This window comes from Arachis hypogaea, chromosome 20 (assembly GCF_003086295.3).
Source record: "Arachis hypogaea cultivar Tifrunner chromosome 20, arahy.Tifrunner.gnm2.J5K5, whole genome shotgun sequence".
Lineage (NCBI taxonomy): Eukaryota > Viridiplantae > Streptophyta > Magnoliopsida > Fabales > Fabaceae > Arachis > Arachis hypogaea.
Genome location: NC_092055.1, coordinates 8,747,914 through 8,820,002, shown reverse-complemented (window position 1 = coordinate 8,820,002; position 72,089 = coordinate 8,747,914). Strand labels below are relative to the sequence as shown.

Here is a 72,089-nt window from a genome sequence, read left to right as displayed (position 1 = left end):
TGGTTGACTGTGATTTTGGCCAACCATAAAATAAAACAAAGTACCGAAATTATTTGATCCAGCATTATTGATGTTAAGTTTTAATTAAATTTCAACATACTATTATAGTACTTTTTTTTTTTACCGAAATAAAATCTCTTAAGTGAATAGGAAGAGACTATGTCATTTGAGTTATAACTCGTTGGCATACTATTATAGTACTTATTAGTAGAAAAAATCATTATTCTGAATTAATTATATGATATTATATACTCATTGTTATTTAATCTGAAAGTTCTGAACTATTGCTTAAAGTTGCTTTCATCTATCATTGCTGGCGTTGTTAACGTTTCAAATTTAAAATTGTGAAATTATTACTTGTATAGTTGCTTAAAGCAAATTCATAACGAATTTAATTTTCTTTTTTTTTAAATATATATACATAAATTATTTAAAGGTAGATCATGATCGTTCTTTGGTACGGATTAGAATCTTAGGTGGGATAAGATTGGTTTTTTGAAGTTATTACTGACCTCAAATGTTTGAAGAGAATGAAATTGAAAATGTGTGGCAGGGAAATGAATTTGGCTGGTGAATGGTGGGGAGTGGGGACTGTATATATATGCACCCAAAGAAGTTTTTGTGGATTGAATGCAATAGTGAATAAAAAGATTCAAAAGAAAAAAAAAAGAAAAAGAAAACAATAATTAAGAACCTTTTGATAGAGAACGATCTATTGATTCTATTCCATGCTTTCAATATATAGCTGCAATTATTTTTGTGACGTATTTATGGAAATTTCTCTTTCAGAATTGAATCGTTTGTGTAGTGATACTGATTGCCTCATAAAAATGTAGAGACTCCTCTGAAAACTAGCTTGATGAATATTCAAATATATATTGTTTTCAATGTCGATCTAAATTAATTTTTTTCTTGTCAGATTGACAATGATGTAATGCAATTAATAATAGTATAATACAATAATATGAATACACCCTTTATTTATACTTTTTAAACCAGAATATCTATTATCAAGTTTTTAAAATATTCGACTTTTGATAAAATGGCTTCTAAAAAAAATTGACATTTTAATATTCTAAAAATATTTTAATTTGGCAAGTATGTTATTTTATCATAAGTGATAATGAAAAACATATTTGATCTAATTTTTTGTTAAAATATTTGAAAAATTATTTAAAAAATATATCAAATAAATTGAGAAAAAATTTAATCTCTAGATTATTTTTAAATTTTTTTAATTTTTTTTCATTCACATAAAAAAAAATCATTTAATATAAAATTATTAAATTTAAAATATGAAAATATTTTATTTTTCTAAAAAAATTGTAAAAATTGTGTAAAAATATAGCCATTAAAATCTTTTTCGAATATACCTCTTTGTATTCAATGTATTTTATCAAAAATTAATATTTTTTGCAACCAAAATAATTTACCATTAGCTTCAGTTTTTTTTAAGATAAAACTTAACACACTAAGTAAAGCAAACGATTAAATAGGACAAACCAAAATATAAAAATAAAAGTTACAATCAAACTAATTCTTATGTCATTTCTGATATAGTCATCAACATAATGAACTGACTACTACACCACTTTCTAGAGCAATTAAATAATATAGTGAGACAATCTATTAAATTTGTTGTCTTATTCTAAAATATTATAATTTTTTTGTGTAACAAAATATTTCATACGACAGGAAAGAAGTCAACTAACCACTTCTTATACATTTCTTTTCTCAAAGACATAGTCCTCCAACTTTTGAAATGTTCTTTTATCGTTCCTGAGATAGTCCAAATACACCCAATATCAGTATATCATGCGCACCACACCTACCAAGAGAATGCACAAGTAACAAACAAGTGTGGAGCATTTTCAACATCTTGCCTACACAGAATGCACATATTATCACCCTGGTCAATAATACATAATCTAGTAAGTCGATCCTTAGAATTCATGCGGCCTATTAACACAAACCAAGTAAACAACTCAACTCGAGGCGGCACTAGTCCTTTCCATATGTCATTTGTAAACCTATAGTTGATTACATCGTCCGTCAACGTCTCCTCTTGTAATACATGCACAAATGAATTAGTAGAATAAATGTCTTCCTTGTCAAATTGCCACACCACTTTGTCCTGCACTTCTGCTATCAAACTAATAGATTGCAAAACATCAAGCATTTGATTTAAGATTCCAATCTCCCATTAGCGGAGTTCTCTTCTCCATTGAAAGTTTCAAACCTACTGTAACCCATCACAAAACCCACAATCCCAATTACATATCCTTGTTGGTTTGAAATCAAGAAAAGTTTCAAAAAGGAGTCTTTCAACTTTTCAGCTTGTAGCCATATATCCTCCCAAAATCAGGTTGATCTAGCATCCCCTACCTCCATAGCAAGTCTATCAATCATCTTCTGTCTAACATGTTGCTCCTTTATTTGTAGATGACATATATCTCTCTACGGGCCTCCTTTAACTGGTAATATTTGAGTTAGCAATATCTTATTTGGATTTAAGTTGTTGCATGAGCATACAATATTCTTCCACAGCAGACACTCCTCCTTGGAGAATCTTCATCACCATTTAAACAGTAAAGCAGTATTGCGTACCACCGCAACTCCCACTCCCAAACCTCCTAATTTCTTTGGTGCATGTACCATCTTCCACCTTACTAGGGCCAAACTAGGTCACTCGTCTTTCTTCCCCCAAAAGAATCTCCTCTCTAATGAGATTATTTTTTGTGCAACTGCATTTGACATCTTATACAAGTTCAAATAGTATATAGGTATAACTGACTTAATAAGAACTAACTTTCCAATTTTACTAAGGACCTTTGCTTTCCACAAGCTAAGTCTCTCCTCCACCTTATTTATTATTGACTTCCATGTTTTTACTAGTTTCGGGTTAGCCCCCAAGTTGATGCCAAGATACTTCACCGGTAGTGCTGCCGCCTGACACCCTAGTAATCGACATATTCGCCTAACCCATTCTTCACTATAATTTACTGGTATTAAACTGCACTTTTCAAAATTAGTGCTCAATCTTGAAATCATTTCAAAACATCTCAAAAGTCGCTTATAATTTCTAACTGTCTCCTCCTCTAGTAGACAGAATAATAGTATCATCTGCAAACTGTAAGTATGATAACTCTATATTATCCCTACCCACTAATAGTGGAGATATTTTCCCGTTCTTTATTGCCTCCCCAATCATCCTATTTAACACATCCACTACAAGAACAAATAAAAATGGTGATAGTGGATCCCCTTGCTGAAGTCCTCTCTCCATTTTAAATGGTTTCGATAGTGACCTGTTTACCAGAATAGAGATAGACGCTAGCCTGATGTACTCCTAAATCCATATCATTCATCTACTACCAAACCCCATCTTTTCTAACACAATATCAACAAAACTCCATTTTATCCTATCATAAGCTTTCTGAAAGTCTAGTCTGATGATCGTTGATGCCTTCTTTCTTAGTTTCAACTATTGTACAGTTTCACAAGCAATCAAAGCTTCATAGTGTATTTTCATCCTTTAACAAAGACACTTTATGATTCTCCAACTAATCTTGGCATGATGCTTCTCATCCTTCTCATCAATATTTTAGATATTACTAGGGGTGTAACCGGTTCGATTTGGTTCGATTTTGGACCAAAAATAACCGAACTGACCTGATCGGTTTTACAATGATACCAACCATTCGGTTGGCTGCTATTTGAACAACCAAACTGAACCGAACCGAACTAACAACGGTTTGGTTCGGTCAGTTTTTTCGGTTTTTTTACACCTAATGATCAGAATTTAAATTTTCATAAAATGAAGTTTAAAACCTTTAATAAACTAGAATAACAAGAGTATATCACATCCAAATTCAATACAAATTCAACTTAATTAAACATAAAACAAAGACAACTAAAAATGTCTAGCAAAACAACAAAAATAAACACATTTTAAACCGAAATAGTCACTTTAAAACAAATAAAAACCAAACAGCCACCATGCTTAACTCATCAACAGCACCAAAAGTATTATTTCCAGCAACAAATTTAGCATTCAAACTTATGAAACATATTAATTATATGCTGACATATAAAATCACGTGAAACATATATATGCAGCCAAATTAAATCACAACAACAAATTGTGAAACATATATATGCAGCCAATTTAAGCCACAACAACAAATCTTGCAGCCATGTTGATCTCATAATTGGACCCTCCTACAGTAATCTGCATTATTGCCTTTGTGCTACTTGCTTAAATTATTGCATGAAGAAATTATAGTGTACTATCAGATCAAATGTAAACCCATGTGCCATGTACCTATTTCTAAGCTTCATTGTGAAAGAACCATGGTCCTAAATTAAGTACTGTTTAGATTGATAACTCAAAACAAAGTGGAATAAATAAAACAATTGAGTAATATCACGTGTGAAGAAGGTTTTAACAAGGTTAAACTCTTTATTTACTCTCTAGTGATAGATTACAGAGATATAATGAAGATTCCCTCGTGTTCAAGTCACTAAGTACCTATTCCCCTTCTCTTAGAGCTGGAATATGAACATTCGTGATATAATCTTTCCAATCTATTGCCTTTACATCAAATCCAAAATCTAATAACTTGCAATAACTAAAGATCAGAGAAATTAATCCAGCAGCAAGAATATCTAATAACTTGCAATAAATTTTGAAAAAACCAAAGATTAGGGAGACAAATTTTCAATTCAACGAACAGCAACAACAACAAATTTTCAATCAGCCCAGCAACAAGAACATCTAATAAGTAATAACTTGCAACAAATTGTGAAAAAACCGAGTTACCAATCTCAGAAGACGACATTGTGAGTTGCAGGAGAAGGCTCCGACCAAGGGTTTTCTTTCCAACGAAGAGGAACTGCTCGGCGACGGAGACTGCTGGACGGCGACGAGGACTGCTGTTCGGCGACGGGGAAGAACGGCTCAGACAGAGATCGACGACGGCGAGACGATGGCGTGAAGACAGCTCTCTGCAACGCCTGTGATGGAGATCGATGACGTCCTTCATGGCGACTCCACGACGGCGTTCTCAGCTCTCTGGCTCTCTCAAGCTCTCATTCTCTCAGGGTCTCAGGCAATCAGGCATAGAGGAGAAAGATGGACCTCAGTTTACTGATGCATTGTGTTGTGGAGTTGTGACTTGTGGCTGCGCTGAGTAGGGATTGGGAGGTTAGAGGTTTGCCTATTAGGTTAAAGGGCAAATGTGTAAAAACAAGCATTTCTGAACCAATATTTTGGTTCGGTTTAGTTCGGTTTGGTTTTTACTGAGCCAACCGAAAACCAAATTGAACCGATCGGTTTAATTCGAAAAACAAAAAACCAATTTTTTCGGTTTTCCATTCGGTTGTTGTAAATTTTGGTTCGGTTTTGCAATAAATTTCGGTCCGGTTCGGTAACTTACACCCCTAGATATTACCTTATAAATACATTCAACCATACTAATAGGTCTTAGATCTTTTATCTCTTTTGGTCCAACAAATTTCGGAGCCAAAACTACCCACATAACATTAGAGTCCGTTGGTAACTTTGCTGTCTGAAAAAATTCCATCACAGTTGTAGTAAATTCTGCTCCAATTTCCTCCAGCACTTCTTTATAAAATTCATATTATATCCATCACTACTTGGAGCTTTGGAAGGTTCACAATCCCATACTGCTTCTTTTACTTTCTCCAATGTTGGCATCATGTCAAGTGCTTCAACATCCTCCACCTCTATCCAATTAACCAGTCCATCTCAAAAGCTAATATTAGGAGAAGCTTTTTGGTGGTACAAGTTTTTTTATAGAAATCCCTTATTGCAACCTTAATCCTCGCCTGATTTCTCACAAACCTCCCATTAACCACCAAATTCTCAATTCGATTATTCCTTCTTTTCGCTGATGTAATATTGTGAAAGTATCTTGTGTTCCTATCCATCTCTTTAGTATGTCGAGATTTAAACATTTTTTTTGTGAATATTCTGTCTAACATAAAATTTTTCACAGCACCTAACTACTAGCTTTAGTTTTCAAGTTTTCTTTCTTTGCAATATGATACTCTGAATAAAATATTTGTCAAAAAATATTTTAAACAAAATAATAATTAAAAAATTAAAAAAATTTTAATATAATAAGTTAAATGAGTATACAAATTTAAGAATTTTTTTCTAATTAAATTTTGACTATATATAATTAAGGATTTTTTTTTTCTAAAATTAAGAGTGAAACTTGAACCCACAACTTTTAAGTGAGTATAAAAAAATTATGCCATTTGAATTATAACTCATTGACATAATTAAGGATTTGTTAAGTTACTTTTATTTGGTTTGAAACATCACTATAAGTAAAAATAATACTTTTATTTGTGATATCCAGCAAAATAATGTGCAAGGTGACTTCACATGAAAATATTTTAAAATAAAAATAATAATTTAAAATTATTAGGTAATTTAATATATTTAACTAAATTATTAAATATAATATGTATCAATATTTTAATAAATATTTTTTATGTATCAATCTGTTACGGTCTGGCCCAAATCCTCCACGGGTTGGCCCGACCCGAGTGCCATCCGACCCGGACGGTCACGGGTGAGGCGCCCCGCAACCAACCCGGACACGCGTCCCAAACAGCTCATTCACGGCTGTGGGAGAACGTCCCAGAGAAAGTGGGCCTGTCGTTGTAGGGTCCACACTGACACAATATATAAGGGGAAGGATTTACCCTTCCCCCAAGGTACGTCACATATCACATCACCCCTTTTCGCCTGCACATTTACTAACAAGAGCATCGGAGTGTCTTTGCAGGTGACACCCCCTTCTTTACACGAAGTACTCGGGACCTCGCATACACCAGCCCGGCAATCCACGACCTGACGAGCCCCTACCACTTCCCAGAAGTCCAAACCCGAATCATCCGGTAACCGACTAACCGAACACAATCATAATTTATATATATATATATATATATATATATATATATATATATATATATATATAATTGTTAAATCAATTATTGGTATAAACTGTATGTTAAATATAAAATACAAATTAAAAATAAGTTAAATAATATATAAATTTATATATAAATATATAATAAATATTTAATAATTAAGTTTTAGTTTATACATAATATTTTTATTTATATAAAATTATTTTATATGAATAGTCACAAAAGTAAAAAACATTGATAATATAAACCTTCGATTGTCCTTCCATGACTCATTTTGCACAAGCAGTAGGTATGGAAATTTATAAAAAAAATTAAACCTTCCATGACTCATCTTCTAATTTCTTAGAATCTCAATGCGAGCTGATTCCAAGACACTGTGATAGGGTAGCTGAATAGCTGATTCTCTTGCTAGAACGGTAAAGAACTGTCGGATATATCTGCAAATAGTGACATTCTAAATAATTAAATATGGTTGTAATTCACAATTAAAAAAAAATTATATACACTTGACATATTTAAATACCATCACGTGTTAACATGTCTAATTTTATTCTTAACATATATTTTTAAAATAAATTTAAAAATAATATATATTATTATTTATTAAAATAAAAAATATTTTAAATATTTTTTATAATTAAAAAAATTTAAAATTAATTAAAAAATTATTTTATATTTTAATATTAATAAAATATTAAAATATTATTATAATTTATTTAAAAATATTTTATATTATATTATATTATAAATATATATATATATATATATATATTATATTTTTGTCTTATAAAATTTTTAAATTTGTATATTTGTATGTCCCATATTGTATATATTTTATATTCGTGTTAGTGTCTATGCATAGACAATGCAGGAGAAACCGAGAAAGTGGGCTAGCCCTATCTTAAGACTTGGAGGAGCTTAAAATAGGGGCGAGGTCATTTTCAAAAACGTACAAAATTGGGCCCCACTCAAAATTTATTGGGTCGGGTTTAGATTTATAATTATGATTTGCATAATGCTTTATCCGGTTCAGATCATGCATTGGATTGGCTTTATCTCATTCAAAACTCGTATGATTCTCCAAAATGTAAAACTTTCACGTGGCCCGCAAAATTTAGTCTAATGGTAATAATTTTTATCTTGTAAATAGGTGTATTCGAATTCCATTCGAGATTTAATTAAGATTAGGATTTATTTAGGTGAGTTTTTAAAAAAAAAATTTAATTTTTAAATAAAAATAATTTTATATTTAAATATTTTATGTAAACAAAATTTATTAATTATGTTTGGTATAATAATATAAAAATATTTTTTATTTATTTATTATGTAAAAATATTTTTTTTAAATAAAAAAAGTTTTTTTAAAAAAATATAAATTATAATTTTTATATTTTTAGTGTTTTTATTTTTATTATTAAAAATTTATCAAATATGTTAAAAATAAATATGATTTTTTATTGAAAAATATTCTTTTAATCACCCAAATAAGCTCTTAGCAGTGAATGGAAATTGTTTGATTTTTAAAATAACATAAGGCATTGAAAATAAGACCAAAAAAAATAAATTATAAAAATATAATTTTTTTTACATAAAAGTTTTAGAAAAAAAATAAAATTATAAAAATTAATAAAAATAAGATATATTTTTTATTAATTTTTATGTGTCATTTTTATAAGGAATAAGAAATACTAATTCAATATCTCAAGATACAATATATTTATTTATATTTTATTTGATAAAAATATTTTTGTATCTCTATATTTTTATCTTAATTGTTCTGGTAAACAAATACTATATAGGTGAGTGTTGTGACAATATTTAGAATTAATAATGGTTCAATTTATTTAAAAAATTTAAAAATAAACTTTCATGCAAGTTAGAGAAAATCGATATTTTACGTGAAATCGAAAAATAAATAAAAAACGTAAAACGTAAAATCTTAACAAGATTTAAATCGTAAAATCGTCAGACTTAGTACAAATTTCGTAAAATCGATAAACTCATTTAAAATCGTAATATCGGAAGATTTTAAGAGTTAAATCGAGATTCTAGCTACTATGCTTTCATGTAGAAAAAAAGTAAAACACTTTTATTGAAATTAAAATTAGTAACAAATTATTATATTTATAATTATAATACACCTTAAACGTTGATCTTTTTCTTTCTTCCTTTCTTTCCTGGTTGGAATTGACAAGTTGAAACTGCCTTCAAAGTTCAAACTGCTTACCAACAAACTTAATTATTGATCTCATATAAATTATTAGTGCACATTTTTTAATACCAGAGCTGCGCGTTGACAGTTTCTAAAGTCTGCGTTCTATAAGTCTGCTACTTTGATTATATATTTTCCTCTTTATGAAAATGTCAAGGAAATCATTCTATCATTTGATATCCTAAAAAGGACTCTCCTATTTTTCATGTCCAAGTCAAATTAAAATTGTTAATTAAAGAAAAGTTATCTGTTACTGATCGATGATTTGTTGTTGGTACAAAATAGGAACTACTTAACTGGACTATATATACGGATCTAAATTTAAAACCTTTTTACTTCTTAATGAAAAGAGTATTATGGAAATATATATCCACTTATCAGATGGGTACTCAGATTTTGCCATAAAACATAAACCCATTTAAGAAAGAGAGAGTGACAGACAGTTATCAATAATATATTTTTTATTTTATCTTATCTCTTTTTATTTTGTATAAATACGAAGACAATTATTAAATTTTATTGAAAATATAAATAATTAAAAGAAAAAAATAAATAAAAAATTCTTAGTACTATTTTCTTTTCTCATTAATTTTTTTGTCTCTTAAATTTATTTTTTTATTTAATAATAAAAATATAATAGATAAAAATTAATTAATAATTTCTTGAAATTAAAAATTACTTTTAATTTATAATAAAAAATACTTAATATCAAATGGAATAAATATTTTGTACGTGTAATTCATTAATAAAATATTGTTAAATGATTTTTCTGTAGATAATTAAGATCATATTAAAAGTGTGAATATTTTTGTAATAGGAGAATATTATTTTTGCTGTCAAACTGTTCAAACCAAACCTAATAAAAGTCAAAGATCAATCTGATCTGCTTCTGAATTTGACGAGTTCCCGACTCGTCCGAACCAACTCGCCTCTCGTAAAGACATTTTTCAGTGAAAAACATGACAGTTGATAATCTGGATAACTAGAAGATGCTTTTAGATCTAGGAGGTTCAAACGAAAGGATCCACCCAATAATTACAGACAAAGAAAAGAGACCTATTTTTTTTTTAAATATGTTATTTTTTTATTCTAATTAACTGTCTCGTTGTACGAACACTTATTTTAACATTAAAATATATCCTTGCAGGTGGCCCCACTTACCGACCTATCGCGACCGCACCTTTCCTCGCAAAACTAGCACCCAAGTTCATATACCTTATCCCTCCTGGTACTCCCGACTAGCCGCTCAATGGACATCTATCTCAGTGAGCAACCGAACACAAACTATACTCTATTTGTTTCTTTAAACAAAATATTAGTTACCTTAGTAGTTTGTAGCATGTATTTTCTTCCCAATTTTTTTTTCCATTACAAGAAAATTTTGTCACGTTTCAATTGTTAAGTCTAGCGAAGGGAGAGAAAAATGTATATCTTTTTTAGCCCATAGATGTTAGCTAATAAATTGAAATAGATGAAATTATTATAAATTTTACATCTTTAAAAGATATTATTGTCTTTAGAATATAGGTTTAGATATGCATTGGATTTTTATATAAAAAACCATAATATTTAATTTTTTAATATATTTTGATTATATTTAAAAAAATACTAGAGAAATTAGAATTTATTATTTTTTGTCAGCAAATAACTATCAATTATTTAAAAATATAGGATAGAAGTCTGTTATTGAATTACTAGACTGAAAAATTAGATTGATGACTAAAAATGATGATAAAAAATAATAAATTTTAGAGTTAAGTACGATTTTGGTTCTTAAAGTATATGTCAAAAATTTTTTTCGTTCCCAACCTTTTTTTTTTGTATACAAAATCGTCCTTTTTACTTGAATTTTAAAATTTTGGATCAAATTACCTATAACAAAAAATTATAAAATAAAAAAAAAAGAGAAAAAGAGTGTTTCTGTTCCTGCGAAAGGGGAAGGGAAGAAGAAGAAGAAGAAGCTATCCACGATCCACCTCTGCCTCCACATCTGCCGCCAAAAAATAAAATTTTTTACCTATGTCTTAGAGACCAAAATCGTACTTAACTAACCAACTAGCATTTCTCATATATTTATTAAAATAAAAAAATTTTAATATTTTACTAATAGTTTTAATATATATTGTTAAGACACTTGTTAACTCAACTCTTAAAATATTTATAAGTATCAAATATTTATCATATCTTGAACTAACTTTTAGACTAGGTTAGATTCACTTAATTTTAACATAATATTAAATCCTATCTAATAAAACTTAGGGTATTTTATTAAATAGATGTGTTTAAATCTAAACCGATCCAAATAAAAATATTTATCTAATTTAATCTAAATAAAAAATTGATAAAAAATACACTAATTTAGATTAAAAAATTTTCATTTTTGATAAACTACATGGATTAAATTAGATTTTAAATCTACTTCTTAAAACCAAATCAATCCAATTTAAATCGTAAAATGTGATATAATATTATTATTTTATTATTAAATTTAAATTTTACATATGATATATTTAATTTATTCCATATTTTATCATATTCATGTATTATAATTATTTACTAAGTATTTCGTGAATATAAAATAAAATTTATTTATTTGACCAATATAAAATTATTTTATTTTTTAACAATAACATTTTAAAATTTTATTATTTAAAAATTGAATAAATTGATATAATTCAAACTACAATAAATTATATATTTCGAATTATATTAATTGTTCTTTCAAAATCGATTAAAACAGCACCCTTAACACCCTTAGGATTGCTCAGCTGTTTTTTACACCTAATCGGCTAATCCTAACATTTCTCAACTAATATATATATATATATATATATATATATATATATATATATATATATACTAAAATCAATTATAAAAATTATTTTTTAATATAAAATATATATTAAAATATAAAATATATATTATATTAAAAATAAATTAAATAATATATATTGATAAATACATATATAATAATTAATTTTGATGTATATATAACATTTTAGATATTATTAATACTAACGGAAGAATAACCCAAAATAATCTTATTTAACTTAATATATAAAATTTTACATATATAATTGTTTCGAGGGTTACTTAAAATCGGATGATGTTAGGGTTTAGAAAGTGAGGTCCAAGCACTCAGTGGTAGGGGTGTTCAAATTCAAATAGATTCAAATTAAACCGTTAATTCAATCCAATTCAAACCGAAAACTGACTAAAACCGCACTAATTCGGATTTATTTGGATTCTATTTTTTGCAAACCGCTGGATCGGATCGGATTTCGGATCTACTTTTCATAACGGATCCAATCCAATCCAAACCGTACAATACGTTATAATATTATTATTTTATTGTTATATTTACAATTATACTTATAACATGTTCAATTTGTTATACATTTTTATATTATTCATGTATTATTATTATTTAATAAATATTTTATGTTCAAAATATTATTTATTTATTTATTTTAACTAACCTAGAATTTTATTTCCATTGATATGTTATCGTTGGTTTTTTAAGATATTGTTGAGATTTGTTATGTCATTGTTGATTATTTAAAATTTGATGTTGAGACTTGTTATATGTATTTAATTTTTTTTAATTTACAAAACCGCAAATCCAAACCGCTTGAAATTAGATCGGATCGGATCGGATTTAAAAAAAAATGCATCCAATCCAAACTTAGACCATAGTATTGGGTTAGGGTATTGTTCATACCCTGGGTCGAGCTGTCCGATCTGGGATGTTTAGCGACAAAGCAACCGACCTCTTCAGGTCGCACTATCCGACCTCTTCTCAAAGAGCTCGACCAAATCACCAGGAAAGCCTAAAAAAGGGTCCAAAGGAAGGAACACGACCCAAATCCAAAGGCATCCCAAGCCTATAGAGATAAGGGCGGTTCCCTTGAAGATAAGATTACCTCACTCAAAGATAAGATAAGATAAGATAACTAACTTATCTTATCTAAAGAAGGTCAATTTACACCATTATAAATACATTGGAGCACCCAGGTATAACTCATACTCTGATTCTACTAAAAACCTGCTTAATACCCTTGCTAACTTAAGCATCGGAGTCCTTTGCAGGTACCACCACCCTCCGGTGACAAAGGATCAGCAGCGCAGCCAGTCCAACAAGTCGGACACGACAGCTCCGGTCGCCACCCACCAGCCGGACACGTCATCTCCGACCAATACAGAAGATCTCGTCCGAGATCGACCTACAGTTTCAGGTAACCCACGGAACATTGACGCCATTGCCGGGAACCTGGAAGTCATCCCATCACCATGGCGGACGACCATGACAATGACCACGATTCGAATCTAGAAGATAGAACGCCGCACAAGAACGCTGACACTACACCAAAAGATACTTCTCAACCTAACAAAAACAACAATTCACCAAATATGGGAGCCGTGGAGGCACTTCAAGATCGCTTAAAGCAACTCAAAAAAGAGGTGGAGCATCAACGAGAAGCTGAGAGAGACCTACGAAGGAAAGTTAGGCGACGCCGCGAGTTAGAGGACAAGCTCCTAAAACTCGAAGCAGATCTCAAGACCGAGACTACTCGATCCGGTCACGAAGACGACTCCCGTAAGGACCAAGACCCATTCACCAAAGAGATCATGAGGACCAAAATCCCAAAGGACTTCAAACTTCCCGACATGACTTTATACGATGGCACAGCAGATCCCAGCCATCATCTCAGTAATTTCAGAAGTAGAATGTACCTCACCGACGCCTCAGATGCAGTTCGCTGCAAAGCCTTCCCAACTACTTTAACAAAGACAGCAATTAGATGGTTCGACAATCTACCTCCTAGGTCCTTCTCAAGCTTTGACGACTTAGCCAAGAAGTTTCTGGCCAGATTCTCCATCCAAAAAGATAAGGCTAAGCACGCCCCAAGTCTATTAGGAATCAAGCAAGGAGATCGGGAAAGTCTCCGTAGCTACATGAAAAGATTCAATAAAGCATGTCTGGATATACAAAGCCTACCAACAGAGGCCGCCATTATGGGTCTCATCAATGGCTTGCGAGAGGGACCTTTTTTAGCCAATCTATATCGAAAAAACACCCCACATCTCTGAACGAAGTGCAAGGACGAGCAGAGAAGTACATCAACATAGAGAAAAACTCTCGACTAGGAGAGACCTCAAAATCCGGATTCACCTACTCCTCTCGAGATAAGGATAAAGAGTCCAAAAAGAAAGAAGATCAACATGGGAAAAAAATAAAAAAATACCACAATTACACCCCCTCTTCGGGTGTCCCTTGTGGATGTCTACAGAGAAGTTTGCCATACTGAAAAAATACCCCCAGCTCGACCACTCAAAGGCAAAAAAGGAGGAGAAAATCAGACTGAATATTGTGAATACCATCGAATCCGTGGACATTCCACCAACGAATGCTTTGACTTAAAAAACGTCATAGAAAAACTAGTAAGAGAAGGGAAATTAGATCGGTACCTAGCCACCCGAGACAATGAGCAAAGAAAAAGAAGAAGGGACGAAGATGTCGGACGAACTGAACGATCACCTCGTACACCAGAGAGACACGTCCACGTGATATACGGAGGATTTGCGGGAGCTACTTACCAGAGGTTAATGAATAAGGTCTTTACAGGTCACATCGGAAAAATCATGGAAGTCTATGTGGACGACATGTTAATAAAGACACAAAGTGAAAAGACGTTACTGTCCGACCTCACCCAAGTGTTCGACACTATAAAAAGGCATGGCATGCGACTTAATCCTGCAAAATGCACCTTCGCAGTAGAAGTTGGCAAATTCTTAGGTTTTATGCTCAGACAAAGAGGAATCGAGGCAAATCCGGATAAATGCCAGGCCATACTCGATATGAAGAGCCCAACTTGTGTCAAAGAGGTACAACAGCTCAATGGAAGATTGGCAGCCTTGTCCAGATTTCTAGCGGGATCAGCGATAAAATCTCTCCCCTTCTATGCTACTCTAAGGAAGGGAAAGAGGTTCGAATGGACAACGGAATGTGAACAGGCCTTCCAAGATTTCAAAAAATTTCTGGGATAACCTCCTATCCTAACTCGGCCACGGGAAGGAGAACCCCTTGTATTATACCTCGCAGTAGGAAGTAAGGCAGTGGCCTCAGCATTGGTCCGAGAGAACGACAGTGGGCAACAACCCGTATACTTCATTAGCAAGGCACTACAAGGATCCGAGTTGAACTACCAAAAAATAGAAAAATTCGCCTATGCTCTCATATTAACATCTCGTCGACTTCGTCCATATTTCCAAGCTCACAGTATTAGGGTTCGGACCAATCAGCCAATAAAAGGTATTTTACAGAAAACAGATTTAGCAGGAAGAATCTTACAATGGGCAGTCGAGTTGTCTGAATTTGACCTTCAATACGAAGCTCGGACAGCCATCAAATCCCAATATTTGGCTGACTTCATTGCAGAATTTACAGACACACCAGAAATCCTACAGAATGGAATCTCTATGTAGACAATTCCTCAAATAAAACTGGAAGCGGCGCGGGTGTGATAATTGAAAGCGATCAGGGAACCCAAATCGAACTTTCCCTCAAATTCGGGTTCTCCGCCTCAAACAACCAAGCTGAGTATGAGGCACTACTAGCTGGTTTGAAGCTGGCTAAAGAGGTTGGAGCTCAAAAGCTCATCATCTTCAGCAACTCACAGGTGGTCACTTCACAAATAGCAGAGATCTACCAAGCCAAGGATCCCACCATGAAAAAGTACTTGGACAAAACTAGGAAACAGCTCGGACAATTCGGGGAATATGAGGTCCGCCATATACCCCGGAAACAGAATGCCCGAGCTGATGCACTCTCAAAACTAGCCAGCACCAAACCAGGGGAAACAATAGAAGCCTTATCCAAGAAATGCTGCAGAACCCGTCAATCTCGGGTGAAGAAAAAGTCATAGCCATAACAAATCCGGATCAAGGATGGATGAATCCCATAATTAACTACCTCAAAACAGAAACACTCCCCATAGATAAGAAGGAAGCAAAGAGGTTAAAAAGGGAGGCACAATACTACACTATCATAAACAATACTCTATACAAAAGAGGAATTTCAATACCATTGTTAAAATGTGTACCGACTTCCAACACAAAGGAAGTCTTAGAAGAAGTACACAGTGGCATCTGTGGCAATCATCTCGGAGCGCAAGCACTTACCAAAAAAGTACTCCGGATCGGATTTTTTTGGCCAACTATACAAAAAGAAGCCACATAGTTCGTAAAGACATGTCCACCATGTCAGAAACATGCCAACTTTCACATCGTCCCGCCAGAGGAGCTCATCAGCATAACCTCACCCTAGCCGTTCGCAAAATGGGGACTCGACCTTCTCGGACCTTTCCCTCAGGGATTAGGACAAGTCAAATTCCTCATAGTAGGGGTAGACTACTTCACAAAATGGATCGAGGCAGAACCTCTAGCTAACGCCACTGCTCAAAGAAGTCGAAAATTCCTATATAGAAATATTGTCACAAGGTTCGGGGTTCCATACTTCATCACCACGAACAATGGCACCCAATTCACAGATACAGACTTTAGAAAGTTAGTGGCTGACTTGAATATAAAACACCAATTCACTTCAGTAAAATATCCCCAAGCCAATGGACAAGCCGAAGCTGCCAACAAAGTCATATTGGCCGGGCTAAAATGGAGATTACAGGACGCAAAGGGAGCCTGGGATGAAGAGCTCCCACAAGTCCTATGGGTATACCGGACAACGCCACATTCCACCACAAAGGAATCACCCTTCCGATTAGCTTATGGAATGGAGGATATGATCCCAGTGGAGATTGAAGAAGGGTCGCCCAGAGTGATCCACTATAATGAAGAAGCCAACTCCCAACTTCAAAGGGAAGAACTCGACCTACTTCCAGAAATCCAAGAAAGAGCTCGGATCAGGGAAGAGGCATTGAAACGTCGAATGGCTTCGAGATACAATCAAAAGGTAGTGCTGTGAAGTTTTGCCGAGAATGACCTCATCCTAATCCGAAATGATATCGGAACAACTCGACCTGGAGAAGGAAAGCTGGCAGCAAACTGGAAAGGACCCTACCGAGTCATAGAAGTACTTGGAAAGGGCTACTACAGACTGTCCAAACTCGAAGGGCGAGAGCTCCCTAGGTCATGGCACGCCTGCAACCTAAGAAGGTACTATAGTTAGGGGTGATAAAGGATCTTAGGATAAGGCGCACTCTTTTTCCTGAAAAGGTTTTTTAATGAGGTGCCAAGCCAAAGACCTACAAATTGCCCGACTTAGCGGGATAAAATTCCCACATGTATATATCTGCATTTTCTTTTGAATAATATTTGTTTAGATCTTCTACAAATTCTCAAGACGCATTAATCTGAAACGCTCATCGTCCGATTATAAAGCCACAGATCGGCAGAAAGTGAAAATCAAATTCACTGCACAATCACGATAAAGACCAACAAAGATGAAAACCAAATTCGTCAAAAGGTCAACCAAACGGAGATTAAACCCAATTTCTACAAAATTGGCAAAGATGAAAATAGAATAATGCAAGAAGTTATCAAAAGTGATCCATAGAAATGACCTAACGAGGTCTTAATAAAATGGACTGCTAAAAAATAACTTAAAGACTGGCCGACGTAAAGAAGTCGGATCAGTCACAAAATCAAAGCTATAAAAAGTAAATCCCTGGAAAGAGGTCTGGCCAGCCCTATAAAAGAGGATTACTAAAATAACTTAGAAGGGCCCGACATGATGAGGTCGGCCCAAAACATAAAGGTATAAAAGTAATCCCTGAAAGAGACCTGAACAAGGTCCAAGAAAGAGGATTACTAAAATAACTTAGAAGAGCCCGACATGATGAGGTCGGCCCAAAACATAAAGTTATAAAAGTAATCCCTGAAAGAGACCTGAACAAGGTCCAAGAAAGAGAATTATTAAAATAACTTAGAAGGGTCCGACATGATGAGGTCGGCCCAAAACATAAAGTTATAAAAGTAATCCCTGAAAGAGACCTGAACAAGGTCCAAGAAAGAGGATTACTAAAATAACTTAGAAGGGTCCGACATGATGAGGTCGGCCCAAAACATAAAGTTATAAAAGTAATTCCTAAAAGAGACCTGAACAAGGTCCAAGAAAGAGGATTACTAAAATAACTTAGAAGGGCCCGGCATGATGAGGTCGGCCCAAAACATAAAGTTATAAAAGTAATCCCTGAAAGAGACCTGAACAAGGTCCAAGAAAGAGGATTACTAAAATAACTTAGAAGGGCCTGACATGATGAGGTCGGCCCAAAACATAAAGTTATAAAGTAATCCCTGAAAGAGACCTGAACAAGGTTCAAGAAAGAAGATTACTAAAATAACTTAGAAGGGCCCGACATGATGAGGTCGGCCCAAAACCTAAAGTTATAAAAGTAATCCCTGAAAGAGACCTGAACAAGGTCTAAGAAAGAGGATTACTAAAATAACTTATAAGGGCCCAACATGATGAGGTCGGCCCAAAATATAAAGTTATAAAAGTAATCCCTAAAAGAGACCTAACAAAGGTCCAAGAAAGAGGATTACTAAAATAACTTAAAAGGTCCCGACATGATGAAGTCGGCCCTGAACAACAAGTTATAAAAGTAATCCCTAAAAGAGACCTAACAAAGGTCCAAGAAAGAGGATTACTAGAAATAACTTAGAAGAAATCGACATGACGAAGTCGGCCTCCTAAAAACCTTCACGTTATAAAAGAAATTCCTAACAGAGACCTGAACAAGGTCCAAACAAAATGGATTACTAGAAATAACCTCAGGCCAAAGTGAGGAAGCCGACATACAAGGTGGATCCAAACATCCACAACCTCAAAGGAATCAAAGCACAAGTATGAAATACAAAGGCAATCCAAAGAGGTTGGACAACAAAATTCCAATACTCCCAAAAAACCTAAAAAGGTACCAAGACAGGTGCAGACATATATGTTACGAAAAACACAAGTTATAATAATAACAAACTCAAGAGGCTACCAAAATCAACCCCAAGAGCTTGTAAACTACTTTGTTTTTCAAAATAAAGTTGCTAAACAAGCAACTAAGAAAGTAGCAAAAAGTCAGAACCACCATTTACAAAACATAAAGTTCAAAAGCCTACAAGCCGAGCTATCCACACAAACATCCAAAAAAATCATTGAGGATCCGAAGGCTTCTCAACAGCATCAACACGGGGTGAAGGAGGACGAGTCTGAAGAGGCACCGCATCCACGGTCCCATCATCCCGGTTCAAGATTTGACAATCAGGTTCTGACTCGGGATGACCAGCCTCAGATGAAGGAGCTGAAGAAGTTGGCACAACAGAAGCTTTGGTGGCAGGCACTGAAGGAGGGTTGACATCATCATCATCAGGGTCATCAGGGACAATTTTACCGTCCTTTACGATGTTATCCAAGCTGAAGAGAGTAAGGTCGAGCTCGGGTGCAAGAACCCGGACCTGCTTCTTCAGGTTCTCATAAGCAGCAGTTACACTACCTACAAGGTGACTCTGGAGCTCAGCATAATCAGCTCAGACAGACTCTAAATCATCCCTGAGATGCATCATCTCCCTATAGGTCGTGACATAACTCTCATTGTGCTTCAACGCCGTGTCTTCAGCCAACTTTGCAGAAGTCGCCAAGGCAATAGAACTAGCCTTTTCACCCTCCAACTCTTTCTCCAACTTGGTCACCCTCACCTCAAGTTCTTCCTTCAAGCCCTTCATCCGGTCGAACTCCAACTTAGCCTCCTCCATAAAAGCCTTTGTAGCATGAATGGGAAGATCCTGAGCAGTCTGATATAAAGCCGCCCCATGTGTGCCATTTTGACGCTGCTCTGAGTAATAAAGTCCAAATGGCGAAGGAGAGAAACATCGTCAGTAGGGATGGTGCCATAAGGACCAATTTGCTGGTCCACAAACTCAACAGCATCAAAATCAGGGGCATCAAGGTTAAAGGGCTCAGCAGTTTTCTGCTTTTTCGGTGGAGGAGCGCCAGAGGTAACGACAGAAGCCTGTGGAGGATCAACCAAATAAACCCAAGGAGTAGGAATCATCCTCCTCGGTCCAGGAGAGCTCGGTACAGATGGCTTCGACTGAACCTGAGAAGACCCCTCCCCGGCCATCTTGGCCGAGATGTTCTGAACTGCAGTAGCTTTCCTCTCCTTTTTAAAGGCCTTCATAGATTCTTTATTTTTAATCATCTCTGCAAACAAACATCACAGCGAAAAACCAAGTTATGAATCAAGAAGAGAAAAAGAAATAAACTCGACAAAATAAGCAAAAGCACAAAAGAGAAATCGACCACTACCCAGCTCAGCTCGGAGAAGAAAGGGATTTCCTAAGAATTTCTTTGTATCAAGATGGGGAGGCTGCCCCCAGTTTTCTTCTAACACAGTCACAAAGGCTCGCTTAGCCTCATCTAACATCTTCCACGTATATTTAGACACCATTACATTCTTTTGCCATTCTAAAGGAAAGGCAGGCTCGTCATTCTCATCCAGAAAAAAGGGCCGAGCTCCCTCAACAGCTCGGACCCTGAAAAAGTAATTCTTAAAGTCATGAAAAGATTCATCAAACATGGAAAAAACCTTCTTCCCCTGGGAAGCTCGGAAAGAAACCCAGGCGGCCTTCTTCTTAACCACCCCAGGCTTTGTCAAAACAAAGAGATAAAAGAAGAGGGATTGCGAAGCAGGGATACCTAGTTCATGACACAGCAACTGAAAATTTTTTATAAAACTCCAGGAGTTGGGATGAAGCTGGGATGGAGCTACATTACAAGACCACAATAGGTTGGTTTCAAAGGGGGATAAACGGAAGAGTAATATTCATCTGACTAAAAAAGAAATCGTATGCATAGAAAAATGGGCGTTCTCCAACAATTCGGGTAGAAAAACAAACCCTTTCTTTAGAGTTGGAAGATACAAGCTCATAATTCTTTTCATCACTACCATTACTACAAATCCTATGAAATTGCCTAAGCTGCTGACAAAACTCAGAGTCAACCTACGAAACACACAGAAGAACCATAGAATTCACCCAATCAGCCATGCCCTCAGGGACTTGGGAATATGTCTCAACAATATTTTTGCGAGAAGACATGAGGTCAACTAGTCCTACAGCAAAAAAGAAGAAAATAGATTACCAACCAAAACATCTCGGGCAAAGTCAAAATCAACTCATAGCAGAGCATGACTCAAGCATACAAACAAGTAAAAGGAAAACCCCAAGGCAAGGTCCAGGGGGATCCTTTGGAGGCAGTGATAGAGTAAGGACTTAGAAAAAATCTACAAAGACTAACATCCCAACAAAACTCTCAGAAAAAAAAGCCCTTTTCCAAAAGGCAACATCCCGAGAAGAAAGAGATAAAGTCAAAACAAAGTCATCAAAAGAGCAACAAAAATAGTAGTTCAATCAGAAAGCAAACAACAAAACACGCCAAGCGGAGGACATCAAAGATGTAACCTTTTTTCAAAAGAATCAAATGAAGCCATTACCCCAGAAAGCTACAAAATCAAATAAAAAGGCAGCAAAACATGCGAAGCCCTAAAAAATCTCAATCATCAGGAGAAATGCCAGAAACATGCATCACAGCAACAATTGGGCATAACGACGCGAAAAGGTTCAAACTTTCCAGCATGCATTCAAACGAAAAATCAAAACTTTACCAAAGAACGAAGGCAAAGCGACAAAAGAAGTAAAGAAGCAGAAAGTAGAACCAACCTGGAAAAAGGGGAAAGCTTCAAAGAAGTCGAAGACGGAAGATAGAATCTGGAATCGCCTTTCAAAGCAAGGAAAGCACTAACAATCACCAAGCAACGTCGCAGGGAGAAACTCAAAAATGCAAATTTCAAGCGAAAACAGAAAGTGAGAAAGAAAAGGGAAGTTACAGTAAAGAAACAGAGAAGAGAAACCGTTTTCCTGAGTGAAAAATTCAAAATAAAGAGGCTAGAGAAACAGAGCATTAAAATTCAATTAATGAGGGTATTAAACCCTCACACATTCCCAAGACCAGAGTGTTAATACAAAGCGCGCGCTTTTAGAAGAAACGAAAAGAAAACGTTTCGTATTCAAAAGAAGACACTACAAAGAGGAAGTCGACAAAATGCTCGAATTCGGCTTCATCAGAGAATGATCGAAGTCTCAAAACTAAGACTCGACCTCAAAAGAAAGAAAGCTCGAGCAGGGGCACTGTTCATACCCTGGGTCGAGTTGTCCGACCCGGGATGTTTAGCGACAAAGCAACCGACCTCTTCAGGTCGCACTATCCGACCTCTTCTCAAAGAGCTCGGCCAAATCACCAAGAAAGCCCAAAAAAGGGTCCAAAGGGAGGAACACGACCCAAATCCAAAGGCAGCCCAAGCCTATAGAGATAAGGGCGGTTCCCTTGAAGATAAGATGACCTCACTCAAAGATAAGATAAGATAAGATAACTAACTTATCTTATCTAAAGAAGGTCACTCTACACCATTATAAATACACTGGAGCACCTAGGTATAACTCATACTCTGATTCTACTAAAAACCTGCTTAATACCCTTGCTAACTTAAGCATCGGAGTCCCTTGCAGGTACCACTACCCTCCGGTGACAAAGGATCAGCAGCGCAGCCTGTCCAACAAGTCGGACACGACAGCTCCGGCCGCCACCCACCAGCCGGACACGTCATCTCCGATCAGTACAGAAGATCTCGTCCGAAATCGACCTACAGTTTCAGATAACCCACAAAACAGGTATGAACAATAATATTTATAATTATATATTTATTACATTTAATACTGCTTAACTATTCTAGCAATAATTACAAAAAAAGCATAACTTTAGATTATTTTGAATTAATTTTCTATTGTCTCCAAATAATATATCTAAGTTTTTTTAATGGCTTAAATAAGTTGAACAAAAAACACATGAAAAACAAAAAAATTGCTTAAATAAATCTAAGTTTAATTAATACTATAATTTTATTCTCAATATTAAATTATATACTGTCTTCATTATATATAATTTAAATTTTAAACGATAAATAAATAAAATTAATAATACCTAAACATTATAATTAGAATAAATATTTTAAAATAAATAAAATAAAATAAAACAGTTGTAATGAAACAAAAGATAAGTTTTTAATTATCTGGGTATCGTTAAATTAGTAATCATTTATTTAGCTCTATTACAGGCTACTTTTAAACTCTCAGAAATAGAAAGCAAAAGATAATCTTCAAGTTTTTCAATAGAACTAGTTTTTATTATATAACTTAAATAGATTATAAAAAATAACGTTGTTACTCTTTAGAAAAAATAATTTGAATATTTGAGTAATTACTCAAGTCTGCTGACGGTTTTAATATTAGATACTTTAATTTTTTAAATTTAAAAATATACAAAATAGTTTTTAATATTAAATTTTAGAGTAAAATATTAAATTAGTCTCCTATATTTGGATTTAATTCTATTTTAGTCCCTAAATTTAAAGTGTCCTATTTAAATTTAAAAAAATTTCATTTAACTTTAATGTAATCCTGCCGTAAAATCAATGTTAAATAATTAAAGGAACTCAATTTTCAAATATAGAAAACTTATATAACCAAAGTCTTCGTTGCCGAGAGGAATTCTCTGTGATAGAAGTGACGATGGTGTTGTCTTTGTTGCCACCGGCAAATTTTCTCGCGAAAAGCAAATTTTTAAAAATGTTTTTCATATACTTGAACCAAGGCCAGTGACTCGCGGTGATACATTCGCTGCTGATCCTATGTCTCTCGAGTTTTTACCTCTTCTTCAGGGAAGGACATTAAAGTTTGGTGGAATGGTGACGTTAATTATTTAACATTGATTTCTTGACAGGACTACATTGAAGTTAAACGAAAATTTTTTAGATTCAAATAGGACACTTTAAATCTTAGGGATCAAAACAGGATTAGATCCAAATATAAGGGACCAATTTAATACTTTACCCTAATTTATATTAGATAACACATTTTTCCTTTAATTTGATATGCTTAATTAAAATTACTTTTGAAAATTTTAAAAAAGATTTTCGGAGACTATTTTAAAGCCTTCTAAATTGTTTAGAGATTGTTTTGTATTTTACTTTTTAGATTTAATTGAAAAAAGATTGTATTCTCTAACAAAGATAAATATTGATACTGTTTTGTGTATTTTAAAATTTAAAAGTGATAAAGTATTCGATTTTAAAAATAGTTTAATTATTTTATTTTATAATTTTATTAAATTTTTAATTAAAATTCTATATTTTTTTATCAATTGGATTTTTATACTGTTTTTAATTTTATAATAAGGTCATTTTTATGTCAAAAACGTTAAAATTAATAGAATATTTCTTTTAAAATATATATAGTCAAAGATCTATTTAGATTTTTAATTAGGAGAATGCTAAATTGCATCAAAATTTATTATTTTTTGACATCAATTAATCATCAATATTTAAAAGTATGGGATAAAGTATGTTGTTAGATTATTAGATTAAAAAAATTAGACTAAAAATATTGAGTTGATAACTAATTGATGACAAAAAATAATAAATCTTGATAGTCTATAGCATTTTTCTTTTAATTATAAATACCTTTAATTTAAAAATAAATATTTAATTAATTCTAATATTTTTTATACTAAAACGAACCTAATAATAAAATTAAAAATAATGTAAAAATTCATTTAAAAAAATATAAAGATCTAATGATAAATTTAATAAAATTATAGAAAATAACGAAATAATTAAACCTTTACAAATTTCAGAGACTTATTTGGTAATTATTCTAAATATTTTCTTCTTTTTTCCCTTTAGATTAAGCAAGTTTATGCATATGTCCATTTTTGAAGCAATACAGAAGCAAGAAAAAGAAGAGACAGAAGGAACAAGGAATGTTTACAAATTAATAATATAAGAATGATGCAACAGTTATTTGTTATTTCCCACCTCAACAAGCTATTCTTGGGCAGTTGGCAGCTCCGCAAAGATAATTCACCTTTGTAAATTATGCTTCTTCTTTTTTTAATTTAATTTCAAATTTCAATTTAAACAAAATTAGCAAGAGACAACACACACAAGGAATATGATTATATATGATATAATAATAAATAATTACTCAAATAAAAACAAAAGGGGAAAAATAAAAATTGCTACAACAACCGCAATCACAACAACAAAGAGAAGGAAGAGAGTGAAAAATCAGAGAGACGGAAAGATCGTCTTCTGAATCGGAACAACAACAACAACGAGGTCAGTGAATTTTCTTCTTCTTCTTCTTCTCCTCCTTCTCACGATTTTCCAGCTCCCTCCCTTTCAATCTCATAATCTATACTAATTCACTTTCCATTATTCTTTTTTATTTTCATTTTTTAATGTTTGTTTATTTATTTTCTGTAATTTTGTCAATGAGCTTCTAATTTCAATGTTTCTGTTGGTGTTGCTTCTTTTTGTCTTTTTGGCTTGGATTCTGAGAAATTTGGGAAGAAACAGAGTCAGAATTCTTCTCTCTGTTTCTGTTATTACCTGATTTAGTAATAATGAGCTTGATTTTTTATTATTCTATTTTTCTCCTTGTACTATTCATTTCACATAATGAATATAATCCATACAAAAAAGCAAACAAAAATTTTTATTAAAAAAAAGAGAAAATATTAAAAAAAGCTAAAACAAAAGAAAGAACCTTGAAACTCAGCGAATCAGTGGCGTGAAGCACAGTCGATCGTGTTCAGCATTTGAAGAAAAGTGATGAATTTGTTTAATTGCGTTCGTTATTGTTATGATCAATAGCACTTTGTCGTCACTGATTGGTATGTGTCTGTATCGGCGTTTTTATTTTGAAATTTTGCTGTTGTATATTCGTTTTATACTTTGAACATTATTACTTGCTAGAAGTTGGGGTATTTAACGTATTTTTGTGTAAAAGAATATTATGCTTTATGATTGCCTCTAATTTTTGTTTTTTCCTGGTCTTACAAGTCAAGATCTAAATTAATTCAATTCAAGAGTTTCAAAGTAATGTTTTGTAATTTTTGTTACCTGTAAAATCTGGTTTCTCTTCGGTAAGCTTATTAGATACATTTATTATTGCTAAGATCATTATCAGTATATGGCTTCTACATGTTGACAATGTGTTTCTTTTATTATTCTTCTCATTATTTTTTTGCCTAAATAGCTGAGAATATGCAAAAAAGTTTATAGATGTTTCCTTGCTTCTCAACAGCTGTTCAGGTTTGAATTTTTCAGCAATATAGTAGCAATTATGAGATTCAAGAAAGGAACTAAGGTGGAAGTGTTGAGCAAAGCTGAGGTGCCTTCTGGCTCCTGGCTCTGTGCTGAGATCATATGTGGGAATGGCCACAGTTACACTGTTAGGTACGATGGATATCACGGTGCTGCTAGTGGCGCGATTGTGGAGCGAGTATCTAGGAAGGCGATAAGGCCATGTCCGCCTGAGCTTGAACTAGCAGAGAATTGGAATCCAGGTGATGTTGTTGAGGTCTTCCGGAACTATTCCTGGAAGATGGCTACAGTTTTGAAGGATTGGGGGAACAAGTATGTTTCGGTCAGGCTTCTTGGATCTTCTATGGAATTTCTAGTGAACAAATTTGAAATCCGGGTGAGACAATCTTGGCAAGATGACAAGTGGATTTTGGTTGGAAAGGTACATGTATTTTCACTTATGGATCTCTTGTTTTGGTTGTCCTTCTTTAGCAATTGCCAAGCATCATATGCTGTATATATGTGGTTGGTTTTCGACTTTGGTGGGCTTTTGAAGTTGCATTTATTCAGTATATTCTGTTTGATAGAAAGTAACTAATCCAATTTTAGAGAACTGGCTATTTCGTTAGATTGTTTAACTTGTTATTTCAAGGTTGCCAGTTTCTTGGTTCCCCTATTTTCCTTTCGTGTTAGTTAGCTGTTGAGTTTTACTTTCTAACATTGTTTCTGAATTCTCTATCTTGTTTTATGGTTAAATAATTATCTTTCCTTCTTTCTCTACAGGGTTCTGCCAGCTGCAGGAAAGGAAAACGTGATAATACACTCATTCCAAGACAGAGTTTAATTTCTAGTTCCCAAATTCAGAAGACAAATACAAAGACAAAATTGTCAGCTTCAAATGATTATCACTCTGAAAAGAAAGATATGGGCTTTTTCGACTCCCGCCTTGTTTCTTTCAAAACATTGAAACGAAGGAGCCATTCACAAGTTGAGGCATACGCTGAGCCTCCCCCGAAGTTTAGAGCAATTGAGAATGAAGACAGATGTCACAGAGTAAGGGTTAGAAATCCATCCACACCTCTCAAAAAGGTACATGGTGTTGGCATTCCAAGAGATGTGATCATTGAAGAATGTTTACCTGCTTTTGTAAACAAAAAAATTGGGATGTATGATATGGACATTGAGCGGAGGAAACTAACTGGAGCTGTTGGTTGTTCATTTGGAGAAAACATTGAATCAAATGATGCTGATAGCATTACATGCTCTGTTGGTAGTTGTAGTATCACAAGCAGGAATTCCTATAAATTGCAGTTTCCTGTACCTGCAGGCCCTTTTGAAGATGTGGATAGTCCATTTAGTGATGCTGAATCTGTTTGCCAGAGGGAATATGACGAAGGAAATCGTTCACCTCCTACACAAGAAGAATTGGCAGCAGAAATCCATAGGTTAGAATTGGATGCGTATCGTTGTACAATAGAGGCGTTACATGCATCGGGACCCTTAAGTTGGGAACAAGAAGCATTGATGACAAATCTCCGTCTTTCGCTCCACATATCAAATGATGAACATTTAGTGGAGCTAAAAAATTTGATTTCTTCCGAAAACAGTCTTCCTTTCAGATGACACAAACTTTCTAATCCAACTTTATACTTCTTTTTCAGTGAGTTTCATGACAGTTTGTTCTTAGCCTCATTCAACTGTAACAAGCAAGATGAAGTATGTCCTACATTTATGTTTTATTACTTAGGGGTGTAGTTTAATGTGAATGTATATGCTAAACTTCATGAATAAGTAATTCTTGTCAATTTTTTCACTTACAATCTTAATTTTTGTTCTGCAACCATTACACCATTCTGAATTTTAAATTAAGTATTATCTTTAAAGATTTTTATTTAGCAATCTCAATGAATGGTATGCTTTATGGGACATATTATTGTATGTTTTCTTTTTCATACAAAGTGAGTTTGATAGATTGTTTTGCATGAATTTTGGACCTCCTCAATTAGGCTTTCTAAAGTCTTACAAAAGAAAATGAGACATGTGCAATACTTATTTGTCTCTTTTAACTCCATATGTTGGAAGTAGAAACAATATCATTTGAGATATTAGTAATGCTTCCCCTGCATTTTCCAGGGCTGAGTAGGAGGCATATACATGATGCTTCCAGATTCTCCAGATGATATTGTTGCTTGCCACCTTTCTCTTGCTCTGCAGCTCTGGACAGGGCTGGCTTTTCTAATGTGGATGAGACAACACTTCCATAGACTTGTGGAGTTTTGCACTCTTCCAATTCAGGTCACCTGTGAGCCTCATATATCTGTATTTGCAGAAAGGTTCATGCTGAGAGTCCTGCGGCTATCATGGATTCACGTGATATGCGAATATTTCATTGGTTTCCTTAAACTTTAATTTCTGCATATCCAATTATGATATCTGTTACATGTTGATGCATGTCTCGCTATCATGTGTTGCAAATTAAATGATCACTGCTGTGTCCTACGCACATACACACACAACTTGTTACATGCTGAGTCCTAGTTAATGGTTGAAAGGTTATGTCTTATCAGTGAACAACCTTGGGGTGGTAGTTTAGTTCTGGAGTAGGAAAACCCTGCAAGAGAAATAATTAGTGGATATTACCAGTAGTCACATATATCAACTGAAAGTAACATAGTCAAGTTGTCTGCAGAATTAAAGTAGCAGTTTTTCTGGAGAAACCTTAAAACTAGAAGGTACTTGTAGCAACTGCAGTAGAAATTGAAAGCTGAAAAGGTTTTAGCTACTCCTAAGTCATAAACTTGGCAAGTTTTCAGTTTCTTTCAAATTATTATTTGCAATTTCCTCATCTTATTATTGTGATATCAATTGATCAAATTGATTGCCACCTGATTTCATCTGGTACCTGCCATGGTTACTTTAATGAAAGCTATTTCCAAACTTGTACTACTCCTAGAGTAACATGAACATGTTTTTCTTTTTGTGGCTATAAGCTTACACATGGTGGCTTGTCATTGGTTTCTGTTCAGTGCATCCCTGTTCAGCTATGATCCAATAGCATATGGTCCAAGTGGCTCTTGGATGAATATTGCCACGTTAAAGCAATGAATCAAGGTATGATTCTGCATGAATATTCACCTTGGGGGTTATGTGTGCAAGTTGGAGTTTTGAAGGGAAATAGGAATGCTTTGAACAATAAAAAGGGCACTTCACTTAACAATAAAAGCCCTTCTCCCCCTCCTTTCCCCTGGAAAATTCTGACTTGCAAACATCCCCTTAGTGACCTAGGTGGTATATATGTTTTAAGTATATGCTCGATTCTGAATACTTACTTATACATATATAACTCAGATCTTATACTCTATTTTATGAACAATTAACTTCAAGTGTACTAGCTTCTGTAGTTTACAAAGTTTTCTATTTTGCATCTTTAACTTTTCTCATATCAAGTTTATAAAGCTAATGTATTTTTCATAATGCAAATAGAAACTGATAAACATAGGAAACTGTTTATTATATTCATTATTTAACATTAAAAAAAAGACATAGTTTCGGAATAATTAAAGTATACTAGTTACATTATTTTCCTAAGTGCCACTTTGAAAAAAACTTAGGCTTTTTTTATTTAAATTAATAAAATATAATATTTATTGAAACGTGTAATGTGTAGATAAATTTAGATTTTAACTATCCTATTACACATCCCGGTACACAGACCAAAAAAAAAAACCATTTATACACAAACCAGAGACTTTGTATCCCGGATATGACCGTTTAAAACAAACACAGTTACACCCGAAATAGACTGTGTACCCTGAATATGACAGTTTAAAAAAAAAGAAACATGGTTGCACCCAGAATATGTACAACTACGTAGTTGTATATAAACCGACTGGGATATGGTCATATAAAAATTTAAGTTATGTTAGATAACAATAACTTTTTTGAATAACATAAACAATTACTAATCAAATAAAAACACATTACACTTTTAAATTATCCACTTAAATCTTAATATTAGAACTAGCAGAAGCCCCCGCGCATACGCGCGAGTAATAGTAGTGTTTAGATGGTGTAACTGCTTTGCTTAAAATATTGGATTGAATACTAATATTGTATGTAACATATATAATGGTCTTTTGACCGATTTTAACACCGAATAATAAGACATAATATAAATAAGGTGTGAAATTAAAGAGAACACACAAAGAAAAGAGCCATTGAATATTTTAGTTGTATTGTACTATCTACTATCTACTTCCTTCTAATTAAAAATGCAAGGTTCCAAAAATAGTGTAAACAATAAAGGAAACACAATAAACAAAAGAAATATAAAAGATAGGAAGATGATAAAAATTGACACAGTCATTTAGAAAGATTAAAAGAATGTTCGACCTATTATATAGGAAAAAACATGTTCCATCCTCTATATTTGATAGTTTAAATAATTTTTCTTTTCGAGTTCATATTAGCAAATTTTACTTATATATGAAAAACATATTATATATGTATATTAACATTATTACTTCACTAAAACAAATTTATTTTATATCACTTCTAATTTTAAATAAATAATACATGCTAAACTAATAACTTCTTACTAAAAGAATAATATATTTTAAAAAATATTATTATTTAAATTCACCTTATTTTGACTTACAAACTAATTATTCAATTTGTTAGGGTTCACAACTTTAAGCAAAAGATCATTATTTTTGTATATAATCTAACAAAATTTCAAATTTTTGTATATGATTATAGACAAACTTAAACTTTCTTACAAAAAAATAATTCAATTTAAAATATTTATAAAATTGAGGAAATATAGTTTCATAATTATTTTATATTTTAAATATAATAATTTGCAATGTACATTTAATTCTAAAATCCTACTTGTAACTGTTCATTCAATATAGGTAAATTGTATAAAACATATAATAATATATTTTTGGTACCTTATTTAATTAGTGTTATGTATTTATTTAATTAAATCTATTATCTATTTAAATTTCTAATTAAGTATATAATGATAAACTCTTTCAACCAAAAATGCATTAAATTATTGTAGAGTTATATGTTATTTACGAAAATGTTCAAATTCTAATAATTGGATACTATAGTTAAGTTCAATTAACCTCAAATAACACACCACAAACTTGCACCAATAGCTTATGTTAAACAAAAAAAAGTTATCTTCGTTTAATTAAAACTTATATGTATCATAATTATTTTTCTAAGAAACAATCAGGAATTTAACCATTTTGATATATATAATTTTTTTTCAAGTAGATAAGTTTCTAAATTCCCAAGAATTGAGTTATAAAGTAAAGTTTAATTATCCTCAAATAAAAGTAAGAGTATAAAAAAGTGCTAAATCTCTTTATATAAGCTATTAAATAAGTTATTTATGTTTGTGCTTGCTGTTTATCATGAACATTTTGAATTTGTATGTGAGTGTTGTCCTCTAAGACATACTTCTCATCCTTGATCAAAATAATTCACAAAAACCGTTTAAATACCAAAGAAAAAAATAATAATAATAATTCACAAAAACTCTTTATTAAGATTTACAAAAGTGAGATAATTATTTTTATAACTAAATTTTACTTCCAACCTACTTGCCTTTATAATCCCATATTGACCTACAGAAATTTAAACTTGCTAAGATTAAATTTTAAATTAAAAAATTTTTAAATTATATGATTTAACATACTTATTTAAGTTATTCAAAATGCAGAAAATATTAAATAAATTTTTTGGTTCTTATAAAATTCAAAATTAGTTCTTGTAATTTATTATAATTATTCAAATTTTGATACTAAAACAATTAAAGAAGATTGATTTTGATCCCATAATTAATTTATTTATATTAATTGTTAAGGCGGTCTCAAAACAAATATAGATGTTATATGTCAAATTTAAACGGTTTAATTACTTTGTTGGTTCCTATAGTTTTGCAAAATTTTCAATTAGGTCTCTATATATTTTTTCCTTTTAATTGAGTCCATGCACCAAATTTTTTTTCAATTAGGTCGTCTTAGTAGTAATTGGCTTCATTATATAGGGACCTAACTAAAAAAAAAAAAAAATTGGTGCAGGAACTCAAATAAAAGGAAAAAAAGGTGTAGGGACTCAATTAAAAAAAAATTTGGTGGAGGGACCCAATTAAAAGTAAAAAAAGTATAGGGACCTAATTGAAAATTTCGCAAAACTATAGAGACTAATAGAGTAATTAAACCAATTTAAACATATATCATTCAGCATTTAAAAAATAAGGACAAAGATCAATTAAGTATTTAAAAAATAAAGGTTTAATTACTTTGTTGGCTCTATAGTTTTGCGAAATTTTTAATTAGGTCCATATACTTTTTTTTCTTTTAATTGGGTCCCTGCACCAATTTTTTTTTCAATTAGGTCCCTCTTAAGTAATTAGTTTAATTATATAGGGACCCAATTAAAAAAAAATTGGTGGAGGGACCCAAATAAAAGAAAAAAAAGTATAGGAACCCAATTAAAAATAAAATTTGATGCAAGAACTCAATTAAAAGGAAAAAATGTATAGGAACCTAATTAAAAATTTTGCGAAACTATAAGGACCAATAGAGTAATTAAACAAAAAATAAATACATATTTGATTCACAATTTTCACAAAAAATAATCAATATAATCATCGTACTTTAAATTAAACCTCAAATCCGATGAATCTTCTATTTTTATTTTCTCTTTTGAAAAATTCAATGTTGTTAAGATAATACCAATCAAATCGTAAAATCATAACATTAAAAAAAATTGAACTTAAATTCATTTCAAATTATCAATATAATCAACTCCACCAATATTATTTTAACTTTCTAATAAAAGTATTATTTATTTTGGACAACTTTTTTCAATCTCAATTGCACAATTTTAGATAGAATGAGCTGAATATATATATTAACATTTTCTGCTAACATAAAAAAAAAACTACCAAAACCCATGAGGAAGCTTACCAACAATCTCCATTGAAGAAGCTCACAAAATTGTGAAAAGAGAAGAATCTTTTTTAAGATTTAAAACAAATTAACTACCATTTGTAAATTCTTATTAGTCTAAAATAAAATGTTTCTCTTAGTAAATAGAAGCAGTTTAGTTGTCATTCATAGTGAAATTCAAAATATCCAAGAAATTGCGATTCACCATATTAGAAGAAATAAGAATATGTATAACTATAATCAAGACCTTTAATTACTCTTTTAGCAAAGTTTATATAAAAAGAATATCCAAACTCTTGTACCATGGATGAGTAAAATCAAATGCTACCAATCTTTATTGGGATAATCTTTTCCAATAGATTCAGACGATTACAACAAATGTTGAACCAATGCAAATCAAAATAAAACTGCTAACAAACTATTACAAAAATATGAAATGGCATGAAAACTAAAATGCTTTTTCTACAAAAATGTAGTGAGAGTACGGGCAACTGCATTATCAGGAACCAACACCTGAAGGAACAACCACGTCCCACCTCGCACTCTTGCAATGGTAACCTCCAGTATGAGCAACCATTTCAGCATCCATTTCAGTATCACAGAAATTATTGGAGAAACTTTTAGATTGTCAAAATAATAACCACCTTATTTAATTAGCAACATTGTATAAAAAAGATAATGTATTTACTTCTTGGACATCAACACCTTAATAACCACCTTTAAAAAAAGACTTATAGTGCTACTGGAGTAACTCCAGTCATAATGGTTAGAGTTTAAGCTTGCTAAGATCAAATTTCAAACTCAAGAAGCTTCAAATTCTAGGGTTTAACCTGCTTATTGAAGTTAACCACAAAACAAAAAATATTTAATAAATTTTCTAGATTTCATAAAATTTGTATATAGTTCATGTAATTGATCATATTTATTCAAATTTTGATACAAAAACAACTCAAGAAGAATGATTTTGATCTCACAATTAATTTGTTTCTATTAAATGTTAAGGTGGTGACAGAAAAAATAATCTTTGTGGACAATTTTGTAGACTTGAAGTTTGTAATACATTTATTAAAATAAAATTAAGTTTTAGGACTTGTAAATTTAACAACTACCCTTAATACACTTTTTAGCTAAACTCTTAAAATATTTTTAAGCCAAAAGAAAAATAAATTCTACAGAAATTGAAAATTAAAAAAAAATCATGCTTTAAGACAATGGCCAAAATTTTGTTTAACGAAAAAAGGAATTACATAATTCTACTTAAAACAATTATCTTGTCATAGTTTGAAGTGTGACAATTAAATCAGCAGAATCACCTTGCTTCTTAATCTGTAAAACATGTGATGCTAGATACACTCCTGAGAGTATACCACCAGCAGTCATTATTCTCAAAGCAATGACTCCATGCAACACATACTCCATTCTCTGTAGAAAACATATGAACCTGAAAATTCACAGATACATGGTGGCATTTTTTGCGGCAAGTTTGTTTAACATAAACACAACATAAATAGAAGAGGAATTTATCTTAATATAAGAGAAAACTTCATGAGAAAAAAATAACAGCCTGTGGAATAAGCATTTGTTTTCTCTATTTTCAGCCTAAAAATCCAAGTAGTTTCGTGAAGTTCCATAACATAGGCCTAAGAATTGTCTAAACCAATTGTAACTGCAGCTTCAAAAAAACATGACAGAGAGTGAAGCTTAGAAATGATTTTACAATAGAACAAAAAGCCCTAACTAAAGCAAGGTACTTTACTAAGAAATAAACTTCAACCTATAAATAAACCATAGTATCACACTCAACTACATTTGCAGTACTCATACTCTACCAATAACACTCCATCTATTCATAAAAACAATCATGAAAAAAGAAAAATAAACTCAAGAGAACAAAAAGACAAAAAGATGAGTTAAATTATATTTATAGGTCTATGATTATTAATTTGGCATAGATTGAAATAGACCAACCAACCAACCATAAAGTGATGACATATTGTCTCCATAAAAAATTATATTAGAAGGCTAATTTTGATTTTACTAACAAAGGACAAAAGAAATCAAAGTACCAATAAACACACTCACAAAAAATTAATATAATCTATACTATATGCATTTAGATTTGGAATTCAATCTTGAATCGAGACAATGCATAAAGCACAAATCAAGAAGGAGGGAGATTATTTTATTTAAGAAAAAAAGTGAAAAATAACATCTTGCCAAAACATATATAGCATAGAAAGAACCAAACATAACACATTACCAAACAAATTTTAGGAAGAAAATCTTATAATTAAATTATGCACACTATGGACTAAGTTTCCACATAGTGGTGGCTGCTTATAGAAGTATCGAAGCTGCAAAAAAGGAAATGAAAGAGCTTAATTGTTTTTCTTTTTTTTTTCACTCAGTCCAGTAAAAACATCACTGATGAACACAAATTTTCATCCCATTTTGCATATACACAAACATGATAACACTGAAACACTAAATCACATCAATTATGATCACATAACAAATAATTAAAACCAAAAGAAGAAAGAAATTAAAGCAAATAATAAATTTAAGCAATTAGAATTAATTCATGGAATTAAACAATGTCGTTATGTCGACTATCTACTAAGCAAAAAATAAAACAATTCTTCTATGACGGTCAAGATAAGGATTTGGAAGCCCATTATAGACAAGGTGGAGCAGAAGTTGAGCATTTGGAAGGCCAAGATTCTAAATAAAGCTGGTAAACTGGTGCTGATTAAATCTGTTTTGAATAGTCTGCCAGTCTATTATTTGAGTTTGTATAAAATGCCAAAGGCTGTTGCAGAAAAACTGATTTCCTTACAGAGAAGATTCCTATGGAGTAAAGAGGATGGTAGGCTTGGTATGGCAATGGTTAGATGGGAGGTGGTTCAGACCCCCAAAAAGCTAGGAGGGTTAGGTGTTGGTGATGCCATGGTGCGTAACACAGCCCTGCTCTTTAAATGGTGGTGGCGGTTTTCGAAGGAGGATTGCCCCTTATGGAAGAAGGTAGTATGCTCTTGTAACAACCTCAACCCCAATGTGATGTTGTCATCCCAGGTGCTACCTATCCGGGGGGCCATGGAAAGATATATGCCAGCTACAGTTCAAGGATCAACGACTAAAACAGAAAATGATCAATGGACTGTCTATGGAGATTGGCGACGGGAGAGGAACTCGATTCTGGGAGGATGTATGGTTGCGTGATGGGACCCTGAAAGATCTCTTTCCAAGACTCTTCTCAGTTTCAAACCAAAGAGGATCTGTCATGGGACTGTGGGTTTTGGGACGGGTTAGAGTGGAGATGGAACTTCCAATGGAGGCGAGAGCTATTCCAATGGGAGTTGGACTTAGTCAACCAGTTGCATGAAACTTTAAGACTGGTTAATTTAGTATATGGGAGAGAGGACAGAGTTGTGTGAAAATTTGATAAACAAGATGTATTTTCTACTAATTCCTTTGTGCAGGTTATGCAGGTGGAAATGCTTCCAGAGGATATAGCGAGATACAGTTTTACTAGAATAGTTTGGAAGGGCTTAGTCCCACCTAGAGTTGAATTGTTCATATGGTTTGTCTTGACTAGAAGGGTTAATACGAAAGAAAGGCTGAGTCGACTAGGAGTGGTTAACCAGGAGGATGTTGTCTGTGTGCTGTGTAATGAAAGTATTGAATCTGGATACCACTTGTTTCTTAGTTGTGGATTTTCATGGCAGGTGTGGTGTGCATGACTAAGTTTTGCTGGGAGGCCATGGTCATGCCCGGGAACGCTAAAGGAGCATTTTCAAAGTTGGACTGAGGTATCAACTAGTAAACAGGAGCGCAAGAGGTGGATGGTATGTTTCTGTACCATTATCTGGAATATTTGGCTGGAAAGGAATATGTGGATTTTTCAGAATAAAGGAAAAGGGGTTGAAGATATCATCTACCAGTCCTCCATGCACTATAAGGAGTGGATAGGTGTGGATCCCTTCTGTTGTTGATGGCAATGCCGAAGATGACAGTGGGGATCATTTAGTTTTTATAATGTACTTTTACTAGTTGTGTCTTCTTCGTTTTTCCTATGCTCCACTTGTTGTGTTGAGCTCTTCCGTTCAAAAAAAAATGGTGGAATTATTAGAACAATAGAACACCGCCGCTCTCTTTATCCTTTGTTACCAAATAAGATTGAACAATAAATTACAGATGGTTAAGTTATATTAATGAATTAATATATTTATGAAACATTTAATGTTAGAAATTAAAAGTTAGACCAATGATTGGTCTTGATGTCCAATAGTCCCTTCTATTATTTATGAATTGTTAAAGGAATGGAAAAATATCAAATTTAAATGACAAATGTCAATTTAAAGAGTGTTAATGCCGGAAATTAAAAGTTAGACCAAAGATTGGTTTTGCTATCCAATAGTCTCATCTATTATTTATCAATTGTTAAAGGAATGAAAAAACATCAAACTTAAATAACAAATGTCAATTTAAAGAGTGTTAATGCCACCATAAAATGCTTTAAAAAGGAAAAGATCATCGTATAAGACATTTATCTATCAGCAAATCTATCTCCTCACCTTAATTAAAAGTTTAATGCTGACCATTGCAAATTACGATAATAATGAGTTATTATTAATGCCTTTTCACATAATTCTGCTTTTAATGCTTCAGTGCTGCTCATTGTGATATTCCCAATCATAAGAATGAATGGAATTTTAAAAATGACTTCCAGACTAAAATATTATGACAGCAGACATAAAGAACTTGTTAGAAATAAAAAAATAAAAAATCAGATATACGTGCTAAGAAAGAAATTTTAAAACCAAGAGAAAACCATATGCTTTATGCAGAAAGCACATAATAAATACTGACCATCTTCCTCTACTCAATGAGCAACACATAATGCAATAAAAAAAAAACATTAAAGAGAAAGAGAACTAAGATGGATTGTTAAATGACCCATTAGCATCATCATCCAATTCGAAATGAATAGCATATCAATAAACATAGTAAAGCCAAAAAGGTATCCAATTAAAACAAAAAAAAAGCACTGATATACTGAAGTACTTCATAATTCACATATTCATGTTTTAAAATGCTTAAAAAATTCTCTCTCCCTCTTACGTGCTAATTCTTGAAGGCACATTCATTTGTAACAAATGATCAGATAAACAAATAACTTTTACAAAAAATTTAAATAAAAATTTTGGAAATTAATTAAAATAGTAAAATAAACTACAAATTAGTCTTTCAAGAAAAGTAAGATCAGAAACCAAACTTCAAATATATAATTTTCTTGTGACTTTTCATTTTGTCAAAGAAAGTAAAGTAATAAACTACAAATTGACCTTTCATCTAGATATAATTAGTATCAAACAAAAGATATAAATTTTGATCCCATAAACAAAAAGGTAACAACTTGCACTAACCCACTCTTAAAGAAGAATATGGTGGCAAATATTCAGTATGCTAAGCAAAAAGATCAAGCTATTAAGTTCAGATCAAAGTTCAAAATATATTCAAATGGAGATTCAACAAAGATTGGTCTAACAGATAATTATTCAATAGCATAATTAAAAATAGTTCAGTTTCAGTCCTCTACATAAAATGTACTGTAACCAAATTTATGACTTTGTCGTAGATGAAATCTCCACAGATAACCCAAATCAAACATGGCATGGATCTGCAAAATAAGAACATGAGACCGATTCATTGACAAAAAAGACAGAAGATATATTCCAGAGCAAAAATGTTAAATTGATGATACAAAAGTTTCTTCTATACTGAAGGGAATTTTTAGCTTATGTAGTAGTACTATACCGTGTGAAGTTTAGAACCTATTTCAATGAGGCTACTTTTTCTCCCTAAAAGCTCAATAAGCTTCTCAAGAACACTAAATGCTAGTGACACGGCATTTGCATCATGGAATCTGCAAGAGAGGAGAAATTTGGGATATAAACATCTCTGTCAGTATCACATACCAAACATATAAACCAAAATAAGTATAGATTAAATAACATAATGACCAGAGACCAAAATGCAAATATAAAATAGTATGCTTCAAATAAATTTAGTTGGCAAAAATAGTGTATTTTGCCAGAAATAATTTAGGATTATACAATGCAGATTTGAACAAACTAAAATTTATCCATATACCATTATCATTTGATCAGAAGACAGCTTAGAGATTCTCAATGTTAATAGTACTATCATTGATTCTCAAGAATAAGATCTTTAAAAGATGGATCTCAAAACACGTTTTTGGATGAATAATTAAGAAAATGTATGAGCTCTAGAAGTGAATATTATGATATATGCTTTTGGTCACCATATTTGTTATCACTGTTATAAAACAGAAATTGCACGAAAGAAAAATACCTTAAATTCATACTTGCACTTCTGTCTCATGATTTTTAATGGCAAGGGAAGAGAAGAAAGAGAAAATAGCAAAATAGCAATTTAAAAAATAAATTTATCAAAATAAATTCCATGGAAGAGGCAGAACAGATAAGGGGGGCAAAGCAAGACCAGGTTAAGGGCACGGTGGCTATGGTCCTTTCCGGCGGTGATGACGGTGAAGCGGCGGTGTATGGTAGCTGAAGGGCTCCTCCTCTCCCACGTTTTCTGCTTTGGGTCTTCCTCTCTATTTTTCTTCTTCCAATTTTTTCTCTCCCCTCTTTGCAATGACTTTTTTCTCCGGCGGTGGATTTAGCAGCATCGGTGGCCTCCAGTATACTATTGCTCCAGTATTACAGTGCAAGATTGAGGAAAAGAAAAGATTGGGAAAAACTTATAACAACGAAATAATTTTAGGCTAGAAGTAAATAGTTGGACAGAGTCTAAATTGGTAGTATTAGTAGCTGTGTTTTGCCTTTGAAACTTAAGTTGTGCTACTCAAAAATAGTAACTTACATTATAGATTACACCGCACATCCAAAATCTTTAACTCGCCATACCTACACTGCTACACACCAGAAACATAAAAAGATTATTGGAAAACATTGAGCAGAGAAACTTCAATATATTTGCGGGTGGAGTGAGCCGCGGTACGACTTGGCCTTTCCTGAGCAAAGCTGTCCGATTCAGAACAGTGGGGATTGGGTTGTCCCTGCAACATACTTTGTGCGCGTCGCCGTCGCGCTTCGCATCACTATCTGTGGCGCCGATTCCTCACCATCGATCAATCATGTGTATGAGATTGAATTGAGAGAGAAACAAATTGAGGAAAGAGAGAGAGGGAGAGAGAGAATTGATAAATTCGAAATTTCATTTGAAGAAGAGTAAAAGTTTAAAACGCATTCGAAAATTTTTTCGGGAAAATTCCCGCTAATGAGTTTTGCTTAGTATTTGAAATCAAAGCATTTGACTGATCAACGAAAGGCAATCCGTGTGATGTGTTAACAGTCAATCAAATGCTACCAATATCTCCTATTATGAGGAGGAAAAAAACAAAACTACCTAGGACAGTTGTCACTCTCTCAGCCATCATTTAACAGTGCTAAATAGTGTGTGAATTCACTGTGTGGCTAGTTAATCATTATATATTAATAGATAACCATCCGTACACCTAATGAAATGAACATTCAGTCACCAAAAAAATAAAATAAACATCCGATATATCTATTGTTCACATTGTTTAGTATTTTTATTGTCTACTTATATTTTTTCTAAAAATTTTAACTCGTATATCTGGGATACATACTTATTCAAATAATTTAAAATTTTAAAATTATAAAATTTTAAATTTAAAATTCAGATGGATGTACTTATTCTACACTCCACCACTCTGGGGAGCTGGTTACTTATCAGTGGGTTCGGCCAGAACATGGTTTCTATAAGGTGAATTGTGATGGGAGTGTCTTCTTTGATTCTGGTTGTGTGATGTGGGACGACGAAGGTCGTTGGGTAGTTGGCAGCGCTGGGAAGGTGTCGGGTGTGAATGTGCTTCGATAGTTCGATCTGAAGTGTGAGCGATATGATGTGGTCTCTTATTGGCGTTAGATCATGGAGGCATATACGCTTGTCAATCAGTGGAATCTTAGTGAATCTCGTCTTCTTGCAAACGTGTTTGACATAAATATGCGAAGTGGTATTTCTATCTGGTTTTCTCTGGCTCCTAGAGAAGCTAATAGGATCGCGGACACTTTGGCAAAAACAAGGTGCTGTTGGAAACATTGACGATTAGTCTTGGCTTCAACCACCAGGGAACCTATTGCAAATTCTGCATAGTGATTTAGCTTAGTCTTTCTCGTGTTTTTTTTTTTTTTGTTACCCTTTCACCAAGAAAAGATCCAATACAAATAAATATATTTGTATTATTGTATTCATATTTTTTAAAAAAATTAACAACATAAAATTTGTAAATTAAAAAATTAATCATTTAAAATTTTAAATGCATCTAAAATTTGTGCAAAACTAATTCAAAATTTGATACATCGATACAATATTTTGAATAGTGTTGTGTTGATTTGATTTTTATTTTTTTATTTCATCCAATTTTATTCAAATAATTTAAAATTACAAAATTTTTAATTTAAAATTTAGATGACTATAATTTAAATTAACGATTTAACTCAATTCAATACAAATATATTCGTATTATTATACTTATATTTTTTAAAAATAAATTAAAAATTAATCAGATAGTATTCCTAATTAACCATAAGAGTACAAAAATAAGAGTATATTTATTTGTATTAGATTAAATTAAATTGTTAATGTTAATTATATTCATCTAAATTTTATGCACAAAAATAGTTATATTGTACTTATATTCATCTATATTTATTTGAACTTATAAAAGGATCTGCAATAATTTGTATTCTCCACAAATATTTCACTTCTTCTTCTTCGTTTTTCATTTGTCATATGAAAAACAGTGACACTGGAGCATAGTTGTCAGAACTGAACCGGTAATCGAACCGATCAAGTTACTGGTTCATTAATTTATTAGTTCAACCGAAAAATTACTGGTTAAACTGATAGAACCGGTTCGCACGTAAATAAAAAATAAAAAATAGCAAAAAACGTAAAATTAAAATTTAAAATACATATATTTACTAACATTTTAATATGTAAATATATATTTAAAATTATAATAAAATAAAAATATTAATAATAAAATTAAAAATACAATATTATTATTGAAATATAAAATTAATATTTGATATAAATTAAATTTGATTTAAAAATTATATATAATATTATATGAACAAATATATAAACATATTAAAAGTAAGAAGATATAGAATTATATAATATTGACGAACATTAGTGCTAGCAGCACAAAAGAGGTTGGAAGAGTTAGCTATAGGTTGCTAGCACCGATAGGAAAAGGAGTTTTTCGGTTTCGTCTATTTTGGCTCCATGGCGATGACCATGTGCGCCTCATGTTTGATATCCACGGGAGAATCATGGAGGAACAAGTAATGGAGCTTTTGCGGAAGTTGGTGATGTTGGTGACGGTGGATCTAACCACTCGAATTTTGTCTAGAATAACCCACCTCTTGCACTACCATCGTTGCACTGTGCTAGTCCAACGGTAGACTTGGATGTGGACAGTAAGGAGTCCGATGAAGAGAATATTGCTAATAGCAATGATAGTGGTTCTTCTGAGGATGATCATGAGAAGGAGTTTGTACCAGAGACTCTGGTCGGTACTTCAATTCGGTATCTTCTGCCTGCTCCGCAACCAATTTTGGCCTTATCAGTTGTACCCAGTCACTATCATACATTGGATTTGGATGCGATGCACGAGAAAACTATATTTTTCAATATGGGTGGGGAAGATTATAACACAGACGGTGGTGTGGAGTTTCGCATTGGTCACAAATTCAAAAGTAGAGAGACAGTAATGCAAGATGTGAAGAATTATAGCATTTGGAGAAGTGCTGAGTATCGAGTCGTGGAGTCGGATCGATTAAAGTACCATGTGCATTGTACTCAATTTGCAGTAGGATGTCCTTGGAGTCTTTGTGTTGCTCTCCGACAGAATCTCGGATATTGGTGAGATCAAGTTTAATTGTGGTGTATATTCTTATTTATCATGATTATTTTGGTTATAAATGCCTACCGTATATATTTTATTTCGTTAGGAAGGTGCGTAAATTTAGAGGTACACACACCTGTTTAGCCCCCACCATGTCCCAAGACCATCGACAGTTGGACAGTAACCTCATTTGTAGTATCATCCTAGCATTCATACAGTCCAGCCTATCAGTTCTATAAGGTGCAGTTAGGCAAAGCTATCACTTCAAACCCTCATACAGAAAGGTCTGGATGGTAAAGCAAAAGAAAATTGTGCAAATATACGTTGATTGGGAGGAGTCATATAATAAGGTGCCGAGGTTGTTGCAAGTATTGCGGATTTGTTGACCCGGAACAATATGTAATTTCAACCCATACTGTACTATGATGGGCACTTGGTGGTACACGACTGCTGCCAATTTGATAAGGTATTCTGGGCTTTTCATGCTTGTGTGGAGGCTTTCAAGCATTGCATTGTCGATGGCACCCATTTGTATGGAAAATATGGTGGTGTGTTGCTAATTGGAGTGACATAAGATGATAATAGTAATATCCTTCTTGTGGCATTTGCAATTGTTGAGTTTGAGACTACGTAGTCCTAATCGTTTTTCCTTAACAACTTGAGATGACATGTGACACCACAAGAAAGACTTTTGATTACATCTGATAGATCCCAAGCGATCAAGGCCGCACTTAGAACTGATGATAGTGGTTGGAAGCCTCCTAGATCATTCCATGCTTATTGTGTCGAGAACATGGTAGCGAACTTCATGTCTCGTTTCAAATTTTTTGAGGCAAAGCGATATCTCATGAATGCTGCGTATAGTCCAAGTAAAGCTGGATACGAGTAGGGATGGCAAAAAACCCCGGCGGGACGGGTATCCGCGGGGATTTACCTGCTGGGGGCAGATACGGGGAGAGTTTTCTACCCGCGAAGATAGGGGGTGGGGCCTCGTATAATAAACGGGGCGGGGATAGAGGTCCCCGTCCCGTGGAGATCCGTTTAATCTCCATCTATGTAAAATGACTAAAATATCCTTTTATATATATATATATATATATAACATAATGAGGGGAGGTGAAAACCTAGCCGTTGCTACCTTCAGTCCTTCAATTCAAAAACCCTAAATCCCTCATCAGATCTGAACTCTGAAGCCTCAAACTAGGGCTGGAAATTCATACCCTACCAGCGGGTACCCAACCCGGTCCAACCCGTTCGGGTAGGGTAGGATACGGTCCGGGTATTCCTGCGGGTAGGGTAGGGTACGGGTTTAGGGTGTACCCTACCCTACCCTACTCGCACCTCATATATAACACATATTTTTTAAAAATTAGGTATATAGTGAAGGAAGTGAGAATTGAATCCACAACCTCCCTTATGTAATGACTTACAATAAGTGAACAACCACTAAACTAGTTAGTTAATTTAGTAATTTAGAGCATTAGTTTTTTATTTTTTATCTTAATAATATGTATAAAATTTGAAATGATTGAATTTTATATTTACTTTAAAAAAATTTGATATTTCTGCGGGTAGGGTAGGGTTTAGAATTTTAGGGTGCGTGTAGGGTTAGGGTAGGGTCCAAACCCTACCCTACCCTACCCATTGCCAGCCCTACCTCAAACCCGATCCTCTGAACCACCCACGGACGGCCACCTCCCAAGCTCCCACTCGCTCAGTCCATCACTGATACCTCCCAGTCACCCATCCCCTCAGTCTGTCTTCGTCACTGCCACCTCTCAGTCTCTCACGCATTGTAGATCTCTGTCCTATCGCCGTCACGTTACGCACACTGGCACACCTCAGCAGGGAGCCCGTCGTCTTCACCGTCGTTGCTTCTTCCCGCGGAGGCATGTTCATCGGCGTCATCTGGTTCTGGTCGCGTCCTCTCGTCGTCGTCCGCGACATCTGGACGCCTCTTCGCGTCTTCTCGTGGTCGCCGGCCGTCGCCTTTTTTCCGTCGGGTAAGTGACAGAACTCTTAAATCTTCATTGTTTGCTTTGATTTTGAAGGATTTATTATAATCTCTAATTCTGATTCTTATGATTCTGATGTGTTAAAATGTTGATTCTGATTCCTATGATTTTGAAATTTTTATTACTTACTTTGATTTTGAAGGATTTGTAATGCTGAGTTATTGAGTATGGTTCTATGATTCTGAAATCTTTATAATTTTACTTTGATTTTGATTTTCTGGTGTTAAATTGTTGATTCTGATTCCTATGATTATTTCTGTGAGTTAGGTTAAGTATAATTTATATTTTTAAAGCTGAGTTATTGACTCTGATTTCTATGATTTTGAAATGTTTATAATTTTACTTTGATTTTGATTTTCTGATGTTAAATTGTTTATTCTGATTCTTATGATTATTTCTGTGAGTTAGGTTAAGTATCATTTATATTTTTAAAGCTGAGTTATTGAGTCTGGTTTCTCTAATTCTGAAATGTTTATTATTTTACTTTGATTTTGATTTTTTGATGTTAAATTGTTGATTCTGATTTATATGATTCTGAAATTTTTATTACTTACTTTGATGCTGAAGGATTTGTTATGATTTATATTTTTTATTCTGATTCTCAAATTTATGTGTTTATGTGATTTTAGAAAATGTCTTCTTCTGATGCATTGAGTAATACTCTTGAAAAAAGTATTCCATCGGAAGAACCTATAGCCACTAATGTTCAAACTACTTAAGAGGCTTCTCAATCTCAACCTCAAGAACCTCTAACCAATACGACAACTACCAATGAAGGAACAACAAACTCTACAAGTGGTGTTCGAAAGAGAAAGTGTGGAATCACTTCAAGATTGTCGAAATCAAGGAAAAAATTGAAGGCTGAATGTAATTATTGCAAATCGAAGCTACTTGGTTACCCAAAACAAGGAACTTCCCACTTGCATGATCATTTCAAAACGTGCAAGTTTCGCACCACTAGAGATATAAGACAATGTATGATGAAGACAACTCCAATAACTAGTGGGAAAACAGTTGTGGTTGGTGCATATACATTTGACCAAGAAAATACAAGAAAAGAGTTATCTATTATGGTTTGTCTTCACGAGTATCCGCTATCTATTATGGATCACATTGGCTTTCGACGATTTTGCAATGCTTTGCAACCTCTCTTCAAGGTGATTACTCGCAACATTTTAAAGAGTGACATCTTGAAGCTCTACAATGATAAGAGATCGAAGACAATGAATGTCCTTGAAGTAAGTAAACTTGGCATGAACTTGGCACCACAACTAACATAGGATTTGAGTGCTACATAATTCATAACATTGAAGGAGATGTTGATATAAGTAAACTATTAAATTATATATAACACACTATGTTTATATTATTGACTTATTGAGTTATTATATGATTTTAACTTTAAATTATTTTCTTTTCAATGTAGGATTCAAGTAAGTCAAAATCTACCATCTCTACCATTACGGGATGAAAGGATGATTGAGATTTGAGAATTGTTTTTACAATGTGATGAACTTTGTTTGGTTGTTTGTGGATATGGTTGGTTGTTTATGTAATATTTGGATGTTTATGGATATGTTTGGATGTTTATGTTTGTTGTTATTGCTATTTAAGTCTTTAAAGATTATGGATATTATGTTTGTAATGACAAATGAGGATTATCTATAATTTTTTCTTATTTTTTTATTTTTTTAATTTTTATTAGTTTTTACAAAAATTCGCAGAGACCCAGGTCCCCGGCGGATACGGGGTCCCCGTTACCCGTCGTGGTGATGGGGCGGGGACGGGGACAAATATTGGGGGCGAGGGGCGGGGAGCATGTCCCCGCCCCCATGGGGACCCGTTGCCATCCCTAGGTACAAGTGGTATATGGATGATTTGAGAGGTTTATCGCGTGAGATGGCAGACTGGGCCGGTAGATTCAACAAGAAAATTTGGTTTTAACATTGTGATAGCGATCGCAGGTTTGGGCACATGACAACAAACCTTTCCGAGTGCATGAATGCAGTTCTGAATGGTACGCATTATTTATTGATTTCAGCCATCGTTATATGCACTTACAAGAGGTTCCAATAATTGTTCATCAGGAAAGACAGAGAGGCACATGCACAACTGGCAGCGGATAATCAATTTTCTCAGTAGCTGATAGCTGCTGTTGAGAAGAACAGGGAGTGAATCTCCAAGATACGTGTTATGCACTGCGACAGAAGGGCTATAGTGTTTATGGTGGAGGAGTTAGAGCCTTTTGAAGGTTGGTCTCTGGTGGCACGAATTCCCACACTTCGTACAACTGAACCAGCAAGTGCACTGGGTCATCTAAGTAATACCTGAGCGAGTTAGGGTTGATCCCATGAGGATTGTGGTTTGAAGAAAGCTATGGTTATCTTGTAGATCTTAGTCAGGCGAATAGAAGAGGTAGGTTTGTTGTTTTAAATGCATAAAAGAAAATAAAGAGAACTTAACTAGGTTGATATGTTTATAATGATAAGAAGATGGTTAAGGCTTGGAGACACTTTGTTCTTTTGGATAACTCTGATTTTACTATCTTCTTCAACTATGAATAATTTCTTCTATGGCATGCTGTATGTGATCAATGCCGGTTGAGAGGTCGCCAAAGCTCCTCCAGATCTGAATCCCAGGGTTAGTGTGGATCCATTCTGATTGAGGGTGAAGCTCCTGCAATCTATTCTCCTTAATGATCCTACTCAAAATGCCACAGACAAGGTCGAATCTTTTGGATAAAGAATGCTGTGCCTTTGGGTTCTAGCCTCTACCACAAAGACTCTAATCTCCCCATACCTCAGCTGAACTGATGTTTCGAAAAGTGCCCAACGAAGTCGTGGATTAGCCGTCTAAAAGATGTATAATCAAGCTAGTGGTTCATCATTGTCCGATGAAAGACGCACTATGAACCCATGTAGAATGAGATAACCTTGTTCCAGTTCAACGCATTCATAATGATGAAGAACGAAGATACATCTTAGAATCGAGAATCAAACATAGATTGAAAAGAAACAGTAATACTTTTATTGATCCATAAAACTCAGCAGAGCTCCTCCCCTCAACCTAGGAGGTTTAGAAACTCATACTGATAGAAAATACAATGTAAAAATTTGAAATATACTGGTAGAGCTCTCTAGCTATGTGATCTTCTCCCTTAAATACTAAACTAATGACTAAGGATTACATAAAAATGGTAAAACAGTCTTTTAGTGCTAAAATCCACTTCAGGGGCCCACTTGGTAAGTGTTTGGGCTGAACTTTGATGAGATCCATGTGCTAGGAGGCCTCTAGGGCATTGAACACTGGCTAGGGGATCCTTTATGGGTGTTGGATGCTGGTCTCTTCTCTTTTGGGCGCTGGACGCCAGAATAGGGTAGGAGGCTGGCATTAGACGCCAGTTTTGGGCCTTTATTCTGAAGCAAAGTATAAACTATTATATATTTCTATAAAGCTCTGGAAGTTAGCTTTCCATAACCGTTGACAACACTCCATTTCGATTTCTGTAGCTCCAGAAAAGCTCTTTCGAGTGCAAGGAGGTCAGATCCGAACAGCATTTGCAGTGCTTTCTCTGCCTCTGAATCAGACTTTTGCTCCAACTCCTCAATTTCAGCCAGAAAATACCTGAAATTGCATAAAAACACACAAACTCAAAGTAGAATCCAAAAATGTGAATTTTACACTAAAACCTATGAAAATTTAATAAAACTTAAACAAAACATACTAAAAACTATATGAAAATGATGCTAAAAAGCGTATAAAATATCGCTCATCAGTCTCAAGGTTCATTTCGTGTTCAGTTGAGTGCGGACATGTATAACTGTGGTCTTTTCCAATCACTTCATTTTCCATGTCATCATTCACTTGCTACTTGTGCCGTCACAAGTGTCTAGTGCAAGACATATGTTCATCCGGTGTACACGCAAGAGGCTATGTTCAAGAGTTTTCCCTGATACTAGATAAGAAGCTATGGCCGGAGTGGTATGAGATATGGTTGCGTCCTAATCCCACCATGCGTAGGAAAGCAACCGGAAGACTAGTTTCCACGAGGTTTCGTAACGAGATGGATGAGGCTAAGCGCCAAGAGAAACAGTGTGGGTTATGCAAGCAAACTGGGCATACTCGGAGAGGTTATCCAATCAAACCACAGAGGATACCTAGTAGTGTTGTGACCGTTGAAGTATATCGTTTGCACTAGTTGTGTCCTGTATTTATATGGTGTCATTATCTTTTTTGTTTTGTTTATTTTGTTTATTAGCAATTGAATGCAAAATATAAATTAGTATTCGACTTATTTTATTCATGTAAACTTGAAAGTAGTTACTAAACTAATAGACGATGGTATATAAAATTTAAATTCCAATAAGCTATTTAAAATGTCGTTACACAAACTAAATATCGGATAAAGTACATAATACAATCCGAATACTACATAATACACAAAATAAATAAAGTACATAACACAATTTGAATTATACAAAAGGCAAGTAAAGTAGATCATTGGTGCTAGTCATGCCGGAAATGCAAGCAATGTCTAGTGCCATAAAAATGGAGGTTGTGTCAGCTGAGAGGGTCTGCCATGTCGTGGAGCCGAAAGAGGTTGTGCGTGCGGTGGGGGATCCTATGACTGCAGTGGTGGAGGCGGTGAAGGGGGTGGAGGAGGTGGGAAAACACATGAGTGTCATAGTACTACATACACAGATATGGCTGTGTTTGGTAATGAGGCTGTACAGGTGGATAAAGTGATGGTGGAAGCATCGGCTGGGATGTAGTCATCAATTACCCATAATTGATGAATTGGGGTGTCACATACTGAGTACCGGGACAGACATCTGTGTTGTATGAGGTACTAGATCCTATTGACAAGTAAGGAACCCACATTGAGGTAGATGCATGAGAAGATGAATGATGAAGACCCTGTCCGAGACTCTGCTCTCTGCCTGTGCGGAACTGCTTCGCAATACGCTGCATGGTATGCTAGTCAGTGGTATGAATCTGAAATGTCTCGTTGAACTGGATCTCCTCGACCATGGAGACCTCATGATGACTGCTCGATGCACCAAGATCTATCCAGCCTGGTGGGGCCACAAAAGGATCATCCCGAACTCGCTGTGTTTGTGACCCCAGTGGTATTGGTGGTAGTGAGTCTTCCTCGCCGGCTGGTATGTAACCATGCTCCTCCTGTTGAGCATACTCTGCCTCCTCCTCAAACTCAACATTTAGACACTCCCTGCAAGGCCTGACCCACTCCCTCCGGGCTCCGGCAGCTCCTCCGCAGTCCTTAGCACCCCTTTCTCTCCTAGTTGGCCTCCGGGTGTGTGCTGAACCTCCCAAGCACGTTCCGAGGCTGACTGGCGTTAAGCTACACGTCACCGGGAGAGTAAAAAGACTGGGATCATTAAGCACATCCTGGCCAGGCAAATGTTTAATGCGGCAAGCATGCTGGAACTAATCCCAATACTCCTGCGTAGGCCAGTAGTCAGTGAATGGCTGAATAGAGATCCTATGGCCTTCCTCAAATCAAGCCTTCCACCAATCGTACCACTACTGATGACGAGTGGGACACCACACGTCCTCCCCTCGTCCTGTGGTGGTCAAAAATCGACCGACATTGACCGGATCTCCAGGCACCGGATGCTCACCACCGAGCTGGCGTTTTACCCAGTCAACATGGTGAAACTCAACAATGTTGAAGTAGACAAAGAGAATAACACTCATCCATGTCCCCCACTTTGTCTCCTCTCTCAACCAATCTGGACTAATGGCATGCAAGGCTGGGTCGTCGTATGGCGTCCATAGGAACTACAAAATAAAGTGTAATATAATCATCAGGTTCAGTTCATTACATAAGACAACTAATCGTTTAGAGAAAACTAACTAAAACACTTTCACGTACCTCATCCAATTGTAACTAGTCCAACAAAAGACGCCATCGGAGGACTCGCTGGTCAAACTAGTCCCAACTCTGCTGGGCCATGTCTGTCAACCTATGGACATATGCAATAATAACAATCTCTCAATTTATGCAACAAACTTTTGAATTACATACATAGAAACTACAATAACCATACATGAAAATAGTTACCTCACGGCCAACAAAAACATCAGAATATTTCCCTCGGGTAGACACCATTGAGAAAATCTATGGTAGATCCACGATACCAGTAGAGGAGTGCATCCAGTAATGTCAGTGGTAAATAGATGTGTTGCAAAGTATAAGGAGTGGTACGTCCAGGGAAGCATAGCGGATCCCCAAGACAGATTGCAGCTCCTCTCGAAGTCCTCTAATAAGGGTAGCCACCTGATATGGACCTAATTGTTTGATTTGTCTGTCATCAGGTAGCCCCTGATTAACAACGCGATGTAACACCTCGTGTACTGTTGGAGGGTGGCTGCATTTGTAGTAGCTGGCATATGCTGTACTCGGTCCCTCAGCCACGTCAGCTTGATGGAGAATGACTCCTTTCTCTATGCCCCTGCTTTCTGAGCATGTGATGACGGGATTCCTTATACCATTTTTACCAGTATTTTTAGTGTGTTTTTAGTTATATTTTATTAAGTTTTATTATGTTTTAATATGTTTTAGTGAAAAAATCACATTTTGGATGCACTTTAAGTTTTTGTATTTTTCTTATGATTTTAGGTGATTTTTGGGTAAAATTGGCAAGTTTTGGCAAAGTCTGATTCAGAGGCAAAGAAAGGATAGCAGATGCTGTCAGATCCTGACTTCCGTGCATTCAAACGAGCATTTTTGGAGCTACAAAGGTCCAATTAACGTGCTCTCAATGGTGCTCTTAATGGTCTATACTTTTCTTTGAAGACGACTGCCCAAAACGGGTGTTGAACGCCCAACTTACCCCCTTTCTCGCGTTCAACGCCCAAACAGGACCAACCTCCCAAGTTGAACGCCCAAATTGGCGTTCAACGCCAACCAGGGAGCAGGACCAGTGAAGTTCAATGCCATTATCTAAGTTGAATGCCAGTTTTCAGCCCAAAGCACTCCAAGTAGGCCCCAAAGTGGATTTTAGCACTCCTTAGCTTACCTAGTCATATTTTTGTAACTTTTAAATTTAAATTAACATATTTTAGGTCTAGTATTTTACTATAAATAAGGGACTTCCTACCTCCTGAGGATTCTGCCTCCCAGGAGGGGAGAAGCACAGACACCTTCTTATCTGTTTTCTTTGTAAAGTATGAGCAACTAAACATCCTTGGTTAAGGATAGGAGCTCTGCTCATTCCTATGGATTAATATCATTACTTTTCTACTTTAATATATGTTTGATTTCATTCTATGATGTATTGTCGTTCTTCATCTTTATGAATCTGGGGTGGAACGAGAGTATGACCCTTATTCTACATGAGTTCTTTACGAGTCCTGACTTGAATAGTACTGAGCTACTACTTGAGAATACATCATGGATTTCAACAAGTTATCTGGGCTAATTGGGATATGTGACTTATGAGCAGATATTTTATACGCTTTTTGGCATTGTTTTCATATAGTTTTTATTATGTTTTGTTTAAGTTTTATTATATTTTCATAGGTTTCAGTGCAAAATTCATATTTTTGGATTCTACTTTGATTTTGTGTGTTTTATGGTGATTTCAGGTTTTTTCTGATTGAAATTGAGGAGCTTGAGTAGAAGTCTGATTCAGAGACAGAGAAAGGACTGCAGATGCTGTCGGGATCTGACCTCCATGCACTCGAAGGAGCATTTCTGGAGTTACAGAAGTCCAAATGATGCGCTCTCAATGGATATGGAAAGCTAACATCTAAGGCTTTCCAGAAATATAAAATTGTCTATACTTTTCTTTGGAAATGAAGGCCTAAAACTGGTGTTCAACGCCAGCCACCTACCCTATTCCTAGCGTTGAACGCCCACAAGGGAGCAACTGGCGTCCAACGCTCACAAGGGAGTCCCACGCCAGCGTTCAATGCCCCTAAAGGGTACTAGCTCATGGAGACACTCCAAGCTCAGCCCAAACACTCACCAAGTGGACTCGGAAAGTGGATTTTTGCACCTCTAAGTCTAGTTTGTCATATTTCTGTAATCCTTAGTTATTAAATTAGTATATATAGAACAAGGATCACCCTTGTTCAGGACTTTTAGCCAGATTTTTGAATTCATTGTTTCCCTTGTACGGTATGAGTCACTAACCTCCTAAGGTTAAGGTTAGGAACTCTGCTTATTCTCATGAATTAATAATATCACTATTCTACTTCAATCTACGCTTGATTCTATTTTAAGATGTATCTTCGTTCTTCAACCTTATGAATAGGATGACCTGTGATAATAATCCTCATTCTACATGGGTTCTTGCAAGTCCTTGACGGGATAGTACAGAACCACAAGCTTGATTATACATCTCTTAGACGGCAAATCCACGGCTTCTGTTTCGAGGGTTACCTGAAAATGGAGGTCGATCTCGGATGAGATCTTTGGTACTGGTCGGAGATGACGTGTCCGGCTGGCTGATGGCGGCCGGAGCTGTTGTGTCCGACTTGTTGGATTTGCTGCACTGCTGGTCCTTGGCCACCGGAGGGTGGGGGGTACCTGCAAGAAACTCCGATGCTTAAGTTAGCACGGGTATTAGGCAGGTTTTTATGTAGAATCAGAGTATGAGTTATACCTGGGTGCTCCAGTGTATTTATAATGGTGAGATGTGACCTTTGGATAAGATAAGTTAGTTATCTTATCTTATCTTTATCTTTTGGGTTGAGGTCAGCGCATCTTCAACGGAACCGCCCTTCTCCATAGGCCTGAACAACCTTTGAATTTGGGTCGTATTCCTTGAATTGGGCCCTTTTTGGGCTTTCCTGTCGATTTGGGCGAGTTCTTCGTAAAAAAGTCGGTCCGCTTGACCTAAGGAGGTCGGTCGCTTTATTACTGAACATCCCAGTTCGGACAGCTCAACCCAGGGTATGAACAGTGCCCCTGCTTGAGCTCGGTCTTCTTTTTGAGGTCGAGTTCTTGACTTCAGTCTTTCTTTAGTGAAGCCGATCTCAAGCATTTTGTCGATGCCTTTGTAGAAGCTTTTGAATGTAGAACGTTTTCCTCTAAAAGCGCGCGCTTTTATATCGGCGTTTTGGGAACGTGCGAGGGTTTAATGCCTTTTAATTTTAGCATTAATTGCCCCGTTTCCTTTTGGCTCTTTATTTTGATTTTGAAAACCCAGAAACGGTTTCTCTTCTTTCGCCCTTTTCATAACTTCTTCGCATTTTTCCCTTCATTCTCTCACTTTCAACTTTTCTTTGTGTTGCGGCGTTTGTTTGATTTTTCTGAAGCCTCTACCTGGAGTTCGTAGTTTCGCGTTTCAGCCCAGCGATGTTTTCTTTTACTCGTGTCTTTTCTTTTGCTTCGAGGTAGTGATTCCAGATTTCGCCGTCCCTTCTTCACCTTCCCTGAAGTCTGCTGCCTTTTCAGGTTGGTACTAACTTTCTTGCTTCTTTCACGGCTTCATCTTTAGTTTTTTGGTGAAGCTTTTGCTTTTGCATATTTTGAAAGTTTGAACCTTTTCGTGATTTTGCATTTGTTTGTCGCTGTAAATGCTTTTTTCTTGGCTTTCTTTTGTGTGTTCCTCTGGCATTTCCGTCGAGGCTTTATACAGTTTTTGTTTGTTGCTTCTGATTTTTTACTATCTGATAGAAACTCTGCATCTGTTCCTTGCTTTGCTTGATTGCTTTTTGTCTGATTTCTCAAAAGTTCGTACTTTTGACGATTTCCATTTGGCGTGTTTTGATGTTTTGGGAATGCTTTTTGCTTGGTTGACTGTGATGACTTATGCTCCTGGAAATGCTTGCTTGTTTGAAGTCTTTTTCTTGTTTGAAAGATGCTGGGGTGAGAGTTGTAGATTTTCCTGGAAACCTTGCTTTGTTACTGCCTCCAAAGGATGCCCCAAGATTTTGGTTTGAGTCTTGGGGTTTTCCTTTTCTGTGTGTTCACCTGCATCGTATTGAGTTATTTTCTCCCTTGTCCGAGATGTTTTTAGTAATCCCATCTTCTTTTCTTACTTGTAGGATTAGTTGGCCTCATGTCTTCTCGCAATAACATTGTAGAGATGTCTTCCAGAGTTCCCGAGGGGATGTCCGATTGGCTGGACTCCCTTGTTTTGTTGTGTGTTTCTATTGTGGATGCTGAATTTTGCACAGAGCTGAGGAAGCGCCATAGGATTTGTGATAACAGTGCCCGCGAGAGTGATTATGAGCTTGTTGCTCCTGATTCCGATGAGAGAGTTTGTTTTCCGACTTCCGTTGAGGGGGAGCGTCCCTCTTTCTATGCTTATGAATACTTCTTCAACCAATTAAACGTTACTTTCCCTTTTACTGCTTTTGAAACTGACTTGTTGTGGTCCTGCAATATTGCTCCGTCCTAGCTTCATCCGAACTCCTGGGGTTTTATCAAAATATTTCAACTTCTCTAAAGCTCCAATCAAAGGGTCAGGCATGGCTCAATAGCCAGCCAAGCTTTAGTATGTAACTCAGACATGACACGCCTGACATTCCTTACATTCAACAGCCAATTGGCTAAGAAAGATAAAGAAGCTCTTCTCTTGGGTATAAGGATTGAGACATGGCTTTACAGCCAGCCAGGCTTCAACATGCTTCATGAAACGCTAGAATTCATTCTTAAAAATTCTGAAACCATAGAATAATTTATTTTTGAAAACATATTTTTTTTTTTTTGAAAATATTGTTATTATTTTTTTTTTTCGAAAACAGATGAGAAAATTTTAGAAATATTTTTGAAAAATTTTTGAAAATAAAATAAAAAGAAAATTACCTAATCTGAGCAACAAGATGAACCGTCAGTTGTCCATACTCGAACAATCCCCGGCAACGGCGCCAAAAACTTGGTGCACGAAATTGTGATGTCCAGGCTCGAACAATCCCTGGTAATGGCTCCAAAGCTTGGTGCTCTGATCTTAATTCATAATTGTCACAACTTCGATACAACTAACCAGCAAGTGCACTGGGTCGTCCAAGTAATACCTTACGTGAGTAAGGGTCGAATCCCACGGAGATTGTTGGTATGAAGCAAGCTATGGTCACCTTGTAAATCTCAGTCAGGCGGATATAAAATAATCATGGAGTTTTCGAATAATAAATAATAGAATAGGGATAGAGATACTTATGTAAACATTGGTAGGAATTTCAGATAAGCGAATGGAGATGCTTTTCGTTCCTCTGAACCTCTGCTTTCCTGCTATCTTCATCCAATCAGTCTTACTCCTTTCCATGGCTGGCTTTATGTGATACATCACCACTGTCAACGGCTACTTTTGGTCATCTCACGGGAAAATGATCCAATGCCCTGTCACGGCACGGCTAATCGTCTGGAGGCATCACCCTTGCCAATGGCTTCATCTTATCCTCTCAGTGAATAATATGCTCACGCGCCCTGTCACGGCACGGCTATTCATCTGTCGGTTCTCGATCATGCTGGAATAGGATTTACTATCCTTTTGCGTCTGTCACTAACGCCCTGCAATCGCGAGTTAGGAGCTCGTCACAGTCATTCAATCATTGAATCCTACTCGGAATACCACAGACAAGGTTTAGACCTTCCGGATTCTCTTGAATGCCGCCATCATTCTAGCTTACGCCACGAAGATTCTGGTTAGGAGATCTAAGAGATACTCATTCTAGCTTATTTCATGTAGAACAGAAGTGTTTGTCAGACACGCGTTCATAAGGGAGAAGGATGATGAGCGTCACACATAATCATCACCTTCATCACGTTCTTGGGTGCGAATGGATATCTTAGAAGAGAAATAAGAAGAATTGAATAGAAAACAGTAGTACTTTGCATTAATCTTTGAGGAACAGCAGAGCTCCACACCTTAATCTATGGAGTGTAGAAACTCTACCGTATGAAAATACATAAGTGAAAGGTCCAGGCATGGCCAAGATGGCCAGCCCCCATGGTCTAAGAACAATGCATTCAAAGATGGTCAAAAAGACTAGTAAGAGGTCCTATTTATAATAAACTAGTCACTAGGGTTACATGAGTAAGTAATTGATGCATAAATCCACTTTCTGGGCCCACTTGGTGTGTGTTTGGGCTGAGCCTGAGTGTTGCACGTGCAGAGGCCATTTGTGGAGTTGAACGCCAGTTTCTGTGCCAGTTTGGGCGTTCAACTCTGGTTTTGGATCCTTTTCTGGCGCTGGACGCCAGATTTGGGCAGAAGGCTGGCGTTGAACGCCAGTTTACGTCATCAATTCTTGGCCAAAGTATGAACTATTATATATTTCTGGAAAGCCCTGGATGTCTACTTTCCAACGCAATTGGAAGCGCGCCATTTCGAGTTCTGTAGCTCCAGAAAATCCACTTTGAGTGTAGGGAGGTCAGAATCCAACAGCATCAGCAGTCCTTTTTCAACCTCTGAATCTGATTTCTGCTCAAGTCCCTCAATTTCAGCCAGAAAATACCTGAAATCACAGAAAAACACACAAACTCATAGTAAAGTCCAGAAATGTGAATTTAACATAAAAACTAATGAAAACATCCCTAAAAGTAACTAGATCCTACTAAAAACATACTAAAAACAATGTCAAAAAGCGTATAAATTATCCGCTCATCAGAGTCCGACTTGGTTATATCGGTCTCCTTTAAGTTATTTGTAGTCCTCTTTCTTGGATCCTTGTCAGATCTCTTTCAGGGACTACTTTGATAACTTTCCAGTAGTAGGAGTCCGACTTCATTATATCGGTCTCCTTTAAGTTATTTGTAGTCCTCTTTCTTGGATCCTTGTCAGATCTCTTTCAGGGATTACTTTTATAACTTTTTAGTAGTAGGAGTCCGACTTGGTTATATCAGTCTCCTTTAAGTTATTTGTAGTCCTCTTTCTTGGATCCTTGTCAGATCTCTTTCAGGGACTACTTTGATAACTTTCCAGTAGTAGGAGTCCAACTTCATTATATCGGTCTCCTTTAAGTTATTTGTAGTCCTCTTTCTTGGATCCTTGTCAGATCTCTTTCAGGGATTACTTTTATAACTTTTTAGTAGTAGGAGTCCGACTTGGTTATATCAGTCTCCTTTAAGTTATTTGTAGTCCTCTTTCTTGGATCCTTGTCAGATCTCTTTCAGGGACTACTTTGATAACTTTCCAGTAGTAGGAGTCCAACTTCATTATATCGGTCTCCTTTAAGTTATTTGTAGTCCTCTTTCTTGGATCCTTGTCAGATCTCTTTCAGGGACTACTTTGATAACTTCTCATTTTGGGCTGACTTTGTCATGTCGAGCCCTTCTAAGTTAAAGTAATCCTCTTTAATAGGGTTGGCCAGACCTCTTTCCAGGGTTTACTTATAACTTGGGTTGACTTGGTCCGACTTCTCAACGTCGGCCAGTCTTTAAGTTATTATTTTAGCAATCCGTAAGACCTCATCAGGTTCTTTTTTAGATCACTTTCGATAACTTCTTACATTATTCTGTGTTCATCTTTGCTGATTTGTAGAAAGTGGTTGTCATCTCTAGATCGTCCTTTGGGTGAATCGCGTTTTCACCTTTATCAGACGGTTGTCTTTATCGTGATCGTGCAGTGAACTTGTTTTTCACTTTCTACCGATCTGTTGCTTTATAATCGGACGATGAATGCTTCAGATTAATACGTCTTGAAATCTTTGTAGAGTATCTAACATATATTTTATTTAAAGGAAAAGTGCAAATATATACATATGGGATTGTCTGAGTCTCAATTTGGGGCCTCGTTAAAAAACCTTTTCAGGAAAAAGAGTGCATCCAATGATGAGATCTTTTATCTTTTCTAACTGTAGTACCTTCTGAGGTTGCAGGCGTGCCATGACCTGGGAAGCTCTCATCCGTCGAGTTCAGACAGTCTGTAGTAGCCCTTTCCAAGTACTTCTACAACTCGGTAGGGTCCTTTCCAATTTGCTGCCAGCTTTCCCTCTCCTAGTCGAGTTGTTCCGATATCATTTCGGATTAGGATGAGATCATTTTCTATGAAACTTCTTGGCACTACCTTTTGATTATATCTGGAAGCCATTCGGCGTTTTAGAGCTTCTTCCCTGATCCGAGCTCTTTCTTGGATTACGGGTAACAAGTCGAGCTCTTCTCTCTGAAGTTGGAAGTTTGCTTCCTCATTGTAGTGAACTATTCTGGGCAACCCTTCCTCAATCTCTATTGGAATCATCGCCTCTGTTCCGTATGCTAATCGGAAGGGGGATTCCTTCGTGGTGGAATGTGGCGTTGTTTGATATGCCCACAAGACCTGTGGGAGCTCTTCTGCCTAGGCTCCCTTTGCATCTTGTAATCTCCGTTTTAATCCGGCCAATATGACTTTGTTAGCAGCTTCGGCCTGTCCATTGGCTTGTGGATGTTCGACGGAGGTGTACTGGTGCTTTATATTCAAGTCGGCTACTAGTTTTATGAAGCCTGCATCTATGAATTGGGTGCCATTGTCTGTGGTTATTGAATATGGAACCCCGAACCTTGTGACAATGTTTCGATATAAGAATTTCTGGCTTCTTTGAGCGGTGGCATTGGCTAGGGGCTCTGCCTCGATCCATTTTGTAAAGTAATCTACTCCCACTATGAGAAATTTGACTTGTCCTGATCCCTGTAGGAAGGGGCCGAGAAGATCGAGTCCCCATTTTGCAAACGGCCAAGGCGAAGTCACGCTGATGAGCTCTTCTGGCGGGGCGATGTGAAAGTTGGCATGTTTTTGACATGGTGGACATGTCTTTACAAATTCTGTGGCTTCTTTCTGTAGAGTTGGCCAATAAAATCCCGCCCGGAGTACTTTTTTTGCAAGAGCTCGTGCTTCGAGATGATTGCCACAAATGCCGCCGTGTATTTCTTCTAGCACTTCCCTTGTGTTGGAGGTCGGCACGCATTTTAGTAAAGGTATTGAGATTCCTCTTTTGTACAGGATGTTGTTTATGATGGTGTAGTACTGTGCCTCCCTTTTTAACTTCTTTGCCTCCTTTTCCTCTGCGGGGAGTGTTCCTTCTTTGAGGTAGTTGATTATGGGGGTCATCCATCCTTGGTCCTGACTTGTTATGGCCAGGACTTTTTCCCCTTTTGAGATTGACGGATTTTGCAACATTTCCTGGATGAGGCTTCTATTGTTGCCCCCTGGTTTGGTGCTGGCTAGTTTTGAGAGTGCATCAGCTCGGGCATTTTGTTCGCGGGGTATGTGGCAGATCTTATATTCCCCGATTTGTCCGAGTAGTTCCTTGGTTTTATCCAAATATTTTTTTATGGTGGGATCTTTGGCTTGGTAGCTCCCTGTTATTTGTGATGTGACCACTTGTGAATCTCTGTAAATGTTGAGTTTTTGAGCTCCGACCTCTTTAGCCAGCTTCAAACCAGCTAATAATGCTTCATATTCCGCTTGGTTATTGGAGGCCGGGAACCCGAACTTGAGGGAGAGCTCAACTTGGGTTCCTTGGTTGCTTTCTATTATCACGCCTGCGCCGCTTCCAGTTTTATTTGAGGAACCGTCCACGTAGAGATTCCATTCTGTGGGAGTTTCCAGGGTATCTGTGAATTCTGCGATGAAGTCGGCCAGATACTGTGATTTGATGGCCGTCCGAGCTTCATATTGGAGGTCAAATTCTGACAACTCGACTGCCCATTGTAGAATTCTGCCTGCTAAATCTGTTTTCTGCAATATTCCTTTTATGGGCTGGTTAGTTCTAACCTTAATGGTGTGAGCCTGGAAGTACGGGCGGAGTCGTCGAGATGTTAGGATTAGAGTATAGGCAAATTTTTCTATTTTCTGGTAGTTCAGCTCGGATCCCTGTAGTGCTTTGCTAATGAAGTAGACAGGTTGTTGCCCATTTTCGTCTTCTCTGACTAGTGCTGAGGCTATCGCCCGGCTTCCTACTGTGAGATATAATATGAGTGGTTCTCTTTCTCGTGGTCGAGATAGGATAGGTGGCCATCCTAAGAACTCCTTGAAGTCTCGGAAAGCTTGCTCACATTCTGTCGTCCATTCGAACTGTTTTTCCTTTCTTAAAGTAGCATAGAAGGAGAGAGATCTTATCGTAGCTCCTGCTAAGAATCGGGATAGGGCGGCCAATCTCCTGTTGAGTTGTTGTACTTCTTTGACACAGGTTGGGCTCTTCATGTTGAGTATAGCTTGACATTTGTCTGGATTTGCTTCAATTCCCCTTTGTGTGAGCATGAAACCCAAGAATTTGCCTGCTTCAACTGCGAAGGTGCATTTTGCGGGGTTGAGTCGCATGTTATGCTTCCTTATAGTGTCAAACACTTGAGCCAGGTCGGACAATAATGTATCTTCGCTTTGTGTTTTTATCAACATGTCGTCCACATAGACTTCCATGATTTTTCCGATGTGATCTGAGAAGACTTTATTCATTAGCCTTTGATAAGTAGCTCCCGCGTTCTTGAGACTGAAAGGCATCACGATGTAGCAGTAGTTCGCCTTTGGTGTTAAGAACGAGGTCTTTTCTTGATCTGGTGGATACATGGGGATTTGGTTGTATCCCGAATAGGCGTCCATAAACGAGAGGTATCTATATCCGGAGGAAGCATCTACCAGAGCGTCAATACTTGGGAGTGGGTATGGATCTTTTGGGCAGGCTTTGTTGAGATCGGTGTAATCGGTACACATGCGCCACTTCCCGTTTGATTTTTTCACCAAGACGACGTTGGCTAGCCATAGTGGGTACTTGACTTCTCTTATGAATCCTGCCTCCAGTAACATTTGTACTTGTTCTTCCACAGCTTGGGATCATTCTGGTCCGAGTTTTCTTCGCTTCTGCTGCACCGGCCGAGATCCTGGATAGACCGCCAACTTGTGGCACATTAGCTTAGGGTCTATGCCTGGCATGTCTGCGGCTTTCCATGCGAAGAGGTCGACATTATCTCGTAAGAATTGTATCAGTAATTCTTTTGAGTCTCCTCTTAGGACCGTGCCGATATTAGTCGTTTTGTCCGAGGTGTCTCCAATCTGAACCTTCTCTACCTCACCTTCTGGGTGCGGACGGAGTTCTTCTCGACGCTGAGCTCCACCCAGCTCAATTGTATGAAACTCTTCTCCTCTGCCTTTGAGGTTTAAGCTCTCGTTATAACAGTGACGTGCCATCTTTTGATCTGCTTTTATCGTGGCTATCCCCTCTGTAGTTGGGAATTTCATGCATAGATGCGGAGTTGAGACTATTGCGCCGAGTTGATTGAGTGTTGTCCGACCTATGAGAGCATTGTAGGCTGAACTTACGTCGACCACAATGTAGTCTATTTTGAGGGTCCTAGATTGGTTCCCTTTTCCAAAAGTAGTGTGTAGCGATACGTATCCCAGCGGTTGTATCGGAGTGTCTCCTAGTCCAAATAGATTGTTTGGGTATGCTCTAAGTTCCTTTTCGTCTAAACCGAGCTTGTCGAAGGCTGTTTTGAATAAGATGTCGGCAGAACTCCCTTGGTCTACTAGTGTGCGGTGTAGATTGGCATTTGCCAGTATAATAGTGATGACCATGGGATCGTCGTGTCCCGAGATGATGCCGGATGCGTCCTCTTTAGTAAATGTTATCGCCGGAATGTCGGGTGCTTCCTCCTTTCCCTCAACATGATATACTTCTTTGAGATATCTCTTTCGGGACGATTTGGAGATCCCACCTCCTGTGAATCCGCCGTGTATCATGTGGACGTGTCTTTCTGGTGTCCGAGGTGACCGTTCAGCTCGTCCATCATCTTCGTCTCTCCGTCTTTTTCTTTGGTCATCATCCCGGGTGACCAGAAATCGATCTAATTTTCCTTCTCTTACCAATTTTTCTATGATATTTTTCAAGTCGAAGCACTCGTTGGTAGAGTGCCCTCGAATTCGATGGTATTCACAATATTCCTTCCGGTTTTCTCCTCCCCTTTTGCCTTTGAGTGGCCGTGCTGGGGGGATTTTTTCTGTATGGCAGACTTCTTTGTACACGTCGACCAGGGGTGCTTTGAGAGGAGTGTAGTTGTGGTATTTTTTGATTTTCTCACCCTATCGATCTTCTTTCCTTTTGAAGTCCTTGTCTTTGTCTCGGTAGGAGGCCCCAGATTTTGAGATTTCTCCCAGCCGAGCGTTCTCCTCCATGTTAATGTATTTTTCTGCTCGCTCCTGGACTTCGTCTAAGGAGGTAGGATACTTTTTTGATATAGATTGGCTGAAAGGTCCCTCTCGTAAGCCATTGATAAGCCCCACGATGGCTGCCTCTGTTGGTAAAGTTTGTATGTCCATGCATGTTTTGTTGAATCTTTCCATGTAGTTGCGGAGGCTCTTCCGATCTCCTTGCTTGATCCCTAGTAAGCTGGGTGCGTGCTTGGCCTTATCTTTCTGGATGGAGAATCTGGCCAGGAACTTTTTGGCCAAGTCATCGAAGTTTGAGATGGACTTCGGAGGTAAGTTGTCGAACCATCTGATCGCCGTTTTCATGAGAGTTGTTGGAAAAGCTTTGCAGCGAACGGCATCTGAGGCATCGGTAAGGTACATTCTGCTTCTGAAATTGCTGAGATGATGGTTGGGATCTGTAGTGCCATCATACAAAACCATATCCGGGAGCTTGAAATCTTTTGGGATTTTGGTCTTCATGATTTCCCTGGTGAATGGATCCTGTTCTTTGCGTGAATTTTCCTCAGGAGTGGTCCGAGGAGCTTTTGATTTGAGGTCGGCTTCTAATTGCTGTAGTTTTTCTTCTAGTTCTCGACGTCGCCGTACCTCTCTTTGTAGATCCTTTCCGATCTCCCGTTGTTGCTGGGTTTCTTTCTCAAGTTGCTTTAAGCGATCTTAAAGTGCTTCCATGGCTCCCGGATTTGGTGAGATTTTGTCCCCGTTGGATTCCGGAGTATCCTTTAGCGTAGTGTCCGCGTTCTTGTGCGGTGTTCTGTTCTCCAGATCCGAGTCGTGGTCGTTGTCATGGCCGTCCGCCATGGTTTTGGGATGACTTTCAGGTTCCCCAGCAACGGCGCCAATGTTCCGAGGGTTACCTGAAACTGGAGGTCGATCTCGGATGAGATCTTTGGTACTGGTCGGAGATGACGTGTCCGGCTGGCTGGTGGCGGCCGGAGCTGTTGTGTCCGACTTGTTGGATTTGCTGCACTGCTGATCCTTGGCCACCGGAGGGTGGGGGGTACCTGCAAGAAACTCCGATGCTTAAGTTAGCACGGGTATTAGGTAGGTTTTTATGTAGAATCAGAGTATGAGTTATACCTGGGTGCTCCAGTGTATTTATAATGGTGAGATGTGACCTTTGGATAAGATAAGTTAGTTATCTTATCTTATCTTTATCTTTTGGGTTGAGGTCAGCGCATCTTCAACGGAACCGCCCTTCTCCGTAGGCCTGAACGACCTTTGAATTTGGGTCGTATTCCTTGAATTGGGCCCTTTTTGGGCTTTCCTGTCGATTTGGTTGAGTTCTTCGTAAAGAAGTCGGTCCGCTTGACCTAAGGAGGTCGGTCGCTTTATTACTTAACATCCCGGTTCAGACAGCTCAACCCAGGGTATGAACAGCTTCGTTGGGGACTTCTCGAGATATCAGTTTAGCCGAGGTGCGGGGCGATTAGGGCCTTTATGGTATAGGCTAAAACCCAAGGAGCAGCATTCTCTAATCCAAAAGATCCGACCTTGTCTGTGGTGCCTTGAGTAGGATCACCAAGGGAATGGACTGCTAGAGCTTCACCCCCATTCAGATTGGATGACCGCTGACCTGGTGTTTGATCTAAAGCAGAGGAGATTAATGACCGCTGACCCAGCATTAATCATATATAGCCTGCCATGGAATGAATCAATCAGAAGTTGGAGTAGATAGTGAAAAAAGTTGATCCAAAAGGAAGAAGCATCTCCGAAGCCTCAACCGTTCTCAAACCATAGATTTCACACTTATCCAGTAATGTTTTATTTATTTATCTATTTTCTACATTTTCTCGTGACAACTATATTTTCTATCTGCCTGACTAAGATTTGCAAGGTAACCACTTCTTGCTCAAACCAACAATCTCCGTGGGATCGAACCTCACTCACCTGAGGTATTACTTGGACGACCCGGTATACTTGCCGGTCTATCTGTGTAAAATGTGCAGAGTCAGTTTTGTGCACCAAGTTTTTGGTTCCGTTGCCAGGGATTGTTCGGATTTGACAAACAACCGGATTATCTTGTTGCTTAGATTAGGTACTTTTTACTATTTTGTTTGAGTCTTTTGTTTTCTTTTCAAAAAATTTTCAAAACTTTTTCTTTTCTTTGTTAATCTTTATCTTTTGTTCTTGCTCTTGTTAAAGTTTTGAACTTTCTTGTTTCCTTTTCAAAAAAATGTTTTCAAAAATAGTGTCTTTTGTTTTAGTCTAGTGTCAGTTCTTAAGTTTGGTGTCTTTTGTGTGCGCTTTGTTTTCTTTGAATTTTTGAAATTACTCTTAGTGTTTTTCTTGGTATTCAAGTTGTTCTTGTTTCTTTTCTTGTTTGATCTTAAAAACTTTAATTTTGGTGTCTCTTTATGTTTTTCCTTTCCAAAATTTCAAAAATTATATGCTTTGATTTAAAAAAATTTTAAGTTTGGTGTCCCTTGGTTCCTTTGGTTTTCATCTCCTTTGACCTGTTCTTGGTTTTTCTTTCTTGACATTTGAATTGTTCTTGGAAATTTTTTTTGTGTTTGATTTTAAAATTTTTAAGTTTGGTGTCTTTTGGTGTTTTTCTTTTAATTTTTGAAAAAGTTAGTGTCTTTAATCTAAAAATTATAAGTTTGGTGTCTTTTGGTTGTTTTTCTCTCTCTTCATTAATTCAAAAAATAAAAAATATCTTTTTTATCTTTAATCAAAATTTTCGAAATTCTTGCTTCTTTTTCTTATCTTGATTTAAAAATTTTTAAGATTGGTGTTTTCTTGTTAGTAAAGTCAAATTTCAAATTTTAAATCTTATCTTTTCATATCTTTTTCAAATCTTTATCTTATCTTTTTATCTTTCTTTAAATTGCAAAAAACTCTAATCTTATCTTATTTCAAATTCAAACTTTAAAAAAAACTCAATTTCAAAATTTAAAATTTAAAATTTCAAAATTAAAATTTGAAAATTAAATCTTTTTTAAAATTGAAATTTAAAAATCTTATCTTGTCCTAATTCAAATTCAATTTTCAAAATTCAAAATTTAAAATTAAAATTTCAAAATTAAATCTTTTTCAAATCTTCCATCTTATCTTATTTTTAAATCTTTCTTAATTAGTTGCTTGTTTTCTTTTCCCTCTTTTTCAAAACTTTCTAACTAATTTCTCTCTCTTCTTTTTCGAAAATCATGCTCCAATTTTCAAATCTTTTTAGTTAATTAGCTTTTATTTTTGAATTTAATTAATAAATAAAAATAAAAACAAAAATATTTTAATTTTAGTTTCTCTTTTTTATTTCTTAATATCCAATCTCTCCTACCTTTCTTCATCATGAACTTAAATGGGAATGAACAGTTCAGAAGAACTTTAGAATCCTACATGGCCCCCACTCTTGACTTCTATGGGAGAAGTATCAGTATACCCCCATTGGAGCAAGTAATTTTGAGCTAAATCCTCAGCTCATTATTTTGGTGCAGCAAAACTGCCAATACTTTGGACTTCCACAGGAAGAGCCTACTGAGTTCCTGGTAAATTTTTTACAAATTGCTGACACAGTACGCACTGAAGGAGTAGATCAAGATGTCTATAGACTGCTACTCTTTCCCTTTGCTATAAGAGATCAAGCAAAGAGATTGTTAGATAACCAACCCAAATCTAGCTTGAAAATATAGAAGCAGCTAGTAGACAAGTTTCTGAATCAATACTTTTCCCCAAGGAAATTGACCCAGTTAAGGCTGGACATCTAAGGCTTCAAACAAGAGAATAATGAATCTCTTCATGATGCCTGGGGGAGGTATAGAAGAATGATATGAAAATGCTCCACTTAAATGTTTTCAGAATGGGTGCACTTAGACATCTTTTATTACGGCCTCACAAACATGGCTAGGATGTCTCTAGACCACTCTTTCCCTCTTTTTTTTTACCGGCGCGGACGCGTACGGTGCGCTCACGCGTCGATGCGCAAATTGGCCGAAGGGGCAGGTGCGCGTACGCGTGGGTTAGGTTATGCGCGGGGCATAGTGTCAGCCCAAGATTGGCCCAACTCTCTGGAACATGTACCAGGAGGGCAGGTGGCGCTATCGGCGCGCGCGCGCATTGCGCAATTAGCATCAAGGGCGCATACGCGCCAGGTGCGCGTACGCGCGGGTTGGTTTGTGCCTTAGGCCCAATGTTCGCACAGTGCAGGCCTAACTCTCGGGTTTTTGGCTGGGGGTGGAATTTTTGCATCCACACGTATGCGTACATGGCGCGTCCGCGTGGATGGTCGAAAATGCTTGAGGTGCGCGTACACGCCAGGTGCACACACGCGCGGGTTGGTGCTCTGTTTTTCAAAATTTCCAAGTTCTTGCACCAAACCAAGCCTTCTAAACCTTCAAACAGCTACCAAAACACCCTAAAACCTTATTTAACATATTATATTACCAAATATACTCAACAAACTAAATAAAATATGGGATTAAACCTACTTTACCAATATGTACAAAAAGGAAAAAAAAGAAAAGAATTTACCATGGTGGGGTGTCTCCCACCTAGCACTTTTGTTTATTGTCCTTAAGTTGGACTTATGGGGAGCTCCTCTCATGGTGGCTTGTGCTTGAAGCTATCATTGAACATCCACCAATGCTTGAGTCTCCAATAAGCTCCATTCTTCAAAGTCAATAGCTCCAAGCCTTGATGGAGTTCCTCACAAGCTATGATCTCCCAAAATTGATCTGCATGTATTCCCGGGTCCCATATCTTGTTTCCACACCCATCTTTGAGTTGATTATCATTATTCCATTTGGGTGGCATAATCTTGGAATTCTCATTTAAGCAACCAAACAACATTCTAGACCCAAGCAATCTAGTTCTACACCAACCGTTGCAATTAAGCTTTGAACGTGCAGCCATCATGCACCTAGATTGATATTTCCAACCACTAGCCATCTTCCTTTTGCTCTTAAAGCCACAAATATATCTAAGTTGACCATCCGTCTCTAGCAAACCATATTCAAGGGAAATAATAAAGCTTAAGTATAAGGAATTTACGCACTTGAATGAAAGAATGGATGGTGGTGGCTTGGGGAGAGATATCTCCAATGTGCTTGTAAGCACTACTCCCTTGTGTTCTTCTTTGACTACCTCCACCTGTTGACAACTTTCTTCAATTTTAACCCTTTGTTCATCATTTTTATCTACCTCTTCTCCATCACTCAAATCATAAATGGGAGGTTGAGAGAAATCTACCTCCACATTGCTTTCTATCTCATTGGGAGAAGGTTCTTCAAATTCAAAGGATTCACCACCAAGAAGGTTGGATGCATGATCTTCATCACCAAGGGAACTCAATTCTTGCTTCATTCCTTCCAAGTCTTCATTCAAAAATTATTTTAGAGGTTGTGCACTCTCCTCCTCAACATCCAATTCAATCGCCTTGGAGAGGTTTTCTTCAACTCTAGGTTCCCAAGGAGGTTCCGCATCTCCTAAGTCTTCAACCACTTCTTCCTTTTCTTCAATGATCATAGGCTCCTCCAATTGCTCTAATACAAAATAACACTCCTCATTTTCCACCGGAGTTTTCAATCTCTCCTTATGCTTCTCAATTAATTCTCCACATGTGACCATGGGAGTGCTTTGAGTACTCAAGTATTGGGAGGCTAAAGTGCTTACCACCTTGGTCAAGGTAGCCACAAATTCTAGTGTCTTCCTTTGCATTTCTCCTTGCCTTTGAAGTATAAGGCTAAGGATTTCATCCATTGGGGATTGGAGTGGGTAAGAGGGTTCATTGTCTTGGAGAAAGGGTTCATGATAGGAAGGTGGTTCTTCTTGGTGAGGGTATGGTGGTGTATTTTGAGGTGGTTCTTGGGAGTATAGGTATTGGAATGGTGGTTCCATGTATGGCTCATATGGTTCAAAAGGTGGTTGGTATGGTGGATATGGATTAGGGTCATATGGAGGTGTTTGATGAAAATAGGCTTGTGAGTATGGTTGAGGTTCATGTTGAGGATATGACTCATAGGCATATAGCGGTGGTTCTTGAAAGTCACAAGGAGATTCACCATAGCTATTGGATTGGTATGCGTCATAGATTGGCTCTTCTTCATAGTGCATTGGTGGAGGTTGTTGCCAAGAAGATTGATCATATGCATATGGCTCCTCCCACCTTTGGTTATTCCATCCTTGATACACATTCTCATTATAGTCCTCATTTTCTACAACATAATTAGAACCAAACTCATAGACAAAGTAAGAATTCATGATAACAAGAGAAAAGGAAAATAAAATCAAATAAGAACCAAAGAAAACCAAATCCTAAAACTAGCAAGAGCTAACAAAAGCAAACATATTCATACTATTCACATAGATACAATAACCAATAACACAACACCATTGCAATTCCCCGGCAACGGCGCCATTTTGATGAGAGGACTTTTTGTGTGGTTTAGAATTTCACAAATGAAGTCTCATTGTAAAGTATAGTTTCTAAACCAATCAATAATCCTTTCATACAAAAGATTGTTTGTCACTAAAACAAACCCCTAAATTTATAAACCGAAGTATTGGAACCTCAGGTCGTTCTCCCTAGAAATTGCAATAAAGCATCTTGTTATTGGTTATGGAGTATGTTTTGGGGTTTTTGGGATAAGAGACATGAAATGTAAATGGCAATGAAATTCAAATAACAAAAAGGCCTTGGCAAGGGTTGGTAGTCAAGGATCTCTATCCTTATCACTAACCACAACATGAGAATTGGCAAGGATCAATCCCACTAAGTCAACCCATAACTAATAGTAGAGGAAAGTCAAGTGAGCTATATCAATCCACGTCCATAAGTCCTAGTTCTCCACCAAATCAATTAGTGAAATCTAGCGTTAATGGCTCCCAATCGTCAATTACTTGGAGATTAGTGACTCAAGAGTTCCTAATTTACCTTCCCAAGCCAAGAGCATAAAATTATACTCTAAAATCCTTCCAAACATTTTATCAAACACTTGGAAGGCATAAAAGGAAAGCATAGTAAAATTGCAAGGAATTAAACAACAACAAATCAAATGAACAATAAAGGAACATGAATCATAAATTTTCATTAAAGGAAAAGGGAAGAACAAAAGTACATCAACATAAAAGTAGAGAATTACAAGAATTAAATGCAAAACTAGAAAGAGGAAAGGTAGAAGAAGAAGAAATTGCAAAGGAAAAAGTAAATTTAAGCATGAAATTAACCTAGATCTAAGAATTCCTAATCTAGATCTAACCTACTCCTAATTCTAGAGAGAGCTTCTCTCTCTAAAAACTAACTAAAACTAATCCTAATGTGTGCACATTTTCTATTAAAAAATCACGTGCGCCCACTGGCGCGTACGCGTACAGTGTGCGTGCACGTCCCTTACGTTTTCGCAATCCACGCGTGCGCATACAGTGCGCGTGCGCGTGGATGAAGATATCCAAATCTTTGGATTTTTCATGTGTTATCCACTTTGCATGCTTTCCTCTTCACTCCTTTGATTCATTCCTAGCCTTTTCAACCTGAAATCACTTAACAAACAAATCAAGGCATCTAGTGGAATCAAGGGTGAATTGAATTTAGCTAGTTAAGGACCTAAAAAGCATGTTTTCACATTAAAGCACAAATTGGGAGACAATCATGAAACCATGCTATTTCATTGAATAAATGTGGGTAAAAGGTGATAAAATCCCCTAAAATCAATACAAGATAAACCCTAAATATGGGGTTTATCAGAGGGTCACGAACTTATTGAGATAGTTGTCATGAATCAACATCTGTACTCAGCTGATGAGACTTCCATAAAAGGAGAGGTTAAGACAATATCTACTGAGTCTAACCCTCCAGAACAAAATGGCCCATTGACTCAGCATCTACACGCCCTTACACAGCAATTACTAGAATTGCAAGAGGCTTTTCGAGAAACTCAGGCTTCCAACAGGAATGTAGAACCCCAGCTGAGTCAAACAAGGCAGCAATTGTCTAAGCAAATAAAAGATGAATGTCAGGCGATCCAACTGAGGAGTGGGAAAACATTGAACATCCAACCTCAGAACAGTAGGAAACCAGGGGAAGAAAAGCTGACAGAGGATAACCAGACTGCAGTCCAAGACACCTCTGAGGATGTTGCACGCCCAAAGAGGAATGTCATTGGCGTTCAACGCCAAGAAGGGGTGCTCACTCCTGGCGTTGAACGCCCAAAGGGGGGCATCACTCTTGGCATTCAACGCCAAGAAGGGATACCCTCCCTTGGCGTTGAATGCCCACAAGGGAACAGTGTTCCTGGGGTTGAACGCTAGGAAGGGGGCAGCAAGGGCGTTGAACGCCCAACCAAAGATGGTCAGACACATGCAAGTGCTGATAAGAACCTTCCTAAGCAAGCTACTGACCCCCATTCCAATTCAGTAGGCATGCAACCTACATTAACTAAAGTTGATGAATACAGGGCCAAGATGCCACATCCTCAGAAGCTCCGCCAAGCAGAAAAAGATAAATAATTTGCCTGCTTTGTGGACTATCTCAAGACACTTGAGATCAAGATCCCTTTTGCAGAAGCTCTTGAGCAGATACCTTCTTATGATAAGTTCATCAAAGATACCTTCTATCTGTGCGAAACGTGCGGAGTCAGTTTCGTGTACCAGTGACATGAAATCTCGTTAGTCATGGGTAATTGAGGTCCCTGTAGCGTTAAGACTAAAA

At 36.0% G+C, this 72,089-nt stretch overlaps 1 protein-coding gene across 17 annotated transcripts; it reads left to right on the top strand.

Moving 5' to 3' along the window:
- The first annotated feature begins 24,988 nt into the window (after positions 1-24,988).
- Positions 24,989-41,754, top strand: LOC112783306 (uncharacterized). 17 transcript variants are annotated; one of them, XR_011878416.1, is made up of 7 exons: positions 24,989-25,416; positions 26,387-26,827; positions 27,169-27,830; positions 28,047-28,101; positions 28,519-28,680; positions 29,412-29,496; positions 41,107-41,754. XR_011878416.1 is itself a non-coding variant. In XM_025826207.3 (5 exons), the coding sequence occupies exons 2-5, from the start codon at positions 26,426-26,428 to the stop codon at positions 28,563-28,565; spliced, it is 873 nt and encodes a 290-aa protein (XP_025681992.1). In that variant the 5' UTR covers positions 24,989-25,416; positions 26,387-26,425; the 3' UTR covers positions 28,566-29,814. The 17 variants fall into 17 exon arrangements, 5 of the variants coding, with proteins under 5 accessions (XP_025681992.1, XP_025681989.1, XP_025681991.1 ...); XR_011878413.1 differs by having other exon boundaries at positions 28,519-28,718; XR_011878415.1 differs by lacking the exon at positions 41,107-41,754 and adding an exon at positions 33,830-34,049.
- Positions 41,755-72,089: the final 30,335 nt, after the last annotated feature.

Excerpts from the sequence above, each read along its gene's own strand:
- LOC112783306 (XM_029296404.2), top strand. The coding sequence starts at position 26,426 with ATGAGATTCAAGAAAGGAACTAAGGTGGAAGTGTTGAGCAAAGCTGAG. Across the intron at positions 26,828-27,168 it reads AGTGGATTTTGGTTGGAAAG|GGTTCTGCCAGCTGCAGGAA; the intron begins GTACATGTATTT and ends CTTTCTCTACAG.